Raw genomic sequence first — 54,502 nt, forward strand, 5'->3', positions numbered from 1 at the left:
CGTTTCAATGGCGGTAGTCATGGTTTCTAGGCTGAAACAGACCAGTTAAGGGAAAGAAGAGTAGAATACTCTGGTTTGAAAAAAAGAACAATGGTACTGCAGAAAAGGTAAATTAGAACAGAGGGAGAGAGAAAGAGAGAAAAGGCGATAGTGCAGTCTAATGGGATAGAAGAGATTGATCAGGAAACGTTCATTATCAATGGAACTCATGACAAAGATGGATTAATAGTAGACTTCCCCAACATAGTGGTCCAAAAACAAGAAGGAAATTGATTAGAAAGTGCCTTTTTTAACAGGACTTGGACTTTCATCAAATGTGAATGAGAGAAAAACAAAGAGAGAGATGAAAATACTTATACAGGCACAGAAGTGATGTATAGTTATCTCTTGGACAGCTCACAACACTTGGCTTTAATGGGATAGAAGAGGTTGATCAGGAAACGTTCATTATCAATGGAACTCATGACTAAGATGGATTAATATTAGACTTTCCCAACATGGTGGTCCAAAAACAAGGAGAAGGAAATTGATTAGAAAATGCCTTTTTTAGCAGGACTTGGACTTTCATCAAATCTGAATGAGAGAAAAACAAAGAGAGATGAAAATACTTATACACGCACAGAAGAGATGTGTAGTTATCTCTTGGACAGCTCACAACACTTGCTTTTCTTGTTTTTTCTAACATCATTTTCTTCTCATGTTAGACAGACGGAATTATTAGGATAAACAGTGTAACAATTAATTATATAATTTTATATAATTTATTTTATTATTTTTTATATTTATCAATTTATTTTCTGCAAGAATTATCATCATCTCACTGCACTAAGGAAAGAGAAGAAGATCAAATCAAATCTGTGTAATTCTTCAGCTATGAACCCTAGATGAGTGAGTCGGTCTCTGATTGTTTCTTGCAGATAAATACCTCTTACTGCAGATGCAAGATGGCTAATTAACAATTAAGGTTGAAATAAAGCCAATGCCTTTAGTTATTCCCCGATCAACGACGTCCAATCACAAATAAACTAGCTAAGTCATTTCAAACAAAAACTTGTTGCAGAAAAACTCACCTGACCCATAAGTAAATGGCTGGGCAATTTGGACGAAGGAAGAGGGATGGGCAGCTAATTATGGTTTCTTACCTCCTCAGGTTCAATTACAGCACCCTGTCTCGATGATGGCTTCAAATTTGTGGACGATCAGCTACAATGACGAAGAACATTAATGGTAAACGACAGCAAATGCAAACTGAGGGAGAACATACCCGATCGATGACAATGGCTTCGAAGCGGAGAAGACAATGAATGGTAATAGAGAACGATGGCATTCGCTAATAGGCTTTTTGGTGTTTGCCATGCATTCAGGATGGGCCCCGGTCCGGTTTTAAATTAGAATCAGATTGAAACTGAAATGGTCTAAATTTCGAATTGAAATTCAACTGAAATTGACATGAATCTAATTGTGGCCGTCTCTTCCTAAATCAAACCAGAACTGTTTGGTCTGGTTTAATTTCTAATGAAATTGGTTTTTTTTTTTAAATGAAAAAATCTATCATTAAATTTAATTACACTGATTTAAATTAATATTCAATTGAAATTAAAATTAAAATCGAGATCAAAAAGATTGTGTTGTTTGATTCTGAATCCTTTAAACCATTAAATCAAAATCACTGATTTCAATACGAAATCAACAGTTTCAACCCCAAATCAGCCTGAATCAAATTGGGGACCAGGTCTACTTGAATGTCATTGATAAGAGATTGAAGTAAAGCACTGAAGATCAGGGATTAAAATTTTTTCCAAATCTCAGTTCCCAGTCTTTTAAGGCCAGAAAGCAGAGTCTTTTATTTTTCGATTATTTTTTCAAAATTTTATTTATAAAAATGGCTGATGTTTTATGGATATTCCACGTTAGTATTTTAAATAATTTAAAAACTGAATTATCAAAATTAAAGATTTTCAATAAAATGGAGATAAGATTGTGCATGTGTGCAAAAAATTAATTTGATCAGAAAATTTTTGCCTAAATAAGATTATAATAAATTAAAAATACAAACTCAATGTATTTATTAGGTTCATCTTGGGTCCTGTGATATCACCCTCTTTTTGAGTAGGAAAAAAAGTTTGGACAGAGAGAAAAACAGAGGAGGACACAGGCAGGGGAGCAACAGAACATTAAGGAAGCTGCAGAGAAGAGAAGGATTTTATGCTTTGAACAGAGCACAGCTTGTAACTGAGTTGGTAAATAATTCATCTAATTTTAACTCTTTAATGCGTATTGGATTTTTCAATGATGGGTCCATTGGATTTTTCAATGATGGGTCGATGTGCCTGCCAAAGTTCCAGAAAAAGTGGTGCGTAGACCAAGTACTTGCTGGAGTTATTGAACAAAGAATTTTAGAGCCATTGTTGTCCCAAAATAGTCCAAGAGGGGGGGTGAATTGGACTTTAACAAATTTTTCGGCCCTTGCTTATAGCCTAATGAAAAATTGTGGCTTTGTTCAACTATGTGATTCTTCTATATAAAGAGAAAGTAATATGTGCTTCAACAATGTGTTTCTATGTTGCAATTCAATTCTCAATTAATGTATATGGCAATCTCTAATAAAGCATTCATCAACTAATTTTCTCAAGTCTCTCAATATGTCCACAAATTTATCAACTCAATCTATTTAACCAACATTCACTATCATGTATATGAGAAAAGAAATTTAAATTGCATAAAAGTAAAGAGGTAAAGGTTAGAGAAATCAAACACAATGATTTTATAGTGGTTCGGCTTAGCTAGCCTACATCCACTCTCTCAAAGAACCCTCTTTGAGTCTTTTCTCCACTATTTGCTCTTTTGAAGGCAAGAGACCAAAAGCCCTTTACAATTTCTCAACACCAAGCTTTTACACCAAGGTAGCTTGAAACCTCCACAAGTGCTATCACAAGCACTTACACTTCCAAGCTTCAATAGGTGCTTGTACAACCTCTCTTGAATGCAATTCAATATTTCAACACTCACTCTTACTCAATACAAATCAAACTATAAAGAAGAGATGAGTTGATTTGCCAATGGTAGCTCAAAATCTTTAAATGCTCTTGAATGAAAGCAATAAATGAAAATTCAATGTTGGAGATCAAATGTAAGCTTTCATTAAATTGTAAATGAAGTAAAGAAGGTGTATTTATAATCCCAAATTATTTTAGACCGTTTGAAACCCTTTTGGAACGTTATACACACTGCCCAAGACAAAATGGCCGTTATTTTGTCCTTTTGTGCGAAGTTGAGCAGCTCTGGACAGTTAGCAAACTAATAAAATTTTAGGAGCAGTCAGCAAACTGGTTAGCAAACTAATGTTTTTGGTAAACATATTAGCAAACCGAAAATTTTAGCAAACCAGTTAGGAAACTAAGTCAACAGCTGCATGTCTCAACTTGCAATGTAAAATGATTTAGACCTTTGAAAAATGTTTCAATGGTTGTGTTCAAGGTCATGAAGAGAAAAAGTAATCAGAAAATAAATTTTCATTTTTGAGCTCCATATGACTAAATTCTCATCCATTCTTTTTCACAAAAAGGCCTAAGACTCTAACACTATACTTTTCATACCTTTTCTTTGAGTCTTGGCTTCCATAATCTTTTTCTCATTTTGGATTTGTCTTGGAATGCCTTTGAGTATCTTTTCTTCTTAGATGCAACTTCAAAGGTTCTTTATGCATAAGACAAAGAATCTACACATCACTTAAAGGTTAGGTTAGATAGATTCTCTTTGAGTTTTGTTATCATCAAAATCAATGCTCATTTTGAGCTACACGGGGTCAACAATCTCCCCCTTTTTGATGATGACAAAACTCAACTGAATCAATCAGTCAGAAATAAAAGTGTGTGAGAATATGTGTGAGTATGTAAATCCAAGTATAGTATACCGAAAATGCTCCCCCTAAATACATGCACATAATTTCCAAGAAGTTCATTTTCTGTACATAAGCTCCCCCTGAAATTATGCTATAAAACATATTCACTCTTCACAAGTATCAATCACAAGTATAAACATATATCCAGCACACAAGTATCATCACATATATATATCACCACACTTCACAAGTATATATATCAACACATTTCCATATTTTCATGGTCATCAACACATATTCACATATCCATAACCATTCTCCCCCTTTTTGTCATCAATCAAAAAGGAAACAGGAGAAAGTACCCAAAAAGAATCATGTGAGCCAAAATGTAAAGGCAGTAAGATAGACAGTAGCAAACTAAAAACCAATATCAGCAAACAGACTAGTAAACTAAATATGCAATCAGTAAACTAAAAATCCAGATCAGATGCTATTTAAGTCTTTTACTCCTGCGAGTGGATTTTGAAGGCACCATTTTCTTCCTAGGCAGTTTAATAACAGGGGCCGGAGGTGGTTGGTCAGCCACTTGATCATCTGGCTCGGCCTCATCATCTTCAGAAGGTGGTTCAAGAGCAGCTGCCAAGGTCTGATAGGGATTGGACATGGTGGACTTGTACCTTTTCTTACCTTTCTTGGCTGCAGGGACAGCAGCTGCAGATAGCTGAGTTTGAGCACTAGCTTGGTGGTCTTTAAGGGAAGGTTCCTGGTGCTGTGTAGGAACAGCAGCAGGCTCAACTAGTGGAGCAGGAGGAGGTTCAGCTAGTGGAGCAGCAGGCTCAATGGGTTCAGAATCTGGAACCTTTTCACCTTCTGTGGGTAACTCACTTTCAGCTTCTACAACCTTGGGATCATCAAGGGCAGTGGGTACATCAGCTGTAGGATCAAGCTTAGGTGCATCATGGTCAGGAGCATGCTCATCATGGGCATCTACCACAGGTTGAAGTTCAGCTTCAGCAACTTGATCACTTTCAGGAGGCTCTTCAACCTTGCTGCTTTCTCCCTTATCAGTAGAAACCTGAGTGGCAGCCTCAACTTTAGTTGGAGCTGCAATGTCCTTGGCCTGCTGAAGGACCATGATCAACTTCTTTAACTCCTCATTTTGAGTGAGTAGGTGACTCACTTTATAGTCAACAACATCTACAAATTTTCTGAGAATATCAAGAGATTGAGTTGTTGAGCTAAAATGGTCATTAACAGCAGCTCTTAGCCCTTGAATTTCATTCAAAACTTCATTAGCAGAACCAGAATCAACTTTAGCAGTGAAGGAACTACCCTTTTCAAATCTGGTCTTTCTCCCATCAGTGTCTGAATGTATTTCTCTAAGCACTATCAAGTCAGCCCTAGAGCTTTCCTTAGTGACATTCACCTCTAGCTCTTTAAACACAGCAGTCAACAAGTGTGCATAGGGCAGTTTACCAATTCCATAGGCCTTGCACATGTTTTTGAAAATTAAGTAGGCTAAATTTAACCTAACTTTACTCACAATGTGCCACATAATACACATGTCCAAGTGACTTAGATAGCCATAACTGCCAGATTTCGGACAGAACACATAGTTTACCATACTGTGAATAATTTTGATATGCTGGAGGGCTTTGGTACTGGTGGATTTCTCATTTTTGGCAGTGCTAGCAGGAAATACCTCATTCTCAAACTCAACCAGATTAAAACCTGCTACTCTAGCAACATCCTTATGTGTGGAAATTCTATTTCCATCATTGGGCAAATTTAAAGCCGTGGCTATCAATTCAACAGAGACACTATATGTATTTGTGTTCAAAATTACTTCAAATCGATCCTCATCATCAACAGTGCGCAAGGTTCTATAAAATTCTTGTACAAGCCTAGGGTAATATTCATTTGCGCATTCACAGACACCCAACCAACCTTGAAATTCAAAAAGCTCTTTAAAGTGAAAGTTTACCTGATTAAAGTTCTCCCATTTGATGAATTTGCAATCCAACAGTGCTTTATCCACTGAACCCGAAAGCTTTGCGATACCCATTTTCTTTTGAGCATCCGTCCCTTGCTTCAGTATCGTCTTCTTCTTTTCTGGCGTCGATTTAGAGGATTCGACACCCTTGGACGAGTGAGAAGACTCACTAACTGATTTTGATTTCGACACGTTTTGCTGTCCTTTCAGTTTCTTCCGCAATGCCGCAACAGGGACATCGTCGGAGGCTGACGAGGAAGATGAAGCAACGGCAACAACAGGGGATTTTTGTTTTCGTTTGGTGCGAGCCATTGAGACAAAATGAAATCGGGTAATGGGAGTTCGGTGAGGTAAGTGTGGAAGAGGAAAGGAAATTCGAGATTTTTTGGGTGAGTTAGGGTTTGTTTCGCCTGAAGGAAGTATCGGGTATGGTGTTTGGGGATGTCGGAAATCGAAACAGAGAGAGAGAGAGAAAATGTGAGGTTTCGTGTGGCAGAGGATTTAAGTCCTCTTGAGTCCCGCGCTTTTCAGTGTCACTGTACTTTCAACTGAACCAGTTTTTCCCTTTTCTTTCCCCCTTTTTTTTTTTTTTATTTTATTTTGCATTTCAAACAAGTCTACCTATACCTATATACACAAAAAAAAAAATTTCTACATGTCTGACACATTACTGATAGTATGATATCAAATGTGGAAAGATAAATGCATCGGTGAACACGTAGAAAACTTCAAGAACAATCACCTTTTTGGTTTGAAATTTGAACAGTGCTTAATATAGCAAACTAATTTTAGCCACGCAATATTAGTATACAACTTAGTAAACTAATTTCACGAGTACACAAACAGGTTAGCTAATATTCTTTAAAGATTTTTCAACAAACTAATATCACAGCAAATCAGTTACACTTTCAATAAAATGCAGATGACTTAGATTTCAAGCCAGTGATTCACACATACCAATTTCCCTTCTAATTCTACAAAAGGTTTCTTCATTAAGAGGCTTTGTAAAAATGTCAGCAAGTTGATTTTCAGAGGCAACAAACTCTATTTTGATATTTCCATTTTGAACATGATCTCTAATAAAATGATGTCTAATCTCAATATGTTTAGTTCTTGAATGTTGGACTGGATTTTTGACCAAGTTTATGGCACTTGTGTTGTCACACTTAATTGGAACAAGATTATATTTTAAACCAAAATCTTCCAATTGTTGTTTCATCCATAAGATTTGAGCAACACAACTACCAGACTATATATTACGCCTCGGTGTAGATAAAGCTCACGAAGTTTGTTTCTTCTTGTGCCAAGAAACTAGTGCATGACCAAGAAATTGACAAGTACACGAGGTACTTTTACATCGATCTACTTCCAGCAAAATCAGAGTCACTATAGCCAACAAGATTAAATGATTCGCACTTTGGATACCATAAACCAATTGATTGTGACCCTATGAGATATCTAAAAATTCTTTTAACTGCACTTAGATGGGATTCTTTTGGACATGATTGAAATCTTGCACACAAACAAACACTAAAGTGTATATCTGGCCTAGATGCAGTAAGATACAAAAGAGAGCCAATCATACCTCTATAAAGCTTGGTATCTACTTCTTTACCTTTTTCATCACTGTCCATTTTAATCGTTGAACTCATAGGAGTGCCCATGCTTTTCAAATTTTCCATCTTGAATTTCTTTAGCATATCCTTGATGTACTTTGATTGATTTATGAAGATGCCATCTTTCATTTGTTTAATTTGAAGTCCAAGGAAGAATGTGAGCTCACCCATCATGCTCATTTCAAATTCATTCTGCATAATCTTAGAAAATTTCTTGCAAAGAGATTCGTTAGTAGCACCAAAAATTATATCATCAACATAAATTTGCACAATGAGCATATCATTATGATGCTTTTTAACAAAAAGTGTTGTATCCACTTTGCCTCTTTGAGAATCATTTTGTAAAAGAAATTTACTAAGCCTTTCATACCATGCTCTAGGAGCTTGCTTTAAACCATATAAGGCTTTAGTAAGTTTATAAACATGATTTGGATGTTCATGATTTTCAAAACCTGGAGGTTGTGCAACATACACTTCCTCATCAATATAACCATTTAAAAATGCACTCTTGACATCCATTTGATAAAGCATAAAATCTTTGAAACATGCAAAGGCACACAACATTCTAATAGCTTCAATTCTAGCAACCGGAGCAAAGGTTTCATCAAAATCAATCCCTTCCTCTTGATTGTAGCCTTGAGCCACTAGTCTAGCTTTGTTCCTAACAACATTGCCTTTTTCATCCATTTTGTTTCTAAAGACCCATTTAGTACCAATAATTGAATGATCTTTTGGTCTAGGTACTAAATTCCAAACTTTATTTCTCTCAAATTGATTTAGTTCTTCTTGCATAGCAAGAATCCAACATTCATCATTTTGAGCATCTTCAAAACATTTAGGTTCAATTTGTGAAACAAAAGCAACATTACCAAAATATCTTCTCAATTGTGCTCTAGTCATCATCCTCTGAGATGGATCATCAATAATGTCTTCTTGAGGATGGTTTCTATGGAATCTCCAATCTTTAGGTAAATCTTCATGTTGGGGCTCATTTACTTGTAAATCTTCCAAATTTGGCATTTCTTCATTAGTTTGATCTTCATTGGCATCATGGACATCTATTGTAGTTTCTCCTTGAGTTTCCTCATCTTTGTCATCAACTTGTTCCATTTCTTCACTTGATATTATATTCTCTTTTCCAAAAACCTGCTCATTTTCATCACAAGCATTTTTTCTTCTAATAGAAGGGTTAGTCTCATCAAACAAAACATGAATAGTTTCCTCAATAACCAAAGTTCTTCTATTGAACACTCTATAGGCTTTACTCTTTGTTGAATACCCAAGAAAGATTCCTTCATCGGATTTAGCATCAAATTTCTTTAGGTTATCCTTCTTGTTATTTAACACATAGCACTTACAACCAAATGCTTTAAAATAAGAGATATTTGGTTTCCTTCCTTTCCATAGCTCATAGGGGGTCTTTTTCAAAATTGATCTAATCAAAACTCTATTCAACACATAACAAGATGTATTAACAGCTTCAGCCCAAAAGTACTTTGGCAAATTATTTTCACTCAACATAGTTCTAGTCATTTCTTGCAAAGTCCTATTTTTCCTTTCTACTACCCCATTTTGTTGTGGTGTTCTAGGAGCTGAAAAATTATGATTGATTCCATATTTATCACAATATTTCTCAAACAAATGATTTTCAAATTCAGTTCCATGGTCACTTCTTATAGATGAGATGCAAAAGCCTTTTTCATTTTGAACCATTTTACCAAAAGAGGTGAATTTTTCAAAAGTTTCATCTTTGTGAGCAAGGAAAAATGTCCATGTATATCTTGAATAGTCATCAACAATAACTAAAGCATATGACTTTCCACCAAGACTAGTAGGAGTTACGGGTCCGAATAAATCAAGATGAAGCAATTCTAATGGCCTAGTGGTAGACACAATATTCTTAGACTTAAAAGATGCTCTAGTATGCTTTCCTAGTGCACATGCTCTACATTGAAATTCATTTTCATACTTAATCTTAGGAAGACCATTAACAAGTTCTTTCTTAGACAGTTTTGAGAGTGTATGCATGCTTGCATGACCCAGTCTTCTATGCCATAAATAACTAGAGTTATCAAGAGATACTAGACATGTACCATGATTAGTTTCAAAATTATTCATGTCAAGCAAGTAAACATTATTTGATCTATTGGCAATGAACAATGTGTCATTATCTAAACTATTGATTGTACATAGAGACGAAGTAAATTTTACCTCAAAGCCTTTATCACACAGTTGGCTTACACTTAGCAAGTTGTATTTCAAACCTTCAACAAGCGATACATCTTCAATACAAGGTTTGGTGCCAATTGTGCCATTTCCAATTATTTTTCCTTTCCCTTTGTCTCCAAATTTTACATATCCTCCATCTTTCATTGCAATTTTTGAAAACTTGTCTTTTTCACCAGTCATGTGCTTTGAACAACCACTATCTATATACCATTTATCACTTTCCTTCATTCCTTTGCAACAAACCTGAAATTTAATCATTTAGCTTTAGGTACCCAAGCAACTTTGGGTCCTTGGGGGTTAGTGACCTTAGGTAAGGTTCCCTTTGGTACCCATACCTTTTTTATCTTAAGATGACCTTTCCTAAATGCACAAGAGCTAATCATATGACCTCTTTTATTGCAATAATAACATGTAACATTAGGCAAGGAAGATGTAGATGCTTTAATGAAATGATTCTTATATTTGTCATAGTTCATGAAACCATCAAAACCAATTCCAAATTTTTCACTAGGAATTCTTTGGTTTCCAAGAAGTACATCTAGAGTTTCTTTTCCTTTTGTGAATTTTGCCAAATCATTTGTCAAAGACTCTACCTTAGTTTCAAGAGCTTTATTTTTCTCAATGAGCATCTCACATGTTTCTTTTGAGATTTTCAACTCTAAGTCTAATTCTTTAAACAAAGCAATTTGTCCTTTGTAAAATTCATTTTCTTTACACACATTGGACATGGCAATATTTTGTGATCTCAATGATTCAATCTCTAAATTCATTTTAGTGCACTTTCTCTTGTAATTTCTATACTCATCATATACTCTAGCAAATGCAAGTTCAAGTTCTTCCACATTAGGAGATTCATAAGAATTTACCTCATTGTCGCTTTCTTCATCTTTTTGTGAGCTCTCAACTTTCTCCTCACATGCCATCAAACAAAGAAGAGCAGCCTCTTTGTCACTTGATTCATCATTTGAAGACTCTTCACTGTTGCTCCATACTACTTTCATAGCTTTCTTGCTCCTATCTTCTTTTCCTTTCTTCTTTTTGAGCAATGGACATTTGGGCTTGATATGTCCAGGTTTGTGACACTCATAACATACAATTTCTTCTTTTGAATCTTTAAAGTATTTATCCTTGGGAGTATGCTTTTTCAAGAATTTCTTGTATTTGCTTCCTCCTTTCTTGAAAGCTCTTTTAAATTTTCTTGCAAGCACAGCCATTTCATCTTCATCATCACTTGAAACACTTGAGTTATCACTTGAGTCAGCTTTGAATGCAACTCCTTTCTTCTTATCTTCATCTTTGTTTGATTTGAGAGCAATGCTTTTCTTCTTTTTTTGCTCATATTCAACTTCATCCTTCTTGTATACCATCTCATGTGCAATGAGAGAACCAATGAGTTCATCATAGGTGAACGTTTTGAAATCTTTGGTATCTTGGATAAGCTGTTGTTTTGCTTCCCAAGACTTTGGAAGTGATCTAAGAATTTTCTTCACAAGTTCAGCTTCCTCAAATTTTTACCAAGTGCTTTGAGAAGATTTACAAGATCGAGAAACCTTGTACTCATATCTGCAATTGATTCTCCTGGCCTCATATCAAACAACTCATAATCTCGAATCAGAAGGTTTGCTCTGGACTCTTTAACAACATCAGTTCCTTCATAAGTCACTTCAAGCTTATCCCAAATTTGCTTAGCAGATTGACATCCTGAAACACGATTGTATTCATTAAGGTCAAGTGAGCAATGCAAAATATTAATAGCTTTAGCATTTATAGAGATTTTCTTCCAATCATTGTCATCATATTCATCTTCATGTTTTGGAACTTTTGTAGTTCCAGTACCATTCTTTTGAGGAACATGTGGACCATTTTTAATAATTCTCCATGCATCAATATCTACAGATTGTATGAAATTTCTCATTCTTACTTTCCAAAATGAATAATTTGTGCCATTGAAAAGCGGTGGTCTAGTGATTGAGTAGCCTTCAACTAAAGGTGCAGGTATACCGGCAGTATTACTAGATGAACTAGCCATTATGGATCACTCTAAGGTTGTAATACCCTAAGCAAGAGAGTCAAGCTCTGATACCAATTTGTTGTCCCAAAATAGTCCAAGAGGGGGGTGAATTGGACTTTAACAAATTTTTCGGCCCTTGCTTATAGCCTAATGAAAAATTGTGGCTTTGTTCAACTATGTGATTCTTCTATATAAAGAGAAAGTAATATGTGCTTCAACAATGTGTTTCTATGTTGCAATTCAATTCTCAATCAATGTATATGGCAATCTCTAATAAAGCATTCATCAACTAATTTTCTCAAGTCTCTCAATATGTCCACAAATTTATCAACTCAATCTATTTAACCAACATTCACTATCATGTATATGAGAAAAGAAATTTAAATTGCATAAAAGTAAAGAGGTAAAGGTTAGAGAAATCAAACACAAGGATTTTATAGTGGTTCGGCTTAGCTAGCCTACATCCACTCTCTCAAAGAACCCTCTTTGAGTATTTTCTCCACTATTTGCTCTTTTGAAGGCAAGAGACCAAAAGCCCTTTACAATTTCTCAACACCAAGCTTTTACACCAAGGTAGCTTGAAACCTCCACAAGTGCTATCACAAGCACTTACACTTCCAAGCTTCAATAGGTGCTTGTACAACCTCTCTTGAATGCAATTCAATATTTCAACACTCACTCTTACTCAATACAAATCAAACTATAAAGAAGAGATGAGTTGATTTGCCAATGGTAGCTCAAAATCTTTAAATGCTCTTGAATGAAAGCAATAAATGAAAATTCAATGTTGGAGATCAAATGTAAGCTTTCATTAAATTGTAAATGAAGTAAAGAAGGTGTATTTATAGTCCCAAATTATTTTAGACCGTTTGAAACCCTTTTGGAACGTTATACACACTGCCCAAGACAAAATGGCCATTATTTTGTCCTATTGTGCGAAGTTGAGCAGCTCTGGACAGTTAGCAAACTAATAAAATTTTAGGAGCAGTCAGCAAACTGGTTAGCAAACTAATGTTTTTGGTAAACATATTAGCAAACCGAAAATTTTAGCAAACCAGTTAGGAAACTAAGTCAACAGCTGCATGTCTCAACTTGCAATGTAAAATGATTTAGACCTTTGAAAAATGTTTCAATGGTTGTGTTCAAGGTCATGAAGAGAAAAAGTAATCAGAAAATAAATTTTCATTTTTGAGCTCTATATGACTAAATTCTCATCCATTCTTTTTCACAAAAAGGCCTAAGACTCTAACACTATACTTTTCATACCTTTTCTTTGAGTCTTGGCTTCCATAGTCTTTTTCTCATTTTGGATTTGTCTTGGAATGCCTTTGAGTATCTTTTCTTCTTAGATGCAACTTCAAAGGTTCTTTATGCATAAGACAAAGAATCTACACATCACTTAAAGGTTAGGTTAGATAGATTCTCTTTGAGTTTTGTTATCATCAAAATCAATGCTCATTTTGAGCTACACGGGGTCAACAGCCATTGCTGTACCAACATGAGATACTAAACTGTCTCATATTTGTTAATTTTCCCATTTTCTAAAATGTCATTTTTCTGAAGTTCATGTTTTGAACACCATTATGATATAATCTTCAATATTGGTCGCTGAAAATGGAGCAAGACAAATTCAGAGCAAAAGCACTGCAGAAAGGGGAAATTTTTCCTTTCTATGACTGATCATCGAGTGTTGAAGAGAAGCAAAAGGGTAAACTTCTGCAAGTGACCAATATGATAGTACATTTTGCAGTGATGCAACAGAACAAGACAGAAAAAATCTTGTGAACGCAGCAATATATACAATTCACCAGTCTTGATATGGTACTTTTTGCTCGATGAAAGGGGGATATTGATGAGAAGATATGATGCCAGGATGACTTGTTATTTTTAGTTCTTTGGTCAGGCCTTGAGCTTCTTGGCCTTGGAGATTGGAGAATCAAAACTTAAAAGCTATCTTAGTTGTGTAGAAATGAATAACGTTTTTCCAGTCCTTCAATTGGTCTACACAAAACAAAGGAAAATGTCTGTTAATGATCGTGAAAGATTGGACTCCATTGTAAATGAGTGTTCCTTTTTCTGCTCCGTGAGTCCAGTGTCTCAAAATTAAATAGTAACTAAGTTGCATAGAATGAAATAACTGGGTCATATGGGTTAGACATGAAACTGTTTTCCACTCTTTACAGCCATTATTCGGATTCATGTAAAATGTTTCTGCAAATAAATATGAACATAGGTGATAAAATCAGATGCAGAAGCTATGTTTCTAACTTCCATATATGACATTATTGAAATATAAATTGGAAGTTGAGAAAGCAAACAATTGTCAACATTTTTCCATTTCACTTTTTTATGTCAGCCTGTCAGGAGATACCTGGATTAAGCTCAAGCTTTCAAACCCCAATTCTCCCTCTTCACTGCCACTATATAAATCTGCAGACGTTAAAGAAATAAATTAAAAAGAAAAAATAAAGAAAAGAAGCATGCATCATGAAAATAGATAATCTAGCTCGAGTTCTTTCAAAATTGATTTTCTTGTGTACTATTCAAATTCCACAAATGGAATGCGGTCTAATTCTGACAACTGTTGCTTTTTACCCTTCTGGTACCTTTGTTCAAGTAGAGGGCAGCAGTAGATATACAATTCCAGAAGAAAGGGAGGCAGACCATACTTTGGAAAGGAGACAAGCTTAAGGCATCTCTCGATCGTCAGACATTCAAGTGAGGCAAGGCTTTGAAAACCTTTGTTAGAAAGGTATTTCAGATCTTCGAATCCTTCGAGACTGTAAGGCTGGTGAGACAGGTAGGCAAATTCATATCTATCTCATCCTGTGGAAAGGACACCACACCAGGACATCTGCCAGTAATACCGAGCTTCTTGAGAGAGGTGAGCCTGTGCAAACCCCAATTAAACAGAGCAGTGCAGATCTCGACGTTTTTGATAATACAAAGTGAAGTCAGGTTGGTGGGGAAACCTTCTTCTGGAAAGGATATAATGCCTGGGCGATTCTTCATTGTCAATTCTTGAAGGGATGTGAGATAGTGCATGTTATTAGGAAGGGTCTCGAGTTTCTCACATGATTCAACTTCAAGTGTTTCTAGATTGATGGGCAACCCTCCTGAGGGAAAGAGACAAAACTTGCGCAATTAATTATCATCAATGTTTGAAGAGATGTGAGATTGCGCACGTTATCAGGAAGGGTCTCGAGTTTCTCGCAGTCTTCAACTGTGACACTTTTCAGATGGATGATGGGCAATCCTCCTTGAGGAAAGAAATGAGATGTGGACATTGACATATCCAAATATGGTGGAGATTGGAGAGCATGTGCAAGTTCTCTGGTAAAGAATTAAGATTTTGAAGATATGTGATTTCAATAGATTCAAGAGATGTGTTGTTGTCCAACCTTTCAGCTATTGACTCTAACCTTGTACCTTGTCCAACTGCACCAATTATGGGATACATGACAACCATATGTGTGATAACCAGACGTTTAAGGGAAGCAGGTAACTCTCCTAAGAATGTAAGAGAGTTACAGTCATCAATTATCAAACATTGGAGATTAGATGCGTTAGTGTCACAGCTGATACTCTCCTCCTCCTTATTCCTGGAACAGGAACAAGTCCCTCCCTCATCCAGCAGCCTCTGCAATTTGTAGCAACGAATAATCTCTAACCTTTTTAGTGTTGAAGGTAGCTGTTGTCTTCCAATGGAAATCAGAGTCTCACATCTCTGAATTTCAACTCTTCAAGATATAAACTGCTGTAAATCACCGCATCTGGCAAAGAAACAATTCTTAGGCAGCTTGCAATAAATAGCTTTCTCAAAGACTTAAGGTTTAAAAGCCATTGCCGTAGCTTCTCGAGCCTTTCACGATCAGTTAATCGTGGAATCTCAATTTCACTTTCAGACATGCACTTTTGCAGCAACTCTTCATTTTCATCCACCATATGTGGAAAATCCTCCAAACCATTGTGGTGGATCATACAGATGATCCTCACCAAAACTCAACATTTTTAACTTCCTTGACACTTGCATGAACTCTTCTAGTGGAAATGAAAACGAAACTCCAGAAACTGTCATGTAGTTCAGTGAGCTAAAGCCTACACCCATTTCCACTTCTCTGCGTCCCTTGATTACCAATTTAGAGATCAGCGGAAGGCTTTGAAATGAAACCACCAATTGCCAACATTCTCTGATCGTAAGCATTTTCATTTTAGGCAGATAGCTGGGCAATTTTCCCAGTAGTTTCAGACATTTAACAACAGAAAGCTCACGCAACTAAGGGAATTCAAACCCACAAATATTCTAGTCTTCCCATTCATCCATATCCTTGAAGTGCAGAGTCTCTGTTGTTTTAAAGTACCAGAAGCAAGAAAATTGACTAGGAAAAGTCTAATTTTCATTGAACTTCAACTTCAAATAAATACAAAGTGCAGCAGAACTAAATTCCAAAATAAAATGCTAAAAATGTGCAACAACCATAACAACTATTTTCATAACAGAAAAATAAAACAAATTACCTAAAGACCAGGACTCAACTTTAACTAAAAAAAAAAAAGCAATAAGCTCCTGAGACATAGCAACATCTCCTCCTGGATTAGAAGCTGCAAACTTCCAACTTTTCTTTGAGAAATTCAAATCTGTTAACTTGAAATGATTTAGTAAAAATGTCTGCCACCTGGTTTTCTGTTTTGCCGTAAACTAACATCACTTCACCATTTTTCTGCACTTCTCTCAAGAAATAAAACTTGGTATTAAAATGCTTAGTTCTTCCATGAAACACTGGATTTTGAGATATAGCTATGGTAGCTTATGTCATAAATAAGCCTTTTTTTCTCATTTTCTTTTTTTTTCTTCTCTACTTCTTTTCAATTTAATTTTTAGTAATATTTATTCATATTTTATGTCATATTAATTATTTACTTAACTGGACAAGTCGGCCAAAAATCACCAACGAAATGACCAAAATACCCTCCGTTTGACTTAACGGGTCAAAATTGTCTGTACCGATTGAAAAAATTTTCTAAATATTTTATTGGCGTTCTAATGCCATAGGAATCTCAATGACCCTTCTCTGGAGTCTTAAAAATTATTTTATGAATTTTTCCCCAGGTCTAGGGCTCCTAGTTGTGAGAACTGCAACTTCCCTCTGGGTTACCCATCGCTTGGACACCGGCTCATTTGATTTAGTTGTATTTTATTTCTAAAATTTTTACTAAATTTTTCTTATTAATATTTGAGTTAATTATGATTCCTCACTTTAGTTTAAATATTTTTCCGAACGTTTTAGCTGTCCGGACCGACACCGGTCACCGGGAGGGTGTTACAATTCGAATCTCCTACACACACATAAAGTATTAAAGAGAAATATTAAATAACAGTAAAATAAAATGATTTTTAATATATATATACACGCATAGGAATGCGCAGGGACGCACGCATAGAAGAGAAGCCAACAAATATATATATACACACACACACACAAGAATGCACAGGGACGTGTATATATATATATATATACACACACACACAAGAATGCACAAGAATGCACAGGGACGCACGCATAGAAACCAACAAATATATATATATAGGAATGAACAAGGGGACGAATTCGGTGGACAGAATTCAATGAACAGGGGGACGAAGGTTTATATATATATATATATATAATCTAAATTGAAGATTATTATCTCACAGTAATCATGGTCAACCCAATTCAATACCAAAAATCAAAGGAAAAATAAATAAATTTCTAGAGTAGTTATAACAAATCGAGGAAAGAAAATAAAATCAAATTCACCCATTATTAAATAAGGAATGAGAATTTTTATTTTGAAAACAGAATCGAATGTGGTACATAGGGAAGTAAAAATTTAGGGATTCTATGTTGAGAGTATTTGATAGAAAAAAAAAGTGACAAACAGGTTTTTATAGCAAAGTTTAGCAGAATAGATGATTAGAGTATATATATATTTAAAGAATTCTATTAGGTTTAGAATGGAAATAGAGTTATTATTGAACTGGGTTGTTCAGATTGTAGATATATATTTAATTTCAAAAATAATATATATATCTAAAAATAAATAAGCAGACCATCTAATAAAATATATATTTTTTTATAAATATATTAAATTATTATTAGCTAATTAAAATAAAATAATAATAAATAATAAATGTATATGAATTTTCACAATACATGACATTATTGAGATATAAATTGGAAGTTGAAAAAGCAAACAATTGTTAACATTTTTCTGTTCCATTTTTATCACTATATGCAACGTTAAAGAAATAAATAAAAAAAGAAAAATAAAGAAAGAAGCATAGATCATGAAAATACATAATCTAGCTTGAGTTCTTTCAGATTATTATCTGTAATTTTCACCTTTGGAATGCGGGCTAATTCTAGCAACTCTTGCCCTTTACACTTCAGGCACTTCTGCTCAAGTTGAGGGCAGTTGTAGATATACAAGCTCAAAAGAGAGGAAGGCAGGCCATTCTTTGGAAAGGAGGCAAGTTTAGGGCAACTCTTGATCACCAGATATTCAAGTGACGTGAGGCTTTGAAAACCCTTGCTGGAAAGGTATTTTAGGTCTTGGAATCCTTCAATGGTAAGGCTGGTAAGAGAGTTAGACAATTTCGTATCTACCTCATCTTGTGGAAAGGACACGATACCAGGACATCCACCTGCAACACTGAGATTCTCCAGAGAGGTCAGCCTGTGCAAACCCCAATTAAACAAAGGGGTACAAATCTCGACCTCATAAATAGAAAGCGATTTCAGGTTGGTGGGGAAACCTTCTTCTGGAAAGGACATGATGCCAGGGCAATCTTGCATAGCCAAAACTTCAAGAGAAGTGAGATTGTGCATGTTATCAGGAAGGGCCTCAAGTTTCTCACAGGATTCAACTATAATTTTTTCAGATGAGTGGTGGGCAACCCTCCCTGAGGGAAAGAAACAACATTGGGACAATTCGTTATGGTTAATTCTTGAAGAGATGTGAGATTGTGCATACTATCAGGAAGGGCCTCGAGTTTCTCACAGCAATGTATCCAAATGCGGAGGAGATTGGTGAGCATGTGCAGGTTCTCGGGTAAGGATTTAAGATAAGGAGCACCTACGATTTCAATAGATTCAAGAGATGTGTTGTTGTCAAACCTTTCAGCTATTGACTCTAACTTTACACTTACGTTGTCATGTATGTTACAATTGAAAGCCAGAACTTTAAGAGAAGCAGGTAACGCCCTAAGAAAGTAACAGAGGGGCACCAATCAATTCCCAAGTGCTGGAGATTAGATGAGTTAGCATCGCAGCTGATACTCTCCTTATCAGTAAACCTAGAAGAGGAACAAGCCTCTCTCACATCCAGCAGCCTCTGCAATCCGTGGCAGCTAAGTATCTCTAGTCTTCTTAGAGTTGTGGGTAGCTGGTGTCTTCCAATGGAAATTAGAGAATCACACTCAAAAATTTTCAACTCCTCAAGACACAAACTTTTATAAATCACTGCATCTGGCAAAGAAATAAGTCTCGGGCAGTTTTCAATAGATAGCTTTCTCAGAGACTTAAAGCTATGAATCCATGGCGGTAGTTTCTCAAGCCCTTCACAACAACAAAATTCCAAAATTTTAATTCCACTATCAGCGACGCCCTTATGCAACAACTTACCATGTTTAGCGATGCCTTCAAAAAGCACCCATTTTGGACAAGAGAGAGGATAGAAAGAATTATTACCAACAGTCAAGCTTTTCAACTTTCTTAAGCCTTGCATCAACTCTTTCGGTCGAAATAAAAATGATTCTACTTTACTAACCATCAAGAAGTTTGCTGCGCTAAAACCTCTACCTAATTCAACCTTTCTGCATCCTTGGATTTCGAAGTGAGATATGATAGGAAGGTTTTGAAATGAAACCACCAATCCATAACATTCTCTAATCTCAAGCGTTTGCAATGAAGGCAGATGGCTGGGTAATTTTCCTAACAGCTCGGGACAATTAACAATGGAAAGCTCGCGCAGAAGACGGAATTCACACCCACAAATATTCCACTCTTTCCATTCTTTCATGTCCTCAAAGCGTAGAGTCTCAAGAGCTGGAAAAGGATTTGAACTGCTCATACTCTCCCCACAAAACTCACAATCAACCACTTTTACATTGGGAAACCCTATGATAACCAAGTCCTTGAGAGATGAAAGCAGCCCAAGTTGAGGCAAGGTTGTGCAGTTGCAATTTTTCAACTCTAGGTATACTAGATTTCGAAATAAAGGATCCCCTACCCACGAAGGAAATTGAATACCACCATAATCAATTATGGTGAGTTTTTCCAAACTTTCATGAGGTTTCATCTTCTCAAGTACAACTCTATCTTCGTTTGGAACAGAAACCGATCTACTTGCCAAATAAGAACTTCCCCATGCCATCTCCAGATCATCTATTCTCCCCTTGTCCAATAAAATGGTTCCTCTTACATTTGAAGCATTAGCCACATTATCCAACCTTGAAATGCGGAGTGCCCCTCGAAGAAACTTTAAATTCACCAAAGCTGTTATACCCACTTCATTACCTTCCCCCACAACAAAATTAGACAACGTCCGAAGACTTCTCAATTTTTCCATTCCCTGCTGCATCACTTTAACAGATGTGTCTTGGATATCAAGATGACGTAGGTTGATCAGATTTTGCATTTCTGATGGCAATTTCTCTAGATCCCGACAGCCTTTCAGCAGCATAGTTTGTAAATTACATAGAGAGGTTGTTCTCTCAGGTAAAGTTACAATACAAGTGTATGAAAGGTCGAGATACCTTAGATGCTTCAAGTCACCTATTGAATCTGGTAGCTTAGTGATTTTATAATGATTGAAGGACAGAACCCTTAAGAATCGTAACTTTGAAAACAAATAAGAAGGAATGCAATTTGCTAAGCAGATATTCATATCACCAGCTAGTGATAGGGGCAGGAAGGTTCGCATATGCTTCATGGTTTCAAATGGCTCAAATCTTTCACAGCGATCAAACCTGCAGGGGATGTAAGAAGAGTGGCGAGCTTTTTCTTGCTTACTTGACTTTTCCTCCAATCTGAAATATGTATCTCCAGCAACCACTTGTGCTAGATCGTTCACCAGGTCATGCATTACGAATCCACCAGTGCTTGAAGATTGAAAAAGTGATCTGGAAAATAGATCTTGAAAATACTCTTCACCCACATCCTCCATATGTTGATCATCTCGTTGCTCAATTAAACCTTCTGCCATCCACAGAAGGACTAATTGCTTCTTTTCAAAAGCATAATCCTTGGGAAGTATTGCACAATAAGCGAAACATCTCTTTAAATGCGAAGGGAGATGATAGTAACTTAATCTTAACAAAGAAAGAATGTTGTTGCCGTCACCTTGTGAATTCCAAATTTCGCTGTTCATTACTTCTTCCCAATGCTCCTGCGGTTTTGAGCGTAGAAGGCCTCCCAAAGTCCTTGCTGCCAATGGCAAGCCACCGCACTTGTTTATGACCTTTTCACGGATGACTTCCACTTTTGGATCTGCAACACTTCCACTATCAAAAGCATGGTCAAGAAACAATTTCCAGCAATCTTCATCTGAAATACAATTCAAATTGTGATATTGAATTGTTTTCATCATCCGTGCAATATCTTCATCACGTGTTGTTACGATGACTCTACTTCCTGGAGCTCCATGCATAAGTGGCGAACGCAGGGTGTTCCAATCATCATAATTTTTGTTCCAAACATCATCTAAAACAATCAAAAACTTCCTTCCTGCTAATTGCTCATGTAGTCGGAGTTGAACTTGATTAAGCTCATTTAGATCGCACAACTTCTTTGTGATTGACTCAAGAATGCTCTTTGTTATTCTCAAAATGTCGAAATCATCAGACACACAAACCCATTCTCTTAGATTAAATTGTTGTTGTAATGACTCATCACTGTAGACAAGCCGGGCGAGTGTTGTTTTACCCACCCCACCCATCCCAACTATGGGTATTACTATAACGTTCTTATCACTTGCATCATTGCTTAAAATCAAATGACGTATCTTCCTTTTATCTTCATCTCTGCCATACACTTCAGGTTCATGAGCCAAACATGTACTGGGTGGTCGCACACATACCTTGCTAGAGGAGGTCCGTCCAACATTTCTCTTTATCAATTCGAAGTCCTTTTGCTGGTCGACGATCGTCTGAAATCTGGTAGTGACCTCCTTCATCTTGGACACCATTGTTGGATTGAACATCAGTTTCCGAAACTTACTTGAACCAGCTTCAGTTTCTCCCTTCAACTGGCGTTGCAAAGATTCGGTTTGATACTCGTCCAAAATGTCTTCCACATCGTAAGCCAAATCTTTGAGCTTGTCCAGCCACATCTTCACCAAAGGGTTAGACAACTGCTTCTCCTCTGCATCTTCAAGCACAGATTGGATCCCCATCAAAATTTCCTCCAACTTTCTAATGTCAGCAAGTACTTGATCTTCACGAGCGAACTTCAGAATCTCAGGGCATTCAATCTTCTCAAACAGGGACTGAAAGAATGACGATAGAGCAGACTCGCCAATCAAAGACATGACCTGCCCAATAAGAGACATGATTCTTTCTGAAAACAAGGAATCTATGAAAGAGGTGGAGATAGAGAAATGGAAGGGTTTGAGGAGGGTGGATTCAAAAGGGGTGCTTCTGTGCTCAGTCAGAAAGACGGAACGGAATGGGACCCAAGAGAGAGCAGTAATCACGGAGGGAAAAAGATTTCAGAGAGAGAAAGAGAGATGCTTCACAGGGAAGGAAACTTGAAGTTGAGAGAGAGAGAGAGAGAGAGAGAGAGAGAGAGAGAGGGGGAGGTGGCTGGTTAAACTGTTTGTAACTTGGAAAGAAGCAAGAAAACTCAATTAGGCCAGTTTAGTTTAACCGTTAGTACAACTGTAATTGGTATTCGTTAACTGATAGCTGTTAATGTTTGTTGATAACCGATAATTATAGTTATTTTATGTTAAGTATTTGATAAAATTATATGTGAAATGATTAATAAAGATATATATCATATAATTTATTTTATTATTTAAATAAATATAAATTTATAAATTTATTACATTATAATATTTATTTTATTATTAAATTAAATATATAATTATTAAATTAATTTATTATATTATTTAAATAAATATATAATTATTAATCTTTTATATTATATCATTTATTTTATTATTGAAATAAGAAAATAATTATTTTTAAGATAATTAAATAATTTTAAAAATATAGATAAAATAATAAAATAATTATTATTGTTAATATAAAAATTTAAAATTAATTTTAAGTTTTTAGATATAAATAAATATTTTATATTTTATTTTATTAATAAAAAATATTTTAATAAAATTGGAATACGTTAATTAAAATGTTAAAATTATAAATAAAAAAAAATAAAAATATTAATAATATTAATTTTTAAGTTAAATAAAAAAATAATATAGTCAAAATAAAACCAAATCAGCTATCAGCTGATGAAAAACAGCTCTAAAAATAGAGCTAAAATAGAGCTGATACAAACTGCAGCTGATGGGTATCATATCAGTTGCCCATCAGCTATCAGCTCTACTTTTTTAAGCTTATCAAACACTATAATTTACCTGTTTGGATGTCTATCAACTATCAGTTGTACCCAACAAGTAAACCAAATACCTCCTTACTTTCTATCCTATTTTGCCTGTAAGCTGTGAATAATTTTTCGATTCCTTTGAACAGTTTGGTCTTTGTGTTGCAATGACTAGGGTTGTTGTTCCATTTTGATTCGGTTTGAAATTTAATTAAAAATTGAAATTGAATTAAAATTTTGATATAATTTTGATTTGGTATGATTCTCGGTTCTTCGATTTCAATTTAGTTCGGTATGGTTCTGATTCGATTCTCAATTCTTAAAATAATTTTATGTAATTATTTTTTAAAAAATTTATTTTTAAATTAGCATTGAATTAGATTATTAATACATAATATATCATATAATATATTTTTTAATTATATAATATTTAATTGAAAGGTACATATATAATTTGAAATTAAATATATTATATAATATAATAATATAAGTATACTATTATATTATATAATATATATTTTAACTATTTATTAATTATATAATATTTAATATATATATATATATATATAATTGAGAATAATAAAATAATTTAATGTTTCTATAATTAAAATTATTAAAAAAATATATATATAATATAATATTATGTTGTATTTAATTTATAATTATATATACATATATAAATATATATATAATTATATTAAAAGTATATAATACATCTAAAAAGCATAGAAAAATATATGTATAAGTTCGATTCTTGATTTGATACAGTTTTTGGTTTGGTTTAGGTACGGCTCTGGTTCGGTTCTTAATAAAAAACTAAAACTGAACTAAAGTATCAAAATAATTTCAGTTCGATATGATTTTTATCGGTTCGGTTCAATTGTTCGGTTCGATTCAATTTCCCCAAATAACCGTGCACAGTTATAGTAATGATAGTGTCATAAACTTGAATAATGACAGTTTGGAAGCTGATGAGAAAACCAAACCACATTTTTTTTTTCATTTTTTCCAAAATTCAAATGTGCATCTCTTCTTTGTTTGTTTAAATAATAATAATAACAACTATAATAATAATAATACTAACTCTTTATAGTCTTTAATTGGTTTCTACTCTTTCTCCAAGTAATCAAATGTCGATTCTCAAACTATTTTGAATTTCTTTTCATGGGATTCACACGGTTTGCAAAAGCTGATAGAACAGTCATTTCAATGGTGGCAGTCATGGTTTCTTGGCTGAAACGGGGCACTTAAGGGAAAAAAGAGTAGAATACTCTGCTTTGGAAAACAGAACAAAGGTGCTGCAGAAAAAGAAAATTAGAAGAGAATATGGATCTTAAGAGAGAGAGAGAGAGAGAGAGAGAGAGTGAGAGAGGTGCAGTTCTTTCTTGGAAAGAAGTAATTTTGCTTAATTTTTCTTCAGCCCTTCCTTTTCTTTTTCTTTTCCTTCTAACTGCTTTTCCTTATTTTTTAAATTCTTTTTTTTTTATAAATATTTTTTAAAATTTGAATCCAATTTTTCTCCTAAAAAGAATTAACATTTGTGTTTTTTATATATGTAATTAGCTTCGATTGTTACTTAAATTTAAAATTTTGTAACCTTAAAAGCGAACCTAATATTACTGAATTTCATTAGTTAATTAACATTTATGAAAATCTTAGTAAAAAAGTTTTGAAAAATTTATAATTTAGTCTCTAAATTTTGATACTAATCACTATAAAAAATGTTAAATTTAACGGTAAAAATTTTTACTATCTAATATATAAAATTTATCATCATAAATTTATGATAACAATAGACAAATTACTATATGTTGTTACTATAAAATTACGGTCTTAGATATTTTACAATAAATTCATGGTTATTACAAAAAAAAAAATTATTAGTAGTAAAAATTATTCCTACAAAATATTTTCACTGATAGAATCAGTCGTTGCCGTATCTATTTTTATATACCATTAGCAATAATCGTTTATGTTACTATTGTATGTTAATTTTATAAGCAGTAAAATTAATATTACTGTAAAATTTTATAAAATTAATGTTACTGCAGAATTTTTACTTCTACTTATAACATTTGTTATAATGAATTATTATTTAGTTCCTCTAAAGAATTGTAATGATGGATTCTCAACCTTGAATAATGACATTTTGGAAGGTGATGAGAAGTTCAGTGGCAGTGGAGTTCACAATTCCAGGAAGTCGAAAGGGATTTTTCCTCTTGTATATTAACCAAGTCAATTATCGATCATTGCAAAATTGAAAAATGGTTCTTTTTGCTAGCCACTCATACTTCTTGCTCTGAAAGGAATTGTAATGGTGGTTTCCTAACTTTGAATAATGATATTTTGAAAGCTGATGAGAAATTCCTGTCCACAATTCCAAGAAGTTCAAAGGAAATTTCCCCCAGTACTAATTAGACAATTATAATTCAATTTATGCTGTTCTTTATTATAGATTTTATATAAATTTGTAGCTTTTATTCAATAATTTTTTAAAGAAAAATTTTTCATACTTTATATTTGAAACACTCCATCATATAATTAAATTCATTTTCCCCTTTATATTTTTAATAAAAAAGTATATAATAAAATTGAAAGTAGCATCTGCTTCTATAATATTAATGATTTAATTAATGAGCTTTAATTTACTAAACTCGTCTCCAAAATTGTGAAAAATAAAAAAATAGTTCAATTAAAAAAAAAAACATTTTTAAGATGAGATTTATTTATAATTCTCTTTGCTATAATAAGATTTACATTACTTCTTGCAATTAAAAATCATAAATTTTATTAGCTGGATAGCACATTGTTAACTGTCCTAAAGTACTAGAAGGAAAAGGACTTATGAACCATGTGCATATCTATTATTACATGAAGAAAAATAAGAGTAATTTTAGAAATAGTAATAAATCTATCTATATCTATGTAAAGCAAGAAAGTATTTCTTAGAGTCTATCATGTGGTATTCCTTTTCATGATATTACCACGTGATTAATATGTGACAGAATCTGACACGTAACATTTTTTTTCATAGTATTGTCTGGTAGCTAATACGTAGTATTCTCCTTCATAGTATTATCACGTGGCTAAAACATAATATTTTCTTTCATAGTATTAACACATGACATCTTTATTATATGTAAATTATAAATTATTTAATAGTTATTCTATTAATATTATAATAAGTAGTAATTATTATAAAGTAATTTACAATATATTAATAAATATTAATTACATAATATATATATATATATATATATATATATATATATATATATATATATATATATATATATATATATATATATATATAAAATCTTTATTAAAAAGTTTGAGAGATAAAATTAATAAAAATAAAATTTAAAATAATTAATAAAAAATTTTAAAATATTACATTATTTTTATATATTAAAATTAAAAGAAAATATATAAATTAAAATTATTAATAGCTAATGTATATTAGCATGGGCAATTCCCTAGTTCTAATACCATGGCATATCCAAAATGGACTAATTAAACAATTCTTGGCAAAGAGTAATAGGAAATTATACAATTATCAACACACAAAACGAGAGATGATGAGTTAATGCAATCCTGGTTTAATGCCTTCCAATTCAAGGATAATTAAGAAAAATGATGAGTTACTTGTGCTATTCCTGACTGAATCGGATTCTTGCAAAATAGCGCATGATTTGTTCGAACATTTTCCCATACCTTTGGTGAAGGAGGTGCATTGTCTGAAATCTGAATGTGTTCACAGATCGCATAATTTAATGAAGGATGCTTTCCTTGTTTAATAGGCACCCAAGTGCTTGCTGTAACAAAGAATTCTAGAGCCATTGCTGCACAAACATAAGGCTATTCTATTGTCAATATGCTTTGCTGTTTGAACTGGCAACACATTCTTAAACTCATTGATGTAAGATAATAAAACTCTCATATTTTTTACATTTCCTTATATTATAAAAAACCATTTTCTGAAAGTTCATGTTTAATGTAATAACAGGTTTGGTTGGAATCCTAAAGAATCGGGAGTAAAGAGGCAGTTTATGTTATAATCTTCTACATTGGTTGCTGAAAACGGGGCAGGACAAATTGAGAGCAAAAGGCAAAAGCAATTTTATATTGTCATAAATGAAATTTTGTACAAAGCACTGCAGAAAGAGGAAAATTTTCCTTTCATTGACAGTGATCATTGATTGTTTAAGGGAAGCAAAAAGGTAAACTTCCGCCGCAAAAGCGACCAATATGACAATACATTTTGCAATGATGCAACAAAGCATGACAGGAAATTTCATATGAATTCAGCAATATATAAAATTCACCAGAGTCCTGATATAGTATTTGATCGATCATAGGGTAATCTTGATGAGAAGAGATGATGCTAGGATGACTTGTTATTTTTAATTTCTTTGGTCAGGCCTTGAGCTTGTTGGCCCTAGAGATTGGAGAAGCAAAACTCAAAAGCTTTAGTAACTGTGTAGAAATAAAATTAACCTTTTGCCAGTCCTTCAATTGCTCTGCACAAAACAAGGAAAAATGTCTGTTAATGTCATGAGAGATTGGACTCCATTGTAAAAGAGTGTCCCTTGTCTGCTTCGTAAGTCCAGTTTCTGAAAGTTAAATAGTAACTAAGTTGCACAGAATGAAATACCTGGACCTGAACCTGTTTTCCACCCTTTAGGGCCATTATTCGGGATCATGTAAAATATTTCTGCAAATTAATATGAACACAAGTGATAAAATCAGATACAGAAGCTATGTTATTTTGATTGCATATATTGCATTATTGAAATATAAATTGAAAGTTGAGAAAGCAAACAATTGTTAAACATTTTTCTGTTCCACTTTTTACATGTCAGCCTGTCAGGAAGTACCTGGACTAAGCAGCACAAGCTTTAAAACCTTAATTCTTCCCCTTCCTTATCACTATCTAAACTGAGACATTAAAGAAATAAATTAAAAAGTAAAATAAAGAAAATAAGCATGCATCATGAAAATTGATAATATATCTTAAGTTCTTTCAAAATTGATTTACCTTTATAACAATTGAATATCACTTCTGGAATGCAGGCTAATTCTGGCCAGCGCTGCCCTTTACCCTTCTGGCACCTTTGTTGAAGCACAGGGCACTGGTGGATATGCAATTGCAGAAGAGAGGGAGGCAGGCCATTCTTTGGAAAGTAGGCAAGCTTAGGGCATCTCTCAATCCTCAAATATTCATGTGACGTGAGGCTTCGGAAACCTTTGTTAGAAAGGTATATCAGGTCTTGCAATCCTTCAATGGTAAGGCTGGTAAGAGAGGTAGGCAACTTCATATCTATCTCATCCTGTGGAAAGGACACCACACCAGGACATCTGCCTGCAATACTGAGGTTCTGGAGAGAAGTGAGCCTGTGCAAACCCCAATTAAACAGAGGGGTATAGATCTCGACCTTATGAATACAAAGTGATGTCAAGTTGGTGGGGAAGCCTTCTTCTGGAAAGGATGCAATGCCTGGGCAATTCTTTATAGTCAATTCTGGGAGAGACATGAGATTGTGAATGTTATCAGGAAGGGCCGCAAGTTTGTCACAGGATTCAACTATAAGTTTTTTCAGATGGACGGTGGGCAACCCTCCCTGAGGGAAAGAAGCAGCACTTGGACATTTCTTTATAGTGAATTCTTGAAGAGATGTGAGATTGTACATGTTATCAGGAAGGGCCTCGAGTTTCTCGCAGTCCTCAACTCTAAGGCTTTTCAAATGAACTGTAGGCAACCCTCCTTGCGGGAAAGAAACAATACTTGGACAGTGAACTATTGAAATGTGGTGGAGATTGGTGAGCATGTGCAAGTTCTCGGGTAAGGATTTAAGATAAGGAAGATATCCAATTTCAATAGATTCAAGAGATGTGTTGTTGTCGAACCTTTCAATTATTGACTCTAAAATTGCACCTACTCTTCCACTGTCAAATATGGAATAGTTGATAACCAGATGTTTGAGGGAAGCAGGTAACTCCCCTAAGAATGTAAGAGAGCGGCAGCCACCAATTTTCAAATGCTGAAGATTAGGAGAGTTAGTGTTGCAGCTGATACTTCCCTCATCTGTAACCCTAGAAGATGAACAAGCCTCTCCCACATCCAGCAGCCTCTGCAACTTGTGGCAACGACTTATCTCTAGCCTTTCTAGAGTTGGAGGTAGCTGGTGTCTTCCAATAGAAATCAGAGATTCACAACTAAAAATTTTCAACTCCTTAAGACACAAACTGCTGTAAATCACTGCATCCGGCAAAGAAATAAGTTTTGGGCAGCATTCAATATATAGCTTTCTCAGAGACTTAAAGCTGTGAAGCCATGGCTGTAGTTTCTCAAGGCTTTTACAACCTCTTAATTCCAAAATTTTAATTTCACAATCAACAACGCCCTTTCGCAACAACTCTTCATTTTCAGCGATGCCCTTTTGCGAAAACTCTTCATTTTCAAATAGCACCCAATGTGGAAGAGAGGGATGTGGGTAATCGTAATCTGAAACATAAGAACCAACAACAGTCAACTTTTGTACCTTTCTTAGGTTTTGAAAAAACTCATTCAGTGGAAATAAAAATGATTCTACATCACGAATTATCATGAGGTTTGCCGAGCTTAAGCCTCCACCCAAATTAACCTTTCTGCAACCATAGATTACCAAGTGATATATCACCGGAAGGCTTTGAAATGAAACCACCAATTGCGTACATTGTCTAATCTCAAGCTTTTGCAATGAAGGCAAATGGCTGGGTAATTTTCCGAACAGTTTGAGACACCTAACAATGGAAAGCTCACGTAGATGAGAGAATTCATATCCACAAAAATTCCACTCTTCCCATTCACTCATCCAGTAGAAGTGCAGAGTCTCAAGAGCTGGAAAAGGATTTGAGTTACTCATACTCTCCCCATAAAACTCACGACCAACTGCTTTTACATTGGGAAGCCCTTTGATAAACAAGTCCTTGAGAGAGCAAAGCAGCCCAAGTTGAGGCAAGGTTGTGCATTTTGTGCAATTCCACAACTTTAGGTGCACCAGATTACAAAATAAAGGATCCCCAACCCATGATGGGAATTCGGTACCACCATAACCCCTTACAGTGAGTTCTTTCAAATTTCCATGTGGTTTCATCTTCTCTAGTACAACTCTATCATGACTTGCATTTCGTGTATTTCGAAATCCCCATTTCATCACCACCTTGTCTATTCTCTCCTTGTCCGTTAAGATGGCTCCCACTACATTTGAAGCATTAGTCAGATTCTCCAAACTTGAAATGCGGAGTGCCCCTTGAAGAAATTTTAAATTCATCAAAGCTGTTATACTGACTTTATTACCTTTCCCTACAACAAAATCAGACAATGTACAAACACTTTTCAATTCTTCTATTCCCAATGGCATCCCTTCAACAAATGTGTGTCGCATATCAAGATGTCGCAGGTTGATCAGATTCTGTATTTTTGAAGGCAATTTCTTGAGACACTCGCATCTTTTCAGTAGCATAGTTTGTAAGTTGCAAAGAGAGGTTGTCGTCTCAGGTAATGTTCTAATAGGGGTGTATGAAAGGTCAAGATGCCTAAGATGCTTCAAGTCACCTATTGAATCTGGCAGCTCTGTGATATTATAATGATTGAAGGACAGAACCCTTAAGCATGGCAACTTTGATAACAAATAAGAAGGAATGCAATTTGCTAAGTAGCACTTTCGATAGCTTAGCGATAAGGGTAGAAAAGTTCGCATATGCTTGATCTTTTTAAACGGCTCAAATCTTTCACAGCGATCAAAGATGGCAGGAATGTAAGAAGAGTGGCGAGCTTTTTCTTGCATTCTTGCAGTAAATTCATCCTCCAATCTAAAATAAGTATTTCCAGCAACCACTCGAGCTAGATCATTCACGAGGTCATGCATTACAAATCCACTAGTGCTTGAAGCTTGAAAAAGTGATCTAGAACATAGGTCTTGAAAATACTCTTCACCCACATCCTCCATAAGCTGATCATCTCGTTGCTCAATTAAACCTTCTGCCATCCATAGAAGCGCTAGTTGCTTCTTTCCAAACACATAATCCTTGGGAAATATTGCACAATAAGCGAAACATCTCTTTAAATGTGAAGGGAGGTGATAGTAACTTAATCTTAACACAGGAAGAATGTCATTGTTGTCACCTTGCAAATACCAGATTTTGCTATTCATTACATTTTCCCAATCCTCCCTTGGTTTTGAGCGTAGAAGGCCACCCAAAGTCCTTGCTGCCAAAGGCAAGCCACAACACTTGTTTATAACTTTTTCGCGAATGACTTGCAAATTTGGATCAGCAACTGGAACACTTCGGCTATGAAAAGCATGGTCAAGAAACAATGACCAGCAATCTTCATTTGAAATACAATTCAAATTGTAAGATTGAATTGTTTTCATCATTCGTGCAATAGACATATCACGTGTTGTCACAATCACTGTACTTCCTGGAGCTCCATACACAAGTGGAGAACACAGAGTGTTCCAATCATCAAAATTATTGTTCCAGATATCATCCAAAACAATCAAGAACTTCTTTCCTGCTAGCCACTGATGCAGTTGGAGTTGAACTTGATTGAGCTCCTTTAGATCACAAGACTGCAAAGTGATTGACTCAAGAATGCTCTTTGTTATTCTCAAAATGTCAAACTCATCAGACACACAAACCCACGCTTTTAGATGAAAATTTTGTTGTGATAACTCGTCATTGTAGACAAGCCGGGCAAGTGTTGTTTTACCCACCCCACCCATCCCAACAATGGGTATTACTCCAACTTTCACATCACTAGCTTCAATGCTCGAAATCAAATCAATTATCTTTCTTTTATCTTCGTCTTTGCCATACACTCTAGGTTCATGGTGCAAACATGTACTAGGTGGTCGCACACATACCTTGCTAAAGGACGTCCCTCCAACATTTCTATTTATCAAATCCAAGTCCTTTTGCTGGTCTACAATCTCCTGAAATCTGTTGGTGATCTGCTTCATTTTGGACATCATCTTTGAATTGAACATAACAGCCACCGGATTGATGGTTGTCCCAACAGTATGAGAGAGTTTCCGGAGATTACTTGAGCTGGCTTGAGATTCATCCTTCAGTTGGCGTTGCAAAATTTCGGTGGCAAACTCATCCAAGATGTCCTCCACATCATAAGCCAAATCTCTGAGGCTGTCCAGCCACATCTTCACTGACTGGTTAGTAAGCTGCTTCTCCTCTGCATCTTCAAGCACAGCATGGATGTGGGTCAACGTTTTCCCCCACTTGTTAATCTTGGCAATGACTTTCTTTTTCCGAGGAAACTTGGATAGTTTAGAGAAGGCAATATTTCCAATCTTCTCAAAAAGTAACTTGACAAAGGCTGATAGAGCAGCCGTTTCAATGGCGGTAGTCATGGTTTCTAGGCTGAAACAGACCAGTTAAGGGAAAGAAGAGTAGAATACTCTGGTTTGAAAAAAAGAACAATGGTACTGCAGAAAAGGTAAATTAGAACAGAGGGAGAGAGAAAGAGAGAAAAGGCGATAGTGCAGTCTAATGGGATAGAAGAGATTGATCAGGAAACGTTCATTATCAATGGAACTCATGACAAAGATGGATTAATAGTAGACTTCCCCAACATAGTGGTCCAAAAACAAGAAGGAAATTGATTAGAAAGTGCCTTTTTTAACAGGACTTGGACTTTCATCAAATGTGAATGACAGAAAAACAAAGAGAGAGATGAAAATACTTATACAGGCACAGAAGAGATGTATAGTTATCTCTTGGACAGCTCACAACACTTGCTTTTAATGGGACAGAAGAGGTTGATCAGGAAACGTTCATTATCAATGGAACTCATGACTAAGATGGATTAATCTTAGACTTCCCCAACATGGTGGTCCAAAAACAAGGAGAAGGAAATTGATTAGAAAATGCCTTTTTTAGCAGGACTTGGACTTTCATCAAATCTGAATGAGAGAAAAACAAAGAGACAGATGAAAATACTTATACACGCACAGAAGAGATGTGTAGTTATTTCTTGGACAGCTCACAACACTTGCTTTTCTTGTTTTTTCTAACATCATTTTCTTCTCATGTTAGATAGACGGAATTATTAGGATAAACAGTGTAACAATTAATTATATAATTTTATATAATTTATTTTATTATTTTTTATATTTATGAATTTATTTTCTGCAAGAATTATCATCATCTCACTGCACTAAGGAAAGAGAAAGAGATCAAATCAAATCTGTGTAATTCTTCAGCTATGAACCCTAGATGAGTGAGTCGGTCTCTGATTGTTTCTTGCAGATAAATACCTCTTACTGCAGATGCAAGATGGCTAATTAACAATTAAGGTTGAAATAAAGCCAATGCCTTTAGTTATTCCCCGATCAACGACGTCCAATCACAAATAAACTAGCTAAGTCATTTCAAACAAAAACTTGTTGCAGAAAAACTCACCTGACCCATAAGTAAATGGCTGGGCAATTTGGACGAAGGAAGAGGGATGGGCAGCTAATTATGGTTTCTTACCTCCTCAAGTTCAATTACAGCACCCTGTCTCGATGATGGCTTCAAATTTGTGGACGATCAGCTACAATGACGAAGAACATTAATGGTAAACGACAGCAAATGCAAACTGAGGGAGAACATACCCGATCGATGACAATGGCTTCGAAGCGGAGAAGACAATGAATGGTAATAGAGAACGATGGCATTCGCTAATAGGCTTTTTGGTGTTTGCCATGCATTCAGGATGGGCCCCGGTCCGGTTTTAAATTAGAATCAGATTGAAACTGAAATGGTCTAAATTTCGAATTGAAATTCAACTGAAATTGACATGAATCTAATTGTGGCCGTCTCTTCCTAAATCAAACCAGAACTGTTTGGTCTGGTTTAATTTCTAATGAAATTGGTTTTTTTTTTAAATGAAAAAATCTATCATTAAATTTAATTACACTGATTTAAATTAATATTCAATTGAAATTAAAATTAAAATCGAGATCAAAAAGATTGTGTTGTTTGATTCTGAATCCTTTAAACCATTAAATCAAAATCACTGATTTCAATACGAAATCAACAGTTTCAACCCCAAATCAGCCTGAATCCAATTGGGGACCAGGTCTGCTTGAATGTCATTGATAAGAGATTGACGTAAAGCACTGAAGATCAGGGATTAAAAATTTTTCCAAATCTCAGTTCCCAGTCTTTTAAGGCCAGAAAGCAGAGTCTTTTATTTTTCTATTATTTTTTCAAAATTTTATGCATAAAAATGGCTGATGTTATATGGATATTCCACGTTGGTATTTTAAATAATTTAAAAACTAAATAATCAAAATTAAAGATTTTTAATAAAATGGAGATAAGATTGTGCATACGTGTAAAAAATTAATTTCAAAATACAAACTCAATGAATTTAATAGGTTCATCTTGGGTCCTGTGATATCACCCTCTTTTTGAGTAGGAAAAAGAGTTTGGACAGAGAGAAAAACAGAGGAGGACACAGGCAGGGGAGCAAAAGAACATTAAGGAAGCTGCAGAGAAGAGAAGGATTTTATGCTTTGAACAGAGCACAGCTTATGACTGAGTTGGTAAATAATTCATCTAATTTTAACTCTTTAATGCTTATTGGATTTTTCAATGATGGGTCGATGTGTCTGCCAAAGTTCCAGAAAAAGTGATACGTAGACCAAGTACTTGCTGGAGTTATTGAACAAAGAATTTTAGAGCCATTGCTGTACCAACATGAGACACTAAACTGTCTCATATTTGTTAATTTTCCCATTTTCTAAAATGTCATTTTTCTGAAGTTCATGTTTTGAACACCATTATGATATAATCTTCAATATTGGTCGCTGAAAATGGAGCAAGACAAATTCAGGGCAAAAGCACTGCAGAAAGGGGAAAATTTTCCTTTCTATGACTGATCATCGAGTGTTGAAGAGAAGCAAAAGGGTAAACTTCTGCAAGTGACCAATATGATAGTACATTTTGCAGTGATGCAACAGAACAATACAGAAAAATTCTTGTGAACTCAGCAATATATACAATTCACCAGAGTCTTGATATGGTACTTTTTGCTCGATGAAAGGGGGATATTGATGAGAAGAGATGATGCCAGGATGACTTGTTATTTTTAGTTCTTTGGTCAGGCCTTGAGCTTCTTGGCCTTGGAGATTGGAGAATCAAAACTTAAAAGCTATCTTAGTTGTGTAGAAATGAATAACGTTTTTCCAGTCCTTCAATTGGTCTGCACAAAACAAAGGAAAATGTCTGTTAATGATCATGAAAGATTGGACTCCATTGTAAATGAGTGTTCCTTTTTCTGCTCCATAAGTCCAGTGTCTCAAAATTAAATAGTAACTAAGTTGCATAGAATGAAATAACTGGGTCATATGGGTTAGACGTGAAACTGTTTTCCACTCTTTACAGCCATTATTCGGATTCATGTAAAATGTTTCTGCAAATAAATATGAACATAGGTGATAAAATCAGATGCAGAAGCTATGTTTCTGACTTCCATATATGACATTATTGAAATATAAATTGGAAGTTGAGAAAGCAAACAATTGTTAACATTTTTCCATTTCACTTTTATATGTCAGCCTGTCAGGAGATACCCGGATTAAGCTCAAGCTTTCAAACCCCAATTCTCCCTCTTCACTGCCACTATATAAATCTGCAGACGTTAAAGAAATAAATTAAAAAGAAAAAATAAAGAAAAGAAGTATGCATCATGAAAATTGATAATGTAGCTCGAGTTCTTTCAAAATTGATTTACTTGTGTACTATTCAAATTCCACAAATGGAATGCGGGCTAATTCTGACAACTGTTGCTTTTTACCCTTCTGGTACCTTTGTTCAAGTAGAGAGCAGCAGTAGATATACAATTCCAGAAGAGAGGGAGGCAGACCATACTTTGGAAAGGAGACAAGCTTAAGGCATCTCTCGATCCTCAGACATTCAAGTGAGGCAAGGCTTTGAAAACCTTTGTTAGAAAGGTATTTCAGATCTTCGAATCCTTCGAGACTGTAAGGCTGGTGAGACAGGTAGGCAAATTCATATCTATCTCATCCTGTGGAAAGGACACCACACCAGGACATCTGCCAGTAATACCGAGCTTCTTGAGAGAGGTGAGCCCGTGCAAACCCCAATTAAACAGAGCAGTGCAGATCTCGACGTTTTTAATAATACAAAGTGAAGTCAGGTTGGTGGGGAAACCTTCTTCTGGAAAGGATATAATGCCTGGGCGATTCTTCATTGTCAATTCTTGAAGGGATGTGAGATAGTGCATGTTATTAGGAAGGGCCTCGAGTTTCTCACATGATTCAACTTCAAGTGTTTCTAGATTGATGGGCAACCCTCCCTGAGGGAAAGAAACAAAACTTGCGCAATTAATTATAATCAATGTTTGAAGAGATGTGAGATTGCGCACGTTATCAGGAAGGGTCTCGAGTTTCTCGCAGTCTTCAACTGTAACACTTTTCAGATGGATGATGGCCAATCCTCCTTGAGGGAAAGAAATGAGATGTGGACATTGACATATCCAAATATGGTGGAGATTGGAGAGCATATGCAAGTTCTCTGGTAAAGAATTAAGATTTTGAAGATACCTGATTTCAATAGATTCAAGAGATGTGTTGTTGTCCAACCTTTCAGCTATTGACTCTAACCTTGTACCTTGTCCCACTGTACCAATTATGGGATACATGACAACCATATGTGTGATAACCAGACGTTTAAGGGAAGCAGGTAACTCTCCTAAGAATGTAAGAGAGTTACAGTCATCAATTATCAAACATTGGAGATTAGATGCGTTAGTGTCACAGCTGATACTCTCCTCCTCCTTATTCCTGGAACAGGAACAAGTCCCTCCCTCATCCAGCAGCCTCTGCAATTTGTAGCAACGAATAATCTCTAACCTTTTTAGTGTTGAAGGTAGCTGTTGTCTTCCAATGGAAATCAGAGTCTCACATCTCTGAATTTCAACTCTTCAAGATATAAACTGCTGTAAATCACCGCATCTGGCAAAGAAACAATTCTTAGGCAGCTTGCAATAAATAGCTTTCTCAAAGACTTAAGGTTTAAAAGCCATTGCCGTAGCTTCTCGAGCCTTTCACGATCAGTTAATCGTGGAATCTCAATTTCACTTTCAGACATGCACTTTTGCAGCAACTCTTCATTTTCATCCACCATATGTGGAAAATCCTCCAAACCATTGTGGTGGATCATACAGATGATCCTCACCCAAACTCAACATTTTTAACTTCCTTGACACTTGCATGAACTCTTCTAGTGGAAATGAAAACGAAACTCCAGAAACTGTCATGTAGTTCAGTGAGCTAAAGCCTACACCCATTTCCACTTCTCTGCGTCCCTTGATTACCAATTTAGAGATCAGCGGAAGGCTTTGAAATGAAACCACCAATTGCCAACATTCTCTGATCGTAAGCATTTTCATTTTAGGCAGATAGCTGGGCAATTTTCCCAGTAGTTTCAGACATTTAACAACAGAAAGCTCACGCAACTAAGGGAATTCAAACCCACAAATATTCTAGTCTTCCCATTCATCCATATCCTTGAAGTGCAGAGTCTCTGTTGTTTTAAAGTACCAGAAGCAAGAAAATTGACTAGGAAAAGTCTAATTTTCATTGAACTTCAACTTCAAATAAATACAAAGTGCAGCAGAACTAAATTCCAAAATAAAATGCTAAAAATGTGCAACAACCATAACAACTATTTTCATAACAGAAAAATAAAACAAATTACCTAAAGACCAGGACTCAACTTTAACTAAAAAAAAAAAAAGCAATAAGCTCCTGAGACATAGCAACATCTCCTCCTCCTGGATTAGAAGCTGCAAACTTCCAACTTTTCTTTGAGAAATTCAAATCTGTTAACTTGAAATGATTTAGTAAAAATGTCTGCCACCTGGTTTTCTGTTTTGCCGTAAACTAACATCACTTCACCATTTTTCTGCACTTCTCTCAAGAAATAAAACTTGATATTAAAATGCTTAGTTCTTCCATGAAACACTGGATTTTGAGATATAGCTATGGTAGCTTGATTGTCCACAAAAATCTCAGTGCTTTCTTCTTGCTCCAGCTGCAGATCTAACATAATTTTCCTTAGCCACAGTGTTTGATTAACATCAATTGTTGCTGCTACAAACTCTGCTTTAGTTGTTGATTGTGCCACCACTTCTTGTTTCTTTGAGCACCATGAAAAACACCCGGATCCAAAAGTGAAACAGTATTCAGAAGTGATTTTCATATCATCAATTGACCCGGCCCAATCACTGTCAGAATATCCATGGAGCTTGAAATTCTAACATTTGCTAAATTTGACGCCATAAGTTAGAGTTCCTTTAAGATATCTAACCACTCTTTTGGCAGCCATCATGTGTGACTCACTAGCACAATTCAGAAATCTGGATAAAACACTCACAGGAGACAAGATGTCAGGCCTTATTGCTATGAGATACATCAAACATCCAATTAAGCTTCCATACACTCCATCAACTAGTTTAGCTCCATCCTCTTTCCACAGCTTTTCTTTTTGATCCATTGGAGTACTCGCACTCTTGCATTCTTCCATTCTAAATCTTTTTAGAATTTCCTTCAAATATTTCTTTTGGTGGATAAAGACTTCCTTATGAGTTTGCTTAATCTCCATTCCCAGAAAATAAGTCATCTCACCAAGGTCTATCATTTCAAAGACCTTCATTATCTCCCTCTTGAATTCTTCAATCTGCACAGTATTGTTTCCTGTCACAAGTAAATCATCCACATAAAGAGAAATGATAACAATGTTAGAGCCAGCTTTCTTGACATAAAGAGTTCACTTAAGCTTTTCTCAAAGGCTAAGTTTAGAAAATGTTCATCCATCCTATTGTACCAAGCTCTAGGATCTTGCTTCAGTCCGTAGAGAGCTTTCTTCAATAAATAGACTTTTTCTTCATGTCTTGGTATATTGAAACCTTCTGGCTACTCAACAAAAATTTCTTCTTGTAGTAAACCATTCAAGAATGCAGAGTTCACATCCATTTGAAAAATCTTCCACCCTTTATGTGCTGCCAAAGCAAAAAGCATTCTAATTGTATCCAATCTAGCTACTGGGGCAAAAGTCTCAGAGAAATCTACTCCCCAAACTTGTGCATAGCCTTTCACCACCAATCTAGCTTTGTGCTTGTTCATTGAGCCATCAGGTTTGAGCTTCGTCTTGAAAACCCATTTAACCCCTTTTACTTTTCTATCTTGGGGCCTCTCCACCAGCTTCCAAGTCTAGTTCTTTTCTATCATGGCCAACTCCTCCTTCATTTCATCTCTCCATCTTTGATTTGCTTTTGTTTCCTCATATACTCCAGGAAAAACAGCAAAATTGCATCTTTGATAAATATCTGAGAGTGATCTTGTTCCCCTGACAGGCTGTTCATCTTCTAATTCATCAGGATCTAGTGGCAAAATCTGATGTTTAACTTGAGACTCCTCATTCCAGTCCCATTGCTTATGTTCAAGGAATTGAATATCTCTGCTTATCACTATCTTCCTTTGGCTGAGGTTGAAAAATTCTATAAACTTTAGAAACCAAATTGTAGCCAATAAAAATCCCCGGTTCAGCCTTCTCATCTAGCTTGTCTCTTTTAAACTATGGAACATAAGAAAAACATAGACATCTAAATATTTTGAGATTTTTTAAAGTAGGTTTAATACCATGTTAGGCCTCATATAGAGTCTTCTTTTCCACAGCCCTTGTAGGTAGTTTATTCAGCAAGAAAATAGATGTATTTGTTGCTTCTGCCTAGAATTTCTTTGGTAGATTTTTCTCATGCAGCAAGCATCTAGTCATCTCCATAATTGTTCTATTCTTCCTCTCACTGACCCCACTTTACTATGGAGAGTAAGGGACAGTGAGCTAGTGCTCAATTCCAGCTTCTTCACAAAAGGAGCTAAATTTGTGTGATGTATATTCAATTCCATTATTTGATCTAATGACCTGAATCTTGTAGCCACTCTGATTTTCAATCCAATTTTTGAACTTCAAGAAAACTCCAGCAACTTCTAACTTAAATCTCATAAAATAAATCCAACACATTCTTATTAGATCATTAATGAAAACCATATAATACCTGCTACCATGTAATGATGGAGTCGACTGTGGACCACAAAGATCAATATGGATCAATTGCAACTTCTCTGTAGCTCTCCATGTAGACCTTTTGAATGGAAATCTGGTTTGCTAGCCAAGTAGGCAAGCCTTGTAGCTTTAGAGATGCTCCTCCAAGTTTGGTAGACCTTTACCATTTCATTTCTTTGCATAAATAGCATAGCTTTGTGATGAAACTGTCCTAGCCTCTTGTGCCAAGTTTTTGCAATGATGAGTTGACTAGGAAATGCCACCTGCTCCTCCTCTAATGGATTCAAAGAAAAACTTTTGCCCTACATCTTAATTTTGAATAATTCCTAACCACTAGGATCAATTATCAGACATATTTTGTCTTAAAATAATAATTTGAACCCTTTTTCTAGCAATTGTCCAACACTAGCAAATTTTGATCAATTTCAGGAACATACAAAACCTCAGAAATTAGTTTTGTGCTTGCAAAACTCTTAATGGCTATAATCCCCTTTCCTTTTACTAAGATGTAGTTTCCATTTCCAATTCTGACCTTTGATGTTGTTGATTTGTCAAGCTTTCTAAAAAGCTTTTCATCATTGATCATGTGGTTTGTACAACCACTATCAATGAGCCAGTTGTCACTTGAGATACTTGATGCAAAGCATGATGCAACAAAAAGCTGTTCTGCCTCTTGTTGATTTGCAACTTGAGCTTCTCCCTGCTATTATGACTCCTTTTCCTTACAAATAATTTCTGCATGCCCAAGTTTTTGACATCTTCTACATCTCATATCAGGCTTTCTCCAACACTTGTAGTGAGAATGATTCTTCTTGCCATGATGCTGACAAGAAGGATATTTTCCCCCTTTGTTGCTACTTGTAGTGTTGGTATTATTCTTAGTTCCTGTAGTTTCAGAGTTGCTAGCACTCCCTTTCTTTCCTTTCCATTTCATGCTTCTACCTCCAGAATTCAGATGCAACTTGGCTTGCAAAGCTTCTTCAGTAGTTCCCTCTTGTCTTATCATCCTTCTTTGTTCCTGTGCCTGCAATGCACTTAACAATTCTGCCAAACTAATCTTTGACAGATCTTTAGAATTTTTCAAAGAATCAATAGTTGCCTCAAATCTCTCAAGTAGGGATACAAGTTTTTTTTTTAACTATTCTACTGTCAGTGAGCTCAGTTCCAAGTATTCTTACCTTATTTGGAATGCCAATTAGCCTATCTGAGTAATCTTTTATAGTTTCTGATTCCTTCATATGCTGCATTTCAAATTCTCTAACCAAATTCAGCACCTTCATTCCTCTGATTCTTTCATCTCCTTGATACTCATTCTTGAGGAAATCCTAGATGGCTTTAGCTGAGCTGCATGTCATGATTCTACTGAAAATGGTTGGAGAAACTGTAGCAAAGAGGCAGGCCTTAGCTTTGGATTTTCTTGTCTTATTCTCCTTGTGGGTTTTGATCTAAGCCATGGTTGGATTTCTTGGTAAAGGAGGTACTTCATAATGTTCCTCTACAGCCTCCCCCAAATCACACGCATCCAAATAAGCTTCCATTCTCACTGCCCAGACTTGGTAGTTTTCTCCATCAAACACTGGCGGAGCCATAACTGAAAAAGAACTTTCACCTTCCATTGTTTTAATGGTCTTTTGCTGATGCAATTTTGATTTTTTTTTTTTTTTTGGTGAACACTCAGTTAAATAACCTCACAAGTCTCTCACAAGTCCCTTAAGAAAAAGGGGCTCTGATACTTATGTTGTTTTAAAATACCAGAAGCAAGAAAATTGACAAGGAAAGTTCTAATTTTTATTGAACTTCAACTTCCAATAAATACAAGTGCAGCAGAACTAAATTCCAAAATAAAATGCTAAAAATATGCTAACATGTCCGAGAAATAGCAACAACCATAATAGCTATTTTCATAATAGAAAAATAAAACAATTTTCCTAAAGACTAGGACTCAACCTTAACAAAAAAAAAATGCAATCAGCTTTAGAGACATAGTAACTGTCTCAAGAGCTAAAAAAGGATTTGAGTTGCTCCTGCTCTCCCCATAAAACCCACGATTAACATTCATTACATTAGAAAACCCTTGGATAACCAAGTCCTCGAGAGAGGATAGCAGCCCAAGTTGAGGCAAGGTGGTGCATTTATCACAATTCGTCAACTCTATGCCTACTAGATTATGAAATAAAGGATCCCCCGCCCATGATGGAAATTCAGTACCACCATAACCCATTTTAGTAAGCTCTTTAAAATTTCCATGAGGTTTCATCATCTCCAGTATAACTCTATCACGACTTTCACCATATATCCATTGCATCACCACATTGTCTATTCTCTCCTTGTCCATTAAGATGGCTCTCGCTCCTGTAACATTCGACACATTAGTCACACTCTCCAACCATGAAATGTGGAGTGCCCCTTGAAGAAATTTTAAATTCATCAAAGCTGTTATCCTGTCTTCATTACCTTTCCCTACAATAAAATTATACAATGTATGAACACTTTTCAATTCTTCTATTCCCAATGGCATCCCTTCATCTAATTGTATGCCTTCCATATCAAGATGATGCAGGTTAATCAGATTTTGCATTTCTGAAGGCAATTTCTTGAGGTAATCACATCCTTTTAGTAGCATAGTCTGTAAGTTGCATAGAGAGGTTGTTGTCTCAGGTAAAGTTATAATGTTGGTGTGACAAAGGTCAAGATACCTTAGATGCTTCAAGTCACTTATTGAATTTGGTAGCTTAGAGATTATGTAATAACTAAAAGATAGCACCCTTAGACATCTTAGTTTGACAATAAATCAAAAGGAACACAATTTGCCAATCAATAATGATTAGTAGAAAACCCATGACGCCCATCTTGCGCATAAACATAGGAATCCTCTAGTGAAAGAGGCAAGAATGTCCGCAAACATTTGATCCCAAGTAAGGGTTCAAATCTTTCAATTCGATCATGATAGCTCAAAATATAAGAGGTGTGACTAACTTTGTCTTTTTTGAATTGTTGACCAACCATTGATAAATCCTCCAATCTGAAACATTCCCTCCAGAGACCAATTGTGCTAGATCATTCACAAGGTCATGCATTATGAATCCACCATTGATTGAGGATTGAAAAAGTGATCTGAAAAATAGATCTTGAAAATACTCTTCACCTACATCCCCCAAATGCAGATTGTCTCGTTGCTTAATTAAACCTTCTGCCATCCATATAAGGACTAGTTGCTTCTTTTGAAATACATAATCCTTGGGAAATATTGCACAATAAGCAAAACACCTCTTTAAATGAGAAAGGAGATGATAGTAACTCATTCTTAACACAGGAAGAATGTTGTTGCCTACACCTTGTAAATTCCATATTTTGCTGTCCTCCTCAGTTTTGAGCGTAGAAGGCCACCCAAAGTTCTTGCAGCCAAAGGCAAGCCATCACACTTGTTTATGACCTTTTCCCGAATGACTTCCAAATTTGGATCTGCAACTCCAACACTTCGGCTATCAAAAGCATGGTCAAGAAACAATAATCAGCAATCCTCATCCGAAAACACAATTCAAATTATAAGATTGAATTGTTTACATCATCGGTGCAATAGATACATCTCTTGTTGTTGCAATCACTCTACTTCCTGGAGCTCCATACACAAGTGGAGAACACAAGGGGTTCCAATCATCATAGTTATTGTTCCAGATATCATCTAAAACAATCAAAAACTGCTTTCCTGCTAATTGCTGATGCAGTTGGAGTTGAAGTTGATTAAGCTCCTTTAGATCACAAGACTGCAAAGTGATTGACTCAAGAATGCTCTTTGTTATTCTCAAAATGTCAAATCATCAGACACACAAACCCATGCTTTTAGATTAAATTGTTGTCGTGATGCCTCATCATTGTAGACAAGCCGGGCGAGTGTTGTTTTATCCACCCCACCCATCCCAACAATAGAAATTACTTCAACTGTCACGTCACTTGTTTCATTACTCAAAATCAAATCAAGTATCTTCCTTTTATCCTCATCTCTACCATACACTCTAGGTTCATGGAGCAAACATGTACTGGGTGGTGGCACACATACCCTGCTAGAGGACGTCCCTCCAACATTTCTCTATATCAAGTCCAAGTCGTTTTGATGGTCTACGATCTTCTGAAGTCTGGAAGTGATCTCGTTAATCTTGGACATCATTGTTGAATTAAACATGACTGCTCCTGGATTGATGGTAGTTGTCACAGAATGAAAGAGTTTCTGAAACTTACTTGAATCAGCTTCAGTTTCTCCCTTCAACTGGCGCCGCAAGGATTCAGTTTGAAACTCGTCCAAGATGTCCTCCACATCACAAGTCAAATCTCTGAGGTCTTCAAGCCAAATCTTCACTGAACCATTAGTAAGCTGCTTCTCCTCTGCATCTTCAAGCACAGCATGGATGTGGTTCAACGTTTCCCTCCACTTGTTAATCTTGGCGATGACTTTATGATTGCGATGAAACTTGGGCAGTTTAGAGAAAGCAATATTTCCAATATTGTTGACAAGTAATTTGATAAAAGCTCATAGAGCAGCCGTTTCAATGGCAGCAGTCATGGTTTCTTGGCTGAAACAGAGCAGTTAAGGGAAAGAAAAGTAGAATACTCTGCTTTGGAGCTGCAGAAGAAGAAAATTAGAACAAAGAGAGAGAAAGAAGGCGACAATGTAGTTTCAAGAATTTGCCAGTAAAGGGTAAGAAGAAATTGATCAGAAAAAGTTAATGATCCTTGAGTACATATGATTTTACATTGCTTTAGCTAAAGTTGATGAAGAAAATCCTTTGAAAGTCGCTTTAAAAAAGAGTATTATGGAGATTGGAAATTGGAACTAATCATACTATGGTGAAATTGGAAAACTAAGCGTGGAAAATACTAAAAATTCCTGAGGGAAAAAGTAATACAGAGATTGAAATCATTTTAACCGGCAAAGACGAGGAGCAATTCTTTTGTGGAAAGTACACTTTGCTTTGCTTTTTCTCCCGGCCTTTCTTTCCATACTCTTTTCTTTTTGTAATTAAAAAAAAATCCTCTTTATCATATACAAAAAATCTTTAGTAAGAGAAAAACCAAGAGAGTTGAAAATACTTTTACAGGTAAAGAAGAAATGTGAAGTTTATTTCTTGGAAAGCTCACAGCACTTTACTTCCTTTCTTTCACATTTTTTTCGTATGCCATTTTTTTTTTCATTTTTTTTCTTATGCTATTTTATATATTTTTTGGAATGTAAAGAGAAAGAGATCAAATTAAATCTGTGTAAACTCTAGATGAGCTAGTCTCTGATTGTTTCTTGCTGTCAAACACTCTTACTACAGACACAAGATCACTAATCTTTAATGACATCTCAAATTAAGGGAGAAAAATCATAAATTGTGTTTTAAAACTATGCTAAAAATTTTGTTGTAGAAATAGAATGTGATTGCAATATGTGGAAATTTAATATTTTATTTATTTATTTATTTATTTTAATTAGCTAATAATAATTTAATATAATTATAAAAAAAAATATTTTATTAGATAGCCTGCTTATTTATTTTTATATATATATATTATTTTTAAAATTAAATATATATCTATAATCTGAATAACCCAGTTCAATAATAACTCTTATCACATTCTACACCTAATGGAACTATTAAAATATATATACCATAATAATCTATTTCTATTAAACTTTGCTCTCAAAATCTGTTTATCACCTCATTTTTCTACCAAATACTCTCAATGGGTATTTTCATCATCTTTCATTATTGTTATATATATATATATATATATTAAAGTTATTTTGTTTTATTATTATATGATATTTTTCTTTTATATTTTTTGGGTGTGTAGAAGATTAGAATATTCAATCTGTCAGTTGAAATTATCTCTTTTCCATTGAAAATAACCATGGTCTTAAGGATTCCAAATGAATGGTAATTACAGTACATGGCACTGTTTTAGTCCCTTTTAAAATTTTTTAGTATTAAAATTGTTATTAAATGAAATTTTAAATCAATATTTTAACAATTATTTTACATGTGATTTTCTAGAATATTATTTTATTATTGAATTTTATTTTGATTTTAATTAAATAATTAATTTTGTCAATTATCTTTGTATTAGAGCCATTAAGATTCTGGTAACATACCTTTAATGTCTTTTATATTAATTGATATCTAATTATGGAATTTATAGATGTATTACGCGGAATTGATTTGAGATTGATTTGATCTTGTTGACTATCTGAAATTATTGAAATTAACTATTGGAATTACACTGTCAGTTATTGTTCATTATCTGAAATCTTTGGGTTGATTTTGATTGATTTTTGGAAATTGATTTTCTGTTTTGGATTGGTACCTGTACCCAGTATCTGTATCTGCTATCTGGCCCCGCTGTAACACCCCTCATCCGTCTACAGTGTAGTCGAGCAAGGCGTGCTACACGGCGTGCTGGAGCATCTGATCTTATCTGATTTCATTACAGTTCTTGATTTATTTATTCAAAAGCTTTATTTAAGGTTTAGGCTATTTTTACTTTTATAAAAATCTAACTAATTTGGAAATTTCAAAAATTTTAACAATAATTCGACAAAGTGTCAGCTGTAATTTAGACTAACAGTTCTTCTGAACCTGCCAAAGACAATTCACAACATATTCAAATTCATAGCTCAATTTATCTCAATAATATCTCATCAGTTTCTCAAAATTTCTTAAACTCAATCTCATTCAGAATCATTATGATTAGACAATCAATTCAGACATTATAATTCTTACATTTCATTAACTTATATAATTTTCCAATTAAGTACATAAATTTGTCAAGTACAGAATATACCAATGAAATTACAATATACTTAGAATGAACAAAATACATAACATGTATAATTATGAGCCCTATCTACATGCATTGCTGAGGAGGTGACAATCTTGAACTCTTCTGACACTTCTGCAGATCTGGACTCCAAAAATCTCAGTCGACAGTCTACTGGTTTTACCTTCAGTACCTACGCGAGGAAGCAATTCCATCGCGCTAAGCATTTCTGCTTAGTAGTGCAATAGTATAACAAGAAATCATATATACAAATAAAGAAAGAAATAACTCATAATTCGGATATCCAGGAATCAATTATTCTAACTGTATTGTATTTTAAGTCTCTAAGGTTCTGCAAATTGTATCTTTGTTATGTTTCTGTTGCTAATGTCTTTTGCTCATTTCATTCAATGCTTAATTTAATTGTACTGAAATTTTCATATACGTAACTTAACTTAGTTGCCTGAATTGAATAATATTTTAATTGACTGCCCATGTAGCCTATACACTGATGAGACTGGATAAACAGATATACTAGCACTAGGTACCTAGTACCTTGGGCCGTCACACCATCGGTCACAAAGTATCTCCCAGTGTGCAACAGTGTGGCTAAAAAGCCATATAATCAATAAGGAATTAAGCTGAGTATAATAACACAATCTGTATAGCCATAGGCTATTAAAATCATAGTATGGCATAATAAGCCATAAAACACAATATAACGTAAAGTCATTTACAGAACAGCTGTCAGAATCCTATTGGCATGCCAATCTATCCAAACTAGTCAACTAGGCAAATTAGGGCATATTACAATGTTACATATTTAATTCTTTATTCATAGGGTTTATACATCTTTATGCCTTTCACTGGTCAATAAAATTATTGACCTTTTTATGCATCATGGATAGGTTGATTCTAGCATCAACATGTCACAATTTACAATTCAATATGTTGTCAATATAATGCAATTTACCCTTTTCACAAGTTGGCATTCATTGCCAAATCACTTCAAGCATCATTTTATGTAATTACCAATTCGCAATTTTAGTGTGTTAGATTGGTCTAGCTTAAAGTCCTATTTCCCTTGGTTTTTAGCTTCTGGTCAAAGAAGCAAAATTGTAGCTCTATGTCTTATTGCACTCGAGGCAAAATTTCAGGTCATTATGAGTTGTATAGACCAAGATATGGTCAATTTACTAAAGCTGGACAGATTGCACCTTTGGTGCAAAATTTAGTCAATTTCTCAATTTTTGTATGCTAGATTTGTCCAGCTTAAAGTCCTATTTCTCTTGGTACTATTCCCTTCAATTCATTTCGTTAGTCAACCTATAATGTTGACCCTTGATGCACTCTACGTGAGTCAATTCTAATGTTATCAATATATCACATTTTATAGCAATTTAGTGTTGGTATATGTTACCAATTTCATTTCCAAGTGTATTACATTTTAATGCAATTTACCGGATTTCGGTATACTATTTTGACCTAGCCGGACGACCTAGTTCCCTCGGTTTTTGGGTTTCTGTCCAAATTACAAACTTGTAGATCTATGTCTTATTACACACGAGGCAAAATTTCAGGTCATTCTGAGCTATGTCGACCAAGATATGGTCAATTTACCAATGCTGGACAGAATGCACTAAAATAGTAGGCTTAGGTCATTTTTAGGTCACTTTTGGTTCGGCCAGTTTTGGTACCTAAACTTGTGCAAGCTATTTGGCTTGGTTCTGGCCATTTCTGGGCTTTGGTTTCTTCATAAGAATTGTAGATCTATGTCTGAACTATTCATGGTAAAAATTTCAGGTTAATTGGACCTGTTTTGAGTGAGTTATGGTCATCCTAATGACTACTGTTCATATGGTCAAAAATCTGGGTTGCAAGGTTGCTATTCCGGATTTGGTTATTTTTAAGGTCAGTTTCTAGGCAGAATTTTGGCAATATTTCTACATGAAAGTTGGCCTATTTGGTGTCTAGTTTCACCTCCCATTAGCCTCATACCAATTGGGTTTACAATTTGGCACTTATGACCTAATTTAGGTACTACCATCAATACACAACCTGCACAAAACACATACTCTTCCAATTTGATATTCTTTCTCCTCCTCATTACTTCAATATTCAATCAATGACACTTCCATATATATGGGGTACACAATTCCAACAACAATTTTGAGCAGAATATTCAAGTGCTCAATGCACATAATTCACCATTAAGTTCAACATTCACTTCCACCAAAATTCAACATATCTCAATGTCAATATTACATATACACTTCAACATAATCATACTTCAATATCACTTACACATACTGTCCACAATTTAATACTAGCATATTTCATTAATAAATTACATATTCACACACAAATTCATGATTTACTAGGCTGCCAAACATGGCAGTTTGCCAAAGCATCAAGACCCATATTCAAACCCTTAATTCAAGCACTAACATGCACATCATTGGATATTAACTTACTACCACTTCCATTTAAGTTAATCAACCTTAATTTCCATCCATTAGAGGTAAGAAAAACTCAACTACAATAAACTTTCATGGCTGTCCAAAATTGAATATATCAATAACTCATCGAATCCTTCAAATTTCTTCACCATCTAACTCATCTCAACCTTAATACAAACTTTAATGAAGCAAGGGATGAAAAACTAGCACTAACCTTTTTTGAGCTTCACCAAAACTTCATCAAATCCTCTTCTTTTTGCTTCCAACATACTGCCCAAGGTGTGTGTGCAAGTTTTAATGAAGGAACTAAGTAGAAATGGTGGCTTGATCATGCACCTATGGAGGTTGCATGTGGGGCATCCATGGTGATTTCCATGGTGAACTTCATTTCTCTTGGCTGGTTATTTCTCAAGGTGGAAAATGATGGTTCTGCTGTCCCAAAGGAATAGTTAAGTGTCCCAAATTAAGAGTTAGTGGAGCACTAACTTGGATTTTAATGTTAATTATTCAAAGTTTCATAAATTGGATTTTATCCCCCATTTCTTTCACTATTTTTATAATGTATCACAATTTAATTTTTCATGACATCCTCTAAGTGTAATATCATTTATTTTTAATGGACATTGAGGTCAAAAGGAAACTCTAGGTGTCAAATGACCAAAATGCCCCACTTTGGGTTATATTCCTGATTTTTCGGTAACACCGATTTTTGTCTGTTTCTCGATTTTTTATTTTTCTTTGTACTAATTTATTATTTTTTTTTAATAATTCTAGTGTCAATTATATTTCAATAGACCTTTACTTACGTTCCGGAATTAAATTCTGAGGGTTCCCCGCGGTCCTGGGATCGGCAACGGCCTTCCCAGTGCGGTCACCCATTGCTGCGGTGTCGGCTCGTTTAACTTAGCTTCATTTTCTCTCTTTCATTTGTCTTTGATTTTTCTTGCATTTTCTTCTTATTCATTTCATCATTATATGTCTGTTCATTATCGCCGAAGTGTAGTTCCAGACATTTCGACTTTCCGGGGCAGACATTAGCCGTCGGAACAGTAGAATATACGGACTACGAAAATGAGGATGTTATAACTCTTCCCCTCTAAAAAGGAATTTCGTCCTCGAAATTCATCTGATTCAAACAACCGAGCTTATCGTTGTCTCATAATTTTATTCACTTTTCCATCATTGTTTTCCTCTGCCTTCAGTATTCCTACTCATGAAATTCTATTATTCATTAGTTTTTTGATCTCTCATACTAGGATTCTTTACCAGTCCTTCTGTCTCTTTTACCAATTCCAACTCTGTTAAATTACCCTGTTTCTAGGTATTCTGCATTTATCTCATACAAGACCTTATACCTTGGTATCTTCATGCTTATTTAATAAATATCACTGTACACAAACTCCATCAATGGAAGGTATCTATTCTTGCTTCCGGAGAGAGCATCAATACAATTTCTAAATGTATTCTCAAATACCTACATCATTCCTTTTTGTCAAAAATATTAAAATACTGATAAGACTCCATATCGATGTCCAAATATCTTCATCCTCAAGGTGTTCTTTCTAATTTATAGCCATACTGAATTCTCAAAGCTTATAGCAATTTTTGTGGTAATGGCAGTCCACATTAGTGTAACCGAGTCACTGACTCTAGCTACCTTAGAAGTGTAGTCTTTCGATAGGCTAGTTCTGAAGTTTTAAATTTCTGACTAGAATTTTCACATTTATTTCCTGTAATAGTACTCTATTCGGGCGTAACTGTATCAAATTATAGATTACTTACAAATATTCTTATTTTATTCTACTACGAGGAAGCACATAGCTCTACACAATAATCTCATGTCGATATTGTAATCTGCAGCTTACAATACAAACATCGAGAACATTACGTAGTTATTATGTTATAACCTCATGAACTAGGTTTTCTACTTCTTTTTCTAATGCCCTCTGCTGCTCTAAGTCCATATCTTAACTTTGAATAATCAAAAGTAAACAGATCTGCATTAGTGTCACCTCGACTCTTATGAATGTAATGCATGTATGCACACTATCTTTCCACTTATCTTTGCCTAGGAACACCTAAACCGTGCTCTGATACCACTAAATGTAACACCCCTCACCCGTCTACAGTGTAGTCGAGCAAGGCGTGCTACACGGCGTGCCGGAGCACCTAATCTTATCTGATTTCATTACAGTTCTTGATTTATTTATTCAAAAACTTTATTTAAGGTTTAGGCTATTTTTACTTTTATCAAAATCTAACTAATTTGGAAATTTCAAAAATTTTAACAATAATCCGACAAAGTGTCAGCTGTAATTTGGACTAACAGTTCTTCTGAACCTGCCAAAGACAATTCACAACATATTCAAATTCATAGCTCAATTTATCTCAATAATATCTCATCAGTTTCTCAAAATTTCTTAAACTCAATCTCATTCAGAATCATTATGATTAGACAATCAATTCAGACATTAGAATTCTTACATTTCATTAACTTATATAATTTTCCAATTAAGTACATAAATTTGTCAAGTACAGGATATACAAATGAAATTACAATATACTTAGAATAAACAAAATACATAACATGTATAATTATGAGCCCTATCTACATGCATTGCTGAGGAGGTGACAATCTTGAACTCTTCTGACACTTCTGCAGATCTGGACTCCAAAAATCTCAGTCGACAGTCTACTGGTTTTACCTTCAGTACCTACGCGAGGAAGCAATTCCATCGAGCTAAGCATTTCTGCTTAGTGGTGCAATAGTATAACAAGAAATCATATATACAAATAAAGAAAGAAATAACTCATAATTCGGATATCCAGGAATCAATTATTCTAACTATATTGTATTTTAAGTCTCTAAGGTTCTGCAAATTGTATCTTTGTTATGTTTCTGTTGCTAATGTCTTTTGCTTATTTCATTCAATGCTTAATTTAATTGTACTGAAATTTTTGTATACTTAACTTAACTTAGCTGCCTGAATTGAATAATGTTTTAATTGACTGCCCATGTAGCCTATACACTGACCAGACTGGATAAACAGATATACTAGCACTGGGTACCTAGTACCTCAGGCCGTCACACCATCAGTCACAAAGTATCTCCCGGTGTGCAAACAGTGTGACTAAAAAGCCATATAATCAATCAGGCATTAAGCTGAGTATAATAACACATTCTGTATAGCCATAGGCTATTAAAATCATAGTATGGCATAATAAGCCATAAAACACAATATGACATAGAGTCATTTACAGAACAGCTGTCAGAATCCCATTGGCATGCCAACCTATCCAAACTAGTCAACTAGGCAAATTAGGGCATATTACAATGTTACATATTTAATTCTTTATTCATAGGGTTTATACATCTTTATGCCTTTCACTGGTCAATAAAATTATTGACCTTTTTATGCATCATAGATATGTTGATTCTAGCATCAACATGTCACAATTTACAATTCAATATGTTGTCAATATAATGCAATTTACCCTTTTCACAAGTTGGCATTCATTGCCAAATCACTTCAAGTATCATTTTATGTAATTACCAATTCGCAATTTTAGTGTGTTAGATTGGTCTAGCTTAAAGTCCTATTTCCCTTGGTTTTTAGCTTCTGGTCAAAGAAGCAAAATTGTAGCTCTATGTCTTATTGCACTCGGGGCAAAATTTCAGGTCATTATGAGTTGTATAGACCAAGATATGGTCAATTTACTAAAGCTAGACAGATTACACCTTTGGTGCAAATTTTGGTCAATTTTTCAATTTTTGTGTGCTAGATTTGTCTAGCTTAAAGTCCTATTTCTCTTGGTACTATTCCCTTCAATTCATTTCATTAGTCAACCTATAATGTTGACCCTTGATGCACTCTACGTGAGTCAGTTCTAATGTTACCAATATGTCACATTTTATAGCCCTTTAGTGTTGGTATATGTTACCAATTTCATTTCCAAGTGTATTGCATTTTATTGTAATTTACCGGATTTCGGTGTACTATTTTGACCTAGCCGGACGACCTAGTTCCCTCGGTTTTTGGGTTTCGGTCCAAACTACAAACTTGTAGGTCTATGTCTTATTGCACGCGAGGCAAAATTTCAGGTCATTCTGAGCTGTGTAGACCAAGATATGGTCAATTTACCAATGCTGGACATAATGCACTAAAATAGTAGGCTTAGGTCATTTTTAGGTCACTTTTGGTTCGGCCAGTTTTGGTACCTAAACTTGTGCAAGCTATTTGGCTTGGTTCTGGCCATTTCTGGGCTTTGGTGTCATCATAAGAATTGTAGATCTATGTCTAAACTATTCATGGTAAAAATTTCAGGTCAATTGGACCTGTTTTGAGTGAGTTATGGTCATCCTAATGACTACTATTCATATGGTCAAAAATCTGGGTTGCAAGGTTGCTATTCCGGATTTGGTCATTTTTAAGGTCAGTTTCTAGGCAGAATTTTGGCAACATTTCTACATGAAAGTTGGCCTATTTGGTGTCTAGTTTCACCTCCCATTGGCCTCATACCAATTGGGTTTACAGTTTGGCACTTATGACCTAATTTAGGTACTGCCATCAATACACAACCTGCACAAAACACATACACTTCCAATTTGATATTCCTTCTCCTCCTCATTACTTCAATATTCAATCAATGACACTTCCATATATATATGGTACACAATTCCAGCAACAATTTTGGGCAGAATATTCAAGTGCTCAATGCACACAATTCACCATTAAGTTCAACATTCACTTCCACCAAAATTCAACATATCTCAATGTCAATATTACATATACACTTCAATATAATCATACTTCAATATCACTTATACATA

The 54,502-nt window shown here is 35.0% G+C and overlaps 7 protein-coding genes across 7 annotated transcripts in view; all 7 read right to left on the minus strand.

The window, feature by feature from the left end:
- The window catches only part of LOC110670550 (putative disease resistance RPP13-like protein 1), a 5,685-nt gene extending 5,288 nt beyond the window's left edge, over positions 1-397 (minus strand). Inside the window, exon 1 of the mRNA XM_058134178.1 lies at positions 1-397. This exon is cut by the window's left edge and continues 4,345 nt beyond it. Within this exon, the coding sequence (XP_057990161.1) occupies positions 1-21 (21 nt within the window). The 5' untranslated portion in view covers positions 22-397.
- A 3,934-nt stretch (positions 398-4,331) lies between these two features.
- LOC131172676 (uncharacterized) lies at positions 4,332-6,146 on the minus strand. The gene has a single exon (XM_058134179.1). It carries the CDS (start codon positions 6,144-6,146, stop codon positions 4,332-4,334), a length of 1,815 nt encoding a protein of 604 aa, XP_057990162.1.
- A 12,477-nt stretch (positions 6,147-18,623) lies between these two features.
- LOC131173202 (putative disease resistance RPP13-like protein 1) lies at positions 18,624-22,522 on the minus strand. The gene has a single exon (XM_058135180.1). It carries the CDS (start codon positions 22,278-22,280, stop codon positions 18,876-18,878), a length of 3,405 nt encoding a protein of 1,134 aa, XP_057991163.1. The 5' UTR covers positions 22,281-22,522; the 3' UTR covers positions 18,624-18,875.
- A 4,923-nt stretch (positions 22,523-27,445) lies between these two features.
- Positions 27,446-34,023, minus strand: LOC110670651 (putative disease resistance protein At3g14460). The gene is made up of 4 exons (XM_058135201.1): positions 33,815-34,023; positions 28,320-29,786; positions 27,936-28,219; positions 27,446-27,801 (listed from the first exon to the last, which is right to left on the minus strand). Exons 2-3 carry the CDS (start codon positions 29,107-29,109, stop codon positions 28,215-28,217), a joined length of 795 nt encoding a protein of 264 aa, XP_057991184.1. The 5' UTR covers positions 29,110-29,786; positions 33,815-34,023; the 3' UTR covers positions 27,446-27,801; positions 27,936-28,214.
- On the minus strand, positions 29,217-32,260 carry LOC131172677 (putative disease resistance RPP13-like protein 1). The gene is made up of 2 exons (XM_058134180.1): positions 29,310-32,260; positions 29,217-29,227 (listed from the first exon to the last, which is right to left on the minus strand). The coding sequence occupies exons 1-2, from the start codon at positions 32,047-32,049 to the stop codon at positions 29,217-29,219; spliced, it is 2,751 nt and encodes a 916-aa protein (XP_057990163.1). The 5' UTR covers positions 32,050-32,260.
- A 783-nt stretch (positions 34,024-34,806) lies between the features above and the next one.
- On the minus strand, positions 34,807-37,123 carry LOC131173176 (disease resistance protein RUN1-like). Its single transcript, XM_058135103.1, has 2 exons — positions 35,902-37,123; positions 34,807-35,531 (listed from the first exon to the last, which is right to left on the minus strand). Exon 1 carries the CDS (start codon positions 36,999-37,001, stop codon positions 36,288-36,290), a length of 714 nt encoding a protein of 237 aa, XP_057991086.1. The 5' UTR covers positions 37,002-37,123; the 3' UTR covers positions 34,807-35,531; positions 35,902-36,287.
- A 5,242-nt stretch (positions 37,124-42,365) lies between these two features.
- On the minus strand, positions 42,366-44,333 carry LOC131172678 (putative disease resistance RPP13-like protein 1). Its single transcript, XM_058134181.1, has 5 exons — positions 44,250-44,333; positions 43,982-44,181; positions 43,752-43,899; positions 43,421-43,653; positions 42,366-43,167 (listed from the first exon to the last, which is right to left on the minus strand). The coding sequence occupies exons 1-5, from the start codon at positions 44,331-44,333 to the stop codon at positions 42,366-42,368; spliced, it is 1,467 nt and encodes a 488-aa protein (XP_057990164.1).
- Positions 44,334-54,502: the final 10,169 nt, after the last annotated feature.

This window comes from Hevea brasiliensis, chromosome 14 (assembly GCF_030052815.1).
Source record: "Hevea brasiliensis isolate MT/VB/25A 57/8 chromosome 14, ASM3005281v1, whole genome shotgun sequence".
In the NCBI taxonomy this organism is placed as follows: domain Eukaryota; kingdom Viridiplantae; phylum Streptophyta; class Magnoliopsida; order Malpighiales; family Euphorbiaceae; genus Hevea; species Hevea brasiliensis.

What these genes read in the sequence shown, in the direction of transcription:
- LOC131172676 (XM_058134179.1), bottom strand. Translation starts at nt 6,146, where the DNA reads ATGGCTCGCACCAAACGAAAACAAAAATCCCCTGTTGTTGCCGTTGCT.
- LOC131173202 (XM_058135180.1), bottom strand. Translation starts at nt 22,280, where the DNA reads ATGTCTCTTATTGGGCAGGTCATGTCTTTGATTGGCGAGTCTGCTCTA.
- LOC110670651 (XM_058135201.1), bottom strand. Translation starts at nt 29,109, where the DNA reads ATGCTCACCAATCTCCACCACATTTCAATAGTTCACTGTCCAAGTATT.
- LOC131172677 (XM_058134180.1), bottom strand. Translation starts at nt 32,049, where the DNA reads ATGGGTGGGGTGGGTAAAACAACACTTGCCCGGCTTGTCTACAATGAC.
- LOC131173176 (XM_058135103.1), bottom strand. Translation starts at nt 37,001, where the DNA reads ATGGTTGTCATGTATCCCATAATTGGTACAGTGGGACAAGGTACAAGG.
- LOC131172678 (XM_058134181.1), bottom strand. Translation starts at nt 44,333, where the DNA reads ATGGGTGGGGTGGATAAAACAACACTCGCCCGGCTTGTCTACAATGAT. An exon ending in CAAAATATGGAATTTACAAG is followed by an intron (nt 43,654 to 43,751) that starts GTGTAGGCAACA and finishes ATATTTCCCAAG; the next exon opens with GATTATGTATTTCAAAAGAA. An exon ending in GATTGGAGGATTTATCAATG is followed by an intron (nt 43,168 to 43,420) that starts GTTGGTCAACAA and finishes GCTATCTTTTAG; the next exon opens with TTATTACATAATCTCTAAGC.